Genomic DNA, 60,948 nt, shown 5'->3' on the forward strand with positions numbered 1-60,948 from the left:
CACACACGCACATGCATATATACACACACAAACACTTGTATATATACACACAGATGTGTATATATACACACACAATTGTATATATACACAAAAACACTTGTATTTGTATTCACACACATATGTATACACACACTTGTATGTATATACTGTATATATACACACGCAAACATGTATACACACACACATACACACACACAAACAAAAACAATTGTATACACACACACACACACACACTTGTATATACACACACACACAACCACAAATGTATATATACACAAACACTTGTATATTAGTATATATACACAAACACTTGTATATTAGTATATATACACACACTTACACACACGTGTATACACACACACACACACACACACACACAAACACACACACACACACACACACACACACACACACACACACACACACACACACACACACACACACACACACACACACACTTGTCTATACTCACACACACAGACACGTGTATATACACACTTGTATATGCACACACACTTGTATACACACACACACACTTGTTTATACACACATACACACACACAAACAAAAACAATTGTATACACACACACACACACACTTGTATATACACACACAACCACAAATGTATATATACACAAACACTTGTATATTAGTATATATACACACACTTGTATATTAATACACACACTCACACACACGTGTATACACACACACACACACACACACACACACACACACTTGTGTATACTCACACACACAGACACGTGTATATACACACTTGTATATGCACACACACTTGTATACACACACACACACTTGTTTATACACACACACACACACACGCTTGTTTATACACACACACACACTTGTATATACACACACACACACACACTTGTATACAGTATATATACTCACACACTTGCATACACTCACACACAAACTTGTATAACCACACACACACACACACACACACACAAACACTTGTAAACACACACACACAAAAAACACTTGTATATCTACACACATACTTGTATATCTACACACACTTATATATTAGTATATATACACACACTTGTATATTAATACACACACACTCACAGACACTCACCTGTGTATACTCACACACACACACACACACGTGTATATACACACACACACACTTGTATACACACACACACACACATTTGTATATACACACACACACAAACTTGTATACACAAACACACAAACTTGTATACACACACACACACTTGTTTATACACACAAACACACACACACACACACACACACACACACACACACACACACACACACACACACACACACACACACACACACACACACACACACACACACACACACACACACACACTTGTATACACACACACTTGTATATATGTATATATATATACACACACACACACACTTGTATATACACACACGTATATACACACACACACACACTTATGTATATATATATCTATATATACACACACACACACATTTGTATATACACGTGCACACATACGCGTACGTGTTTATATCATCTACTGGGGACACCACTTTCCTGACAACCTAGAGACAAGACAAAAACATTAAAAACTCAAAAGAAATCTATAATAAATACACCCTTCAAATCTAATTGATTCATTGAAATAAGGGTAGATGACATTGTGGGGACTGGGAAGGTGATCAATGTGGGGACACAAGAGGAAACTCCTTATTTGGCATCAACAGGAAGTCCCATCTGGGGACAAAGTTCCGACCGACTGCTGCCATCTGGGGACAATAGCGTAGACTATTGTTTAGGGCACAAGGGGAAGATGGATTCTGATCTAGATAATTCTGAATTGCTAGCCTTTCATCATATCATTACCCACTAGAGAATGTTGCCAGGCATTCTCTTTAGCATATGCATCAGATGCATATCGACCTGCAAGGTGTGCAAACATGTTTGATAAATACATGCTTAATAAATAGTGCATAAACTATTGTAAATTATTCATAGCATGAAGAAATAATAGGAATATATGAATAAAAAACAATAGTTATTTGTTTAGAGTCAAGGATAAGTTTGGTATAGTTCTACAGTCCTAGAAACACGTAGGCCGATAGCCTATTTTTGTTTCCCTTACAATAAAACACTACAGTGGAATCCATTTGATCAACTTTATTTATAAGTTTGATTAGTAATAGAGTTCTAGTAATTAATAAAGTCCAGTTTCAGCTTCTAACAGAAACTAAAAAGATGATAATGACAACCAGCCAGGTGAATTTATTTGCTGTATTCCTGAACAAAAGCAACAGCGCATGAACAATTGTCAAGGATTAATTACGTAAAGAACTATTTGTGAAAATATATTCATGACATGATATAAAAACAGTCATTTGTTGATTGAATCAGACACTGTATTGTGCCCTAATACCCGTGCCATTACACATGAATCAATCACGTCTTCTCTTCACGTTTCGGGTCCACAGTCAGCTTCGGGGATTTGTGTGAGCAAGCCCCACAAACAAGTTGCACTGCAAACAGTTTATGGGCCTTGTTTCCTGTGCACCTGCCAATTTGAGATTATGTCTTATTTTTCCCAAGTAGGAGCTGTGGTGCTTGGGGAAGAGTGAGAGCAGGACCTGCTGCCTGCTTGGAGGCTGTAGCTTCTTTCTTGGCATGCATGTGCTTTTCATGAAACTCACATGCCAGATCCAGTGGTATGCATGGTGCTGAGGATGCAAACATTTATTTATTTTACATACGTACACCGCATGTGTTGCTTTACCACTCGCCATAACCAATGTGGAGTATAGCTCTGCTGGTATTTTGTTTTGTGCAGAGGGGGGGAGGCAACTCCTGCCTTTGTTTGTTCACTATTCCCAGAAGGCTTTTCTTCTTTGCAATCAACATGTCAGCCAGGGAAGTTGTCTTCCATGGTCATATTTATACCTTTGTCCATGTAAGGCTCCAAGAGTTTCAACACCCGTCTCTCACCCGTTGGCCTGGTTTCATCTTTCACCAGATATGGAAAGCCATTGAGCAAGTACATGGTTTCGACATTGGCGGAAACAAAAAACTTAAACCTCTCTGGGTAGGGGGCAGTATTTTGACGTCCGGATGAAAAGTGTGCCCAAACTAAACTCCCAGAAGATAGTATATGCATATAATTGGTACATTTGGATAGAAGACACTAAGGTTTCTAAAACCGTTAACATAATGTCTGTGAGTATAACTGAACTGGTATGGCAGGTGAAACCCCGAGGACAAACCCCCCCCCCCCCCAACAAAATTCAGCTTACCACTATTTTTGATGGCTAGTATTTTAATAACAAGGCCAGGTCCTCCCAGATTGCAGTTTCTAGGGCTTCCACTAGATTACAACAGTCTTTAGAAAGAGTTTCAGGCTGGTTTTTGGAAGAATGACCCAGAAATTGTAGTTTTTCCAGGTGGCTCCCATTTTGGATGTAGTGTTTCCAAGCGCGTGGAGGAAAGCGCGTTCTTTCATATTTATCTCGGGTAATGAACATACTATTCTCCTTCTTAAATGTTATCGTTTATTTGCTTATTAGGATACCTAAGGTTTGATTATAATCGTTGTTTGACTTGTTTGGAAAAGTTTATTGGTAAGTTTATTCATTTGGTATGCATTTTGATGGAGGGAAACTGAGTGGATTATTGACTGAAGAGCGCCAGCTAAACAGATTTTTTATTAATATAAAGAAAAATGTTATCGAAAAAAAGGACAATTTGTGATGTAACAGACCTTTTGGAGTGCCAACAGAAGAAGATCAAAGGTAAGGCATGTTTTATATCACTAATCATAACTTTTGTGTCGCACCTGCCTGGTTGAAATATGATTTTCAAGCTTTTGTATGCGGGCGCTGTCCTCAGATAATCTCATACTTTGCTTTCACCGTTAAACCTTTTTGAAATCTGACACATCGGCTGGATTAACAAGAGGTTAAGCATTATTTTGATGTAAACACATATATTTTCAAGAATGTTAAATATTTGAATTGCGTATTTTTGAATTTCGCGCTCTGCAATATCACCAGATGTTGGCCAGGTGGGACCATCCTATGTACCCTAGAGAGGTTAAAACCTGTTCTGACTCTAGGGGCAGTATTTTAATTTTTGGGATATTTTGTCAGGACAAGATGCTAGAATATGCATATGATTCTATGCTTTGGATGGAAAACACTAACGTTTCCAAAACTGTAAAGATATTGTCTGTGAGTATAAGAGAACTGATGTTGCAGGCGAAAGCCTGAGAAAAATCCAATCCGGAAGTGCCCCATATTTTGAAAGCGCTACGTGCCAATGAGTCCCCATTGAGCTGTGAATCTGCTATGAACCAGCTTACGTTTTCTACGTATTCCCCAAGGAGTCTACAGCATTGTGACGTAGTTTTACGCATTTATGTGGAAGAATGCCTGTAGGGGGCTACATTGCGCAAGTGGTCACATGATGCTCCCAGAGAAAATATCACATAAAGTACAGAGGTAGCCATTATTCCAATCGCTTCTACTGAGAAACTAACCTGGGAGTCTCGTGAGTGAAAACACCCGAAGTTCAAAGGTAAAGGATTTAATTTGATTGCTTTTCTGATTTTCGTGACAAGGTTGCCTGCTGCTAGCAAGGCATAATGCTATGCTAGGCTATCGATAAACTTACACAAATGCTAGCTTTGGCTGTAAAGCATATTTTGAAAATCTGAGATGACAGGGAGATTAACAAAAGGCTAAACTGTGTTCCAATATATTTCACTTGTGATTTTCATGAATAGGAAGATTTTCTAGGAAGATTTATGTCCATTGCATTATGCTAATTAGTGTCAGATGATGACAATGGTCCCGTTCAAGGGATGGGGTGTCACTAGAGGTTAACTGAAATCCCATGCACCATTATTTGTTTATTTCTGGCTGCTGGCGCCCATTCATCCATTTATGACAGAATAACACATGTTAATGTTACCTTTATTAAGTTACTCGTCTTTGCTTAGTAGCCAGAGCAATGCTGCTGCGCGAGGGGTCATGTACTGAATGCAAGGACAGCACAAATATTCTTGGAAAAAGTACAATTTGAAAAATGAGCTGTACCTCTTGAATTGAGTTCATTGTCAAAGGTAAGTGTCATAAAAAGTGCAGAATATGCTTTTTCAGATATTATATAGAAAACAATGTTTGACCTGCAAGTGGAGGATTTGATAAAGCGATGCTCCTTTCCCTGCATCGGCAAATTACACAATGCGCCCATCTCTTCATATACAATTTGACAAATAGGCCTAATATTGTCACTCATCAGATAGCCTATAGACAAGATTACATCGGTAAACTCTTATTATGTGTGAAATTAGTTATGGTATAGTTTTAGGTGTAGTTTCGATGCGCCGGCTGACCAGGTTGTCTGGCATAGTGCAAAATTTAGCATGTTTTTATTTCCCTTACAATAAATGTGATAATTATTCATGTAACGATCTGAGTGTAGTGGGTGAGAAGTCAGGCGCAGGAAGCAGAGAGTTCAGGGTAGTGCTACTTTAATGCACAACACGGCGAACATAAGCCAACCCCACGAAAACACAGGGAGTATAACAAAACAAACGCCCCAAACACGGGGACTTAAACTGTCCAGAAAAAACCCACGAAATGGGAAAACACGTAACCCACAGACGTGCACACAAGTTACACAAATCAGAAGGTCACAATAATTAATCCCGCACAAAGAACCAGGCGGGCTGGCTGACTAATAAAGTCTCCCTAATTATACCCAACTCAAAACAGGTGTACTCAATAAACACATAAGGAGGGGGAGGAAAGAGTCAGTGGCAGCTTGTAGGCCGGTGACGACGAGAGCGCCACCCGAACGAGTCGTGACAATTAAAGAGTTATAGTAAAAAAAAAAACAGTCCCATAACAGCTGATTTTTACGAAGTAAAATGTAAAAGTTAGGGTTTCAACCCACAAGTCATGCGGTCAAATTATTTGCTGCTGATCAATAGGCATAATAAACTCATCCTTACACTTTCTAAATTAAAACAACCTCTTCACCCTCCTTATCACTCAGTTAGTGTCACGACTTGCTGAAGTTGGCTCCCCTGCCTGTTCTGGCGGTGCTCTGCGGTCGTTGTCACAGTCCTATTAGCCCCCACCGATCCCTTTTTCGTTTGTCTGTTTGTTTTGTCTTATTAGTTTCACCTGTGTTCTGTTGTATGGCTTAATGAGCTTCCCTATTTTAAGTACGTGTACCCGCCCTTGTTTAGTGCGGGATTGTCTTTATGTTAAGTGTTTGCGTTTTAGGTAGAGGTGGTTATATTTTCTGGACTTGGCACCCTGTGTTTTTGGGTAGTCACTTTGTTGTCCACCCCCTGTGCTGCTGGGCTTGTCATTTTTGTGTGCCATATTAAAGAGCACTTTTCCCCAGTGGAACTCTCTGCGCCTGATTCCTTCACCCACCTAGTCCCGCGACAGTTAGGCCTAATTAAAGTAAAATTGTGAAGGTGCACAATTATCGCCCATTCATTCAGTGAGGTGAGAGAGATGCATTAGTAGCTGGCTGGGTACCAACTTCATACAGCACATTGTCTTGGAGGGTTAAGTAGAGAATCGATGTGTGAGACAAAAACAGATACAAAGGCTCTAAATACTTTTGTGATTTCAAAATTCTGACAAATGTAAAATACAAACATTCAGGAAAAGTCAGGGAAGGAGCAGGACAGATTTTTGGGGTAGATTTTTTTATTTACAAAATCAAACAGGGAGGAGGAGGTAGGTACAGTGGGGCAAAAAAGTATTTAGTCAGCCAACAATTGTGCATGTTCTCCCACTTAAGAAGATGAGAGAGGCTTGTAATTTTCATCATAGGTACACTTCAACTATGACAGACAAAATGAGAAAAAATATCCAGAAAATCACATTATAGGATTTTTAATGAATTTATTTGCATATTATGGTGGAAAATAAGTATTTGGTCAATAACAACAGTATCTCAGTACTTTGTTATATACCCTTTGTTGGCAATGACAGAGGTCAAACGTTTTCACAAGGTTTTCACACACCTCCATGCAGATCTCCTCTAGAGCAGTGATATTTTGGGGCTGTTGCTGGGCAATACAGACTTTCAACTCCCTCCAAAGATGTTCTATGGGGTTGAGATCTGGAGACTGGCTTGGCCACTCCAGGACCTTGAAATGCTTCTTACAAAGCCACTCCTTTGTTGCCCGGGCGGTGTGTTTGGGATCATTGTCATGCTGAAAGACCCAGCCACATTTCATTGTCAATGCCCTTGCTGATGGAAGGAGGTTTTCACTCAAAATCTCACGATACATGGCCCCATTCATTCTTTCCTTTACACGGATCAGTCGTTCTTGTCCCTTTACAGTAAAACAGACCAATAGCATGATGTTTCCACCCCCATGCTTCACAGTAGGTATGGTTTTCTTTGGATGCAACTCAGCATTCTTTGTCCTCCAAACACGACTAGTTGAGTTTTTACCAAAAAATTATATTTTGGTTTCATCTGACCATATGACATTCTCCCAATCTTCTTCTGGATCATCCAAATACTCTCAAGCAAACTTCAGATGGGCCTGGACATGTACTGGCTTGAGCAGGGGGACACGTCTGGCACTGCAGGATTTGGGTCCCTGGCGGCGTAGTGCGTTACTGATGGTAGGCTTTGTTACTTTGGTCCCAGCTCTCTGCAAGTCATTCACTAGGTCCCACCGGTGGTTCTGGGATTTTTGCTCACAGTTCATGTGATCATTTTGACCCCACGGGGTGATATCTTGCGTGGAGCCCCAGCTCGAGGGAGCTTATCAGTGGTCTTGTATGTCTTCCATTTCCTAATATTTGCTCCCACAGTTGATTTTTTCAAACCAAGCTGCTTACCTATTGCAGATTCAGTCTTCCCAGCCTGGTGCATGTCTACAATTTTGTTTCTGGTGTCCTTTGACAGCTCTTTGGTCTTGGCCATAGTAGAGTTTGGAGTGTGACTGTTTGAGGTTGTGGACAGGTGTATTTTATACTGATAACAAGTTCAAACAGGTGCCATTAATACAGGTAACGAGTGGAGGACAGAGGAGCCTCTTAAAGAAGAAGTTACAGGTCTGTGAGAGCCAGAAATCTTGCTTGTTTGTTATTGACCAAATACTTATTTTCCACCATAATTTGCAAATAAATTCATTAAAAAATCCTACAATGTGATTTTCTGGATTTTCTTTCTTCTCATTTTTTCTATCATAGCTGAAGTGTACCTATGATGAAAATTACAGGCCTCTCTCAACTTTTTAAGTAGGAGAACTTGCACAATTGGTGGCTGACTAAATACGTTTTTACAGGAGCACTTAGGGTTAATATTTTTTCACCCTGTCAGCCCAGATTCGAACTAGCAACCTTTTGGTTACTGGCCCAACGCTTTAATCGCTAGGCTACTTCCTGCCCTTTTTGTTCTGTTGCCCTCACCTGCACCCCAGCCTCCAACTGCTTTGTGTCTGCTCTATCTCCATGGGGAATGGATATTATTACATTCCCTACCCATTGTTTTGTTTCATTGTGTACTTTATGATGCTTTTGCGTTAGGGAGTATTCCAAAAAGGAGCAGAGACAATAAGTGCCATTTACATTTGATTAAATTAAATTGTTAAATGGCCAAATCTTCTCAGTGAATTTCATTACATTTTTTTGTTTGTTTCAGATCCTTTAGAGTTTTAGAGAATTCAGAATAGCAGAGACCAAAGAGGTGGCAAGTGCAGATAGGAACAAACGCATACATATGATTTACCTGGGCAGGATCCTTAACTGATTTTCCTGCCATGGCCTCCCGTATCAGCTCTTGTATCCTATGATGTTTGCATATACAGGATCTACTTAAACTGTCAACTCATATGTCTTACCTGCAAAACTGTCGTCTGTTGCAGATCTGGCTTTAGTGGGGCATTTGTCCTTCAATGCATTAAAGTCCTCTAAACTGCTCTCCCTTTCTGCTCCTGGCACATATTCTTCTTCTGTTATTTCTATGCTGCCGATTGAGTCGTCAGAATCATATCCGAGCATTTGTTTGTTGAGCTGAAATCATAAAAACAATCAGAACATAAGCGGCACGGAAATATTTAAATAGTAGTTCCTTTAAAGTGAAGGTTCAATACAACAACAATGAACATAAAACATACTTAGTAACCAAGCAGAGACATACTAATTGCCAAAAACATTCACGCAAATATTAAATACAACAACATACAAAACAGTACACTTAAAGAATAGTGTGTGTGTAGATTGTGTGTGTGATAGAGTGGACATGTTTAACTATACTTGTCCCTGCAAGAATAGCAAACTAAAAAATTTGACAAACTGGGGACATTTTGCAGGTCCAGACAAGGAATAAGGCCATTTCTAGGGGGCTTAGGGTTAGAATCAGCATTAGGTTTCGAATACAATGGCTTATATAAACAATACAACAAAATAATAATGTGGGTGTAGATTGTGTGTGTTAGTGTGAGTGTGTCTGTGTGCGTATGTTATTGTGTCGTTTCACAATCCCTAATGTGCCATGAGATGTTGTTTTATAAATTATTAAAGACAATTTTGCCTAACCTTTCTTGTGCAGGGGTTCCGCTCGAAAAACATTCCCCTGAAAAGGAAGAGCGAAATTCAAAAGTATTTTTTTTAAATATGTAACTTTCACACATTAACAAGTCCAATACAAAAAAATTAAAGATTAACAAGATGTTTATCTACCCATCATGTCCGATTTCAAAAATGCTTTACAGATAAAGCACAACATATGATTATGCTAGGTCATAGCCAAGTCGAAAAAAACACACAGCCATTTCTCCAGCCAAAGATAGGACTCACAAAAAGCAGAAAGTAGATGAAATTAATCACTAACCTTTGATGATCTTCATCAGATGACACTCATAGGACATCATGTTACACAATACATGTATGTTTTGTTCGATAATGTGCATATTGTGGCAAAGAAGGGGGTCAAGTGATAAGTGGCAGATATGTGAGAGCAGAACTAATAAATGGGCTCTGCCCGATCACTAAAATGGCCACCCCTGTCAGAACTACAGATCACAAAATGGCCAACTACCAAAACTACAAGTCCCAGAAGCAAGGGGAACTCTCAGAAGGTGGAGCCGACTCACAGATAAAGCGTCAAGAAAAACCAGGAAGAGGAAGAGAGAGTGCTGGAAGGAGCTATGGACAATAGAGAAAGAGACTATAGAGATTGGCTGGATTTACCGTGTATGAGCTGGATTGTTTTGGACTTACCTGTTGGCGTTTGGACCTGGACCTACCGAGAACCTGATTCGTGTACCAAACCCTGCTATCCTTGACCTCGCCTACGGCCTGGGTGGACCAGGACAGAGAAACAAACAAACAGGTACTGTCCTGTTCGAAAGAACTCTCATACTTGGGTGATTTGGTGATAGTTTACCACTTAGTTTGTGACAAACGCTCCTAACCTTGAAGAGGTTTGCCACACGTGGTGGAGGATGCAGGCATGGACTAACATACCACTGGTTAGGTAGAAGAAAAAAATAAATAAATGTTCAGTTAGCACTCCAAAGGGGAGTCAGGTTTTTTTGTTTGTTTTGGCTTTGTTTGGTTAGGACAGTTTTTCAGGAAAATGAGTATGGAGGGAGCCATACAGGCCCTGTTACAAGCGGCGGCCGCCCAACAAGAGGCAACTAGAGCTCAACAAATAGCTCATCAGGATGCAATGTGAATATATCAGGACACGTTACAGGTCCAGCACCGCACCAACCAGCTGCTCAGAGAAGAGCAAGAGAGAAACACCCGGGAGTTAAGAGAAGGCCTAAAGGGGCTAGCGGACCAAATTGGGGCTCAATTACCAGCTGCAAATACCCAGAGGAGGGCCAATAATTTTCTTCAAAAAATGACAGCGCAGGATGATGTGGAAGCATATCTTACCACCTTCGAAAGGACGGCAGAGAGGGAGAAGTGGCCGAAAGAAGAATGGGCAGGGCTTCTGGCACCATACCTGGCAGGGGACGCTCAAAAAGCATATTTCGACCTGGAGTTATATATATATATATATGCCATTTAGCAGACGCTTTTATCCAAAGCGACTTGAAAGATGCACAGGATTACGATAAAACTAAAGGGAGAGATCCTGACTAGACTGGGAGTGACCAATACCGTGAGGGCACACCGCTTCCACCAGTGGTCCTACCGACCGGGACAACCCCCACGAACACAGATGTTCGACTTGATTCACCTGGCACAGAAATGGTTGCGACCAGAGACCCAGTCATCCGCCGAGATCGTCGAGACCATCGTTCTCAACCAGTTTCAGCGAGGTCTAGCCCAAGAAGTGAGACGATGGGTTGGCCAGAACGAGGTACTTTCCGCCGACCATCTCGTGGGCCTGGTTGAACGGTATTGTACAGCAGGAATAGCTGAGCAGGCACAGGAGGAAAGATTCCCGTTCCCCAGGCATGGGCGAACCATCGGACAGGGTAAGGCTGTCCCAACATATAGAGGGGGAAGAGAGCAGTGTGGGGCCATGAGGAAAGAATCCGAATCAGGCCGAGACACTAAGGGAAAAAACGGAAACCGGGACTGGGTGTCGAGGGGGTCTCCCCCCCGAACCCCTATTATCTGTTACAATTGTAATCAACCAGGACATATTGCAGCCTACTGCCCTATTAAAGAAGAGCCAATGCAATGTAACCTTGGTGAAAATGAAGATGATATACGGTATGCATGTCCTGTTGTAACCACTGTACTTGAAAGATCAAGAAACAATCATATGTGCAGGGTGAAGGTTGAAGGGAAAGAGGTTGAAGCACTGCTGGATTCCGGCAGTATGCTAACCCTGGTCGTTGCAGGCCTAGTGCCGACTCATAAACTGGATACAAGACAGGATATCATTGTTACATGCATTCATGGGGATACCCGTCTGTACCACACGGCCTTAGTGAGCATACAAACAGAGGACGGTCTGCTGGATTATGAGGTCGGCGTGGTCCCAAAGATGCCATATGATGTAATATTGGGTAGAGACTTTCCTAACTTTGCGAAGTTAGGCCACAAGAATGGCATATTTGAGAAGCCAACAACCCTGACCAAGCAATAAGAAGCATGGGGCCTTCAACTAAAGCCAAGAAAAGAGGTCTCCCAGGGGACAACATCACAGGTGCTAGTAGGGGAGGAGGAGGATGAAGTGGCAAACCTCACTGATAACGAACAGCCCGGTACTAGTGGGGCTGGGGTCGATCTGAATCCAGAGGACGACGATCTAGAACCAGCAGACCTGGCAGAGTCCTTGACTAATTTTGGGACGGCCCAAAACCAGGATCCAACCCTGCAACAAGTCAGAGCAGATGTGCAGGTCGTAGATGGTACTGACATAAATGGTGGGATGATGCCTAATAGTTTTCCCCACTTCATCATGAAAAGGGGTTTGGTGTACAGAGTCTCGAAAATAGGGGTTGATGTGGGAACCAACAACAGTTCCACCACTCGGTACCGGAGGACAGTACTGGATCTAGCTCATGGGCACATTCTGGGTGGACACCTTGGTATCGATAAAACCCGAGACCGGATTGTTTTACTGGCCAGGAATTCAAGCTGAAGTGGCTCGGCATTGTGGAGAGTGCCCGGAGTGCCAGTTAACAGCTCCCCGACCAGCTTTTAGAAGCCCGTTAGTGCCACTCCCCATAATCGAAACGCCATTTGAGAGGATAGCGATGGATTTAGTGGGCCCACTGCCCAAATCCGCCAGAGGGCACCAATACATTCTGGTCATTCTAGATTATGCCACTCGCTACCCAGAAGCCATTCCCTTTCGGACAATGACTTCCAAAAATATCGCAAAGGAATTAGTGCTCTTGTTTACCAGGGTAGGGGTTCCAAAGGAGATCCTTACCGACCAGGGGAGCCCCTTTATGTCCCGCCTTATGGCGGACCTTTGTAAACTGTGGCAGGTGAAACAGTTGAGGACATCGGTTTACCATCCTCAGACGGACGGGCTGGTTGAGAGATTCAACCGAACCCTGAAGTCTATGCTCAGGAAGGTAATCGATAAGGATGGGAAAAACTGGGATTGCATGTTGCCGTATCTGATGTTTGCCATTAGAGAGGTTCCTCAAGCCTCGCAGGGGTTTTCTCCCTTTGAGCTGGTATATGGGAGGCATCCCCGGGGAATCTTAGACATCGCCCGGGAAACCTGGGAGCACCAATCCACCCCGTATACTAGTGTCATAGAGCACGTCACGGCAATGCAAGACAGGATAGCCACAGTCATGCCCATAGTCAGAGAGCACATGAGACAAACACAAGAACACCAGAGGCACACTTATAACCGGCAGGCTACCCTGAGGGAATTTCAACCGGGAGATAAGGTGTTAGTGCTGATCCCCACAGTAGAGTGTAAACTACTAGCCACATGGAAAGGGCCATATGAAGTACTGGAGAGAATAGGAGAAGTCAATTATCGGATCCGACAGCCAGGTCGACGGCCCCAGGAACAGATTTATCACATAAACCTGTTAAAAGCATGGAGAGAGAGAGAAACACTAATGGTCACATACCCCACACACATTCAGGAGACAGCCGAAGTAAATATTTCACCCAGTCTGTCCCCAGCGCAAGTACAGGAAGTAAAGACCCTGATCCAGAAAAACAGAGATGTGTTTTCAGAGGTCGGCTTGGGAGCAGTGCTATCCCAAGAGATAGAAGGGGTGGAACACCCCATCCTGTTTTTAAGCAGGAAGCTGGAACCACGGGAAACCAACTACTCAGTCGTTGAGAAAGAGGCGCTGGCAGTAAAGTGGGCTCTAGAAAGCCTGAAGTACTACCTGCTGGGGCGCCACTTGACCCTCATCAGTGACCATGCCCCACTCACCTGGATGCATAGGGCTAAAGAGAAGAACGCTCGGGTGATGCGGTGGTTTTTGAGTCTCCAACCGTTTCATTTTGACTTGAAACACAGAGCAGGGAAGGAAATGGGAAACGTGGATGGGTTATCCCGCATGCATGCATATTTTGCTGCGGTAGCCCGACCTAGGGGGTCAGATCTAGGGGGAGAGATATGTGGCAAAGAAGGGGGTCGAGTGATAAGTGGCAGATATGTGAGAGCAGAACTAATAAACGGGCTCTGCCCAATCACTAAAATGGCCACCCCTGTCAGAACTACAGATCACAAAATGGCCGACCGCCAAAACTACAAGTCCCAGAAGCAAGGGGAACCCTCAGAAGGTGGAGCCGACTCACAGATAAAGGGTCAAAAAAACAGGAAGAGGAAGAGAGAGTGCTGGAAGGAGTTATGGACAATAGAGAAAGCGACTATAAAGATTGGCTGGATTTACCGTGTATGAGCTGGATTGTTTTGGACTTACCTGTTGGCGTTTCGACCTGGACCTACCGAGAACCCGATTCGTGTACCGAACCCTGCTATCCTTGACCTCGCCTACGGCCTGGGTGGACCAGGACGGAGAAACAAACAAACAGGTACTGTCCTGTTCGAAAGAACTCTCATACTTGGGTGATTTGGTGACAGTTTACCACTTAGTTTGTGACAAACGCTCCTAACCTTGAGGTTTGCCACAATATTTATAGAAAGAAATCTCTGTTTACATTAGCGCCTTATGTGCAGTAATGTTTTGATTTCAAAACATCCGGTGGTTTTGCAGAAATACTCATAATAAACATTGATAAAAGATACTAGTGTTATTCACAGAATAAAAGATGGACTTCTCCTTAATGCAACCGCTGTGTCAGATTTTTTAAAAACTTTACGGAAAATCATAATCTGAGAACGGCGCTCAGAACCCAAAACAGCCAGAGGAATATCCAAAATTTTGGAATCAACAAAGTTAGAAACAACACCTTTCTTTGATGATCTTCATCAGAAGGCACTCCCAGGAATCCCGGTTCGACAATAAATGACTGATTTGTTCCATAAAGGTCCATAATTTATGTCCAAATAGCCACTTTTTGTTAGCGTATTCAGCCCAGTAATCCATCTTCATGAGGTGCAGGCGCTTCATCCAGACAAAAACTTGAAAAGTTCCGTTACAGTCCTTTAGAAACATGTCAAACGATGTATGGAATCAATCTTTAGGATGTTTTTAACATAAAACATCAATAATGTTCCAACCGGAGTATTCCTTTGTCTTCAGAAAAGCACTGAAACGAGAGGTAACTCTGTCGGGAACGCCCGTCATGAGACCAAGGCTCTCTGCCAGACCACTGACTCAATGAGGTCTCATGAGCCCCTCCTTTAAATCAAAATCAAATCAAATGTATTTATATAGCCCTTCGTACATCAGCTGATATCTCAAAGTGCTGTACAGAAACCCAGCCTAAAACCCCAAACAGCAAGCAATGCAGGTGTAGAATCCTCAAACCAGTTTCTAAAGACTGTTGATATCTAGTGGAAGCCGGTGGAAGTGTAACTTTATCCATATCTCAATGTGTATTCGGTAAGGCCATGCTTTGAAAAACTACAAACCTCAGATGTCCCACTTCCTGGTTGGATTTTTCTCAGGTTTGCGCCTGCCATATGAGTTCTGTTATACTCAGCAATCAGGTCCTCATACCCACTTTGTTTTAATTGTTACATTTAGTGTTGGAGTTATGTTTTGTCTGTTGTTAATAAATAACTCCATTACACTCTGTTTGATTCTCCTGCACCTGACTTCCCTGCCACCTATACACACACACGACTTTGACAAGAACCTTCAGAATATAACTGCAGTGTGTAAAATATTACTCTGAGTTAAACATGTCCATATTTCATGTCCACCCATCTAAATAAGCCACTGACAAATACAACACTAGAACATGTCACAGGTGTTGCTAGGCAGATTAAATCATAAGTGACATGTGAAATGGTAAACATGTGCAGGAAGACACCAGGAGAAAGGGGGAGGGAGAGGCGATGGAGGGTGTGAGAGAATTAGTACAGGGAATTATAGAGTAGAGAGAGGACTGCAGCCAGGACCAGGTCATTATTCTGCATATGTAGGGCGATGTCCCATCCCTCCATCCCTTTGTTCTCCAATCAATAGTCGCCTCTCAGAGGAGACAGAGAGCAGCGAGGTAACAGCCTTTATTCAACATGAATCATTTAACACTTTGGGCTGGTGGAAACTGCAGCTTATTTCAACACTATCACTTAAAATACTCAGAAGCAACATGCAGGGATATAAAGCATCTGGCCGCAGCATTTAGGCTTTAGTACAACAGGTCCATCCATGTCTAGATACCTTCTAGCAAAAACAAAAGGATAGAAACGTGGGAGGGAGGAAGGGAGAGAAAGAAAGATGGGGAAGGGGAGAACTAATTATAGTTGCGTCATCAGCTAGGTGATTGAGAGAGGAGAACACGTTCTCTTTTATCGCAAAGCAGCAGACATGATTCTCTCTCTCAGCAGCTAGGGAGAACTGTTTTAGTGAACAGTATTGTTGTTCATGTTTTCTCCACATCTGGTGGGACTAGGACAAAATTATTTAGAGGACGTCTAAAGGAAATACAGTTCAAGTCATTTAAAAGGAAACAAACAGAAAATCACAAAGGTGAGGTTGGATTTTTCTGGACATTGTAACTGATGTGTACAGTGTTACACTAAATGACACATTTAATAGCTTTATATTTTCATTATAGAAGTGTGTTATATAAAAAAATTGTATGCATCAATGAACAAATTCAAAAAAAAAAATTGCGTCAACAGTGGCCGTCATTGTAAATAAGAACTTGTTCTTAACTGACGCCTAGCTAAATAAAAGTTTTAAAAAAATGTAAGCAGGAGCATTCTATTTGACTATCAGCAAAAAAAAAACTCTGTGTCACGATCGTCGTATGGAGTAGGTGAGGACCAAAACGCTGCGTGGTTAGTATACATTCTTCTTTATTGAAGAAAGAACATGAAGAAAACTGAACCAAAACAATAAATGAATAACGAGCGTGAAGCTATAATAAGAAAACTGTGCTGACACAAGCAACTAACAAAGACATAGATAATCACCCCCCCCCCCCCCTGAGAGACTGAAAAAACGACTTCTATCTCAAGGCCATCAGACTGTTAAAACAGCCTAACACAGAGAGGCTGCAGCCTACATACAGACTTGAAATCATTGGCCACTTTAATAAATGGATCACTAGTCACTTTAATAATGTACCTTTCATAATGTTTACATATCTTGCATTACTCATCTCATATGTATATACTGTATTTTTACCATCTTTTGCATCTTGTCTATGCCGCTCTGTCATTGCTCATCCATATATTTATACATTCTTATTCCATTCCTTTACTTAGATGTGTGTATTAGGTGGTTGCTGTGGAATTGTTAGATTACTTGATAGATATTGCTGCACTGTCAACTAGAAGCACGAGCATTTCACTACTCTCCAATAACATCTGCTAACCATGTGTATGTGACCAATCAAATTTGATTTGATGCAAAACAAATAAGACATTTAAATTGAGATGGGAATTGAATGTCACTAATGTCCAATTCACAACTACTTGGTCAGCCAGATCTGAACACAATCCGACGACAATGCGATCTTTGTATTCTGATAGCAGAAGTCGCCTGTACTGTAAGTGTAGCCACAGCCAAAGAGCGCTTCATCAGTGCACCACATCTGCTTCTCCGACGGTCAGTTACTCCGTAGGTACGGGTCTTCCATTGCCGAACATGTAGCACCCACCTGGGTGATGATACGGCTGCTGAAATGCATAAAAAAAGAACAGTCCCTGAGCCATCTGTATTGTATTGGTATTTGAAGAACAGGAGCCTGATAATGGACACTTCACCATTAACACCTACAACAATGTCACTGTAAATGATTCAAGGCCTACAAGCTGCACATCTCCTCAATATACATGAGTTTACGTCACTGAAAGAGCTAGCAGACACCTTGAAAGAGAATGGCACTCTGCTACACTTCAATCAGAAGACTGACCTGATAGGAAATCAGTTAATTCCAAAAGTCCCTCCACCCTCATTACTAACCAAGCCACCATGGCAGACATGGCAAATGACAACCTGTACAGGCTGTCTCAGGGCTTTGGCATTATATCCCTACTGGAGGTAAATGTGGTGAGGTGACAGTTCTGAGGCTGGATAAGGAGGAGCTGTGAGAGAAACTGGTAATAGTCAAGAGCATCATTAGTAGAGAGATAGTTGACATCAGGGAGAAGCTACAAAGGGAGTTGCCCACCACAACCCTCACATCCCCTCATCGGCAGTACCATAGCCAGCGGAGCCATGCTGGGACTCTAAGGAGCAAGGAAGACAACAAAAAGCCACCTGTGGTCTCCAGCTCACTCCATCTACAGAACATAACTTCAGACACCACAGCCCACAACAGCAGCACTCAGACAGAGGACCACAAGTCCTTCATTTTACAATTCTCCAATGGGACATTTCTCAGAGAGAAACTGCTAATCCATGGCATGTCAGTCAAAGCTATTATGTCGGGGCCTCCCGGGTGGCGCAGTGGTTAAGGGTCACTCCTCCCTGATGTCAACTCCCTGATGTCAGCTGTGCCACCAGAGACTCTGGGTTCACAGCCCAGGCTCTGTTATAACCGGCCGCGACCGTGGGGCGACGCACAATTAACCTAGCGTCGTCCGGGTTTGTGAGGGTTTGGCTGGTGGGGATATCCTTCTCTCATCGCGCACCAGTGACTCCTGTGGCGGGCCGGGCGCAGTGCATGCTAACCAAGGTTGCCAGGTGCACAGTGTTTCCTCCGACACATTGGTGCAGCTGGCTTCCGGGTTGGATGCGCACTGTGTTAAGAAGTGGTGCGGCTTGGTTGGGTTGTGTATCGGAGGACGCAAGCCTTTCAACCTTTGTCTGTCCCGAGCCCGTACGGGAGTTGTAGCGATGAGACAAGATAGTAGCTACTAACAATTGGATAGCACAAAATTGGGGAGAAAAAGGGGATACAATTTGAAAATGTCTAACAACAGCAAGTGCCTTAACCTGTTGCGTCGAGCAATCCCGTATCCGGGAGCGTAATTATAGCCTCAAGCTCATTACCATAACGCTATGTTAACTATTCATGAAAATCGCAAATGAAATGAAATAAATATATTGGCTCACAAGCTTAGCCTTTTGTTAACAACACTGTCATCTCAGATTTTCAAAAAATGCTTTTCAACCATAGCTACACAAGCATTTGTGTAATAGTATTGATAGCTAGCATAGCATTAAGCCTAGCATTCAGCAGGCAACATTTTCACACAAAAAAAGAAAGCATTCAAATAAAATAATTTACCTTTGAAGAACTTTGGATGTTTTCAACGAGGAGACTCTCAGTTAGATAGCAAATGTTCAGTTTTTCCAAAAAGATTATTTGTGTAGGAGAAATCGCTCCGTTTTGTTCATCACGTTTGGCTAAGAAAAAAAATCAGAAAATTCAGTCATTACAACACCAAACTTTTTTCAAAATAAACTCCATAATATCGACAGAAACATGGCAAACGTTGTTTAGAATCAATCCTCAAGGTGTTTTCACATATCTATTCGATGATAAGTCATTCGTGGCAGTTTGGTTTCTCCTCTGAACCACATGGTAAAATGCACGCAGCTGGAGATTGCGCAATAATTGCAACGGAGGACACCAAGCGGGGCACCTGGTAAATGTAGTCTCTTATGGTCAATCTTCCAATGATATGCCTACAAATATGTCACAATGCTGCAGACACCTTGGGGAAACGACAGAAAGTGTAGGCTCATTCCTTGCGCAATCACAGCCATATAAGGAGACATTGGAACAAAGTGCATTCAAAATCTGGGGCATTTCCTGTTTGAAATTTCATCTTGGTTTCGCCTGTAGCATCAGTTCTGTGTCACTCACAGATAATATCTTTGCAGATTTGGAAACGTCAGTGTTTGTCTTTCCAAAGCTGTCAATTATATGCATAGTCGAGCATCTTTTCGTGACAAAATATCTTGTTTAAAACGGGAACGTGTTTTTATCCAAAAATTTAAAAGAGCGCCCCCTATATCAAAGAAGTTAAATTCTGTCAAGCAACACATTAAATGGGGCCAACCACATAATTCACACAGGTATTATAAACTAATCATTGATGAGAGAACATGTAGCTCCTGCAATGCAGCAGGTAGCAGAGCTGCAGAGCTAACACCAAAATCATTTAAGTCCACCCTGTTGCCATGTGCCCTTCCACATTATTCAGAGCAACAACACTAAGCTGTCTAGTGGCTATCCTCTCTTAGACAATGTTTACCTAGCGAACCACCGTGACATTAACCCCCAGCTGATGCACAACATAGTTCACTTGAACTAACAATGTGTCAAGGTGTTTGCTAGGAAACTGAAAGAAACTGCTCTGGGACAAAGCAAAAACCAAAATAAGAGGAAATCTGCCATACATCATCCAATGTCACAATCACAACCCCCAGCCAGAGTGAGGTTGTAATCGCTGCCAAAGGTGCTTCAACAAAGTACTGAGTAAAGGGTCTGAATACCTATGTAAACATTAGTGTTTTTTTGTTATTGATTTGCAAAAAAAGATAGAGACATGTTTTTGCTTTGTCATTATGAGGAATTGTGTGTAGAAAAAACAAACAATCGAATACTTTTTGAATAAGGCTGTAACATAACAAAATGTGGAAAAAGTCAAGGGGTCTGAATTCTCTCTCTCTGCCTCATCTGAAGGCTTCTTCTATAGGGTCTATATTCTATAGGCCACTGTTAGCAATGTATGTTACTCTTCAATAACACAAACCCCAAAGCAAATAAGGGGGAGCCCTAACCTGTTGTTGACCTATTAGAATTCTTTGCAATAAAACTAGCTAATGGCCAAATAATGTATCCTATTTCAAAAGACATATTCCTCCCATGTCTCTGAACCATTTATCAATAATTCCCAATTACAGAAAAAAAACTACTTCCATTGATCGTTAGTTCTATTCTTGTACTCTGTCTCTGCATTGTGTATTTATCTTCCAAATGTTATTACACCAACAAGTGCGAACTATCTATATCTGGAGAATATGTGTATGATGTTCTCTGATGCTACAGATAAAGAATATACTACATGACCAAAGGTATGTATGTGGACACCTGCTCATTGAACATCTCATTCCAAAATAATGGGCATTAATATAGAGTTGGTCCCCCTCTTTGCTGCTATAACAGCCTCCACTCTTCTGGGAAGGCTTTCCACCAGATGTTGGCCTTTCCCAAACTGCTGCCACAAAGTTTCAAGCAGAGAATCGTCTTGGATATTAGTTTATACTGCAGTGTTAAGATTTCCTTTCACTGGAACTAAGGGGACAAGCTTGAACCATGAAAAACAGCCCAAGACCATTATTCCTCTTCCACCAAACTTTACAGTTGGCAACATGTATTGGGGCATGTAACGTTCCCCTGGCATCCGCCAAACCCAGGTTCGTCCGTCGGACTGCCAGATGGTGAAGCGTGAATAATCACTCCGAAGAACGCTTTTCCCATGCCCCAGAATCCAAATGGTGGCAAGCTTTACACCACTCCAGCTGAAGCTTGTTATTGTGCATGGTGATCTTGGGCTTGCTCAGCCATGGAAACCCATTTCATGAAGCTCCCGATGACCAGTTATTTTGCTGACATTGCATCCAGAGGCAGTTTGGAACTCAGTAGTGAGTGTTGCAACCGAGGACAGACAATTTTTACTCACGACGCACTTCAGTACTCGTCGGTCCCATTCTGTTAGCATGTGTGGCCTACCATTTCGCGGCTGAGACATTTCCACTTCACAATAACAGCACTTACAATTGACCTGCGAAGCTCTAGCAGGGCAGAAATTTTGACAAACTGACTTGTTGGAAGGGTGGCATCCATGAAGGTGCCACGTTGAAAGTCACTGATATCTTCAGTAAGGCCATTCTACTGGCAATGTTTTTTTCTATGAAGATTGCATGGATATGTGCTCGATTTTATACAGCTTTAGCTGAAATAGCTGAATCCGCTAATTTGAATGGGTGTCCACATACTTTTGTATTTATAGTGTATATTGGTGGCCTGAACATTGACTGATTATAATCTAGTTGTCCTCTCAAGAGGAAGGTTTTTAGTGTGACTAATTCCTGCAACATGACCCAGGTTATCACTCAACCAACTCGAGTGTATTCCAATAGTGTTGGATCTGTGACATCCACTTGTATTGATCATATCTTCACTAATGCTGCAGAGCTTTGCTCTAAAGCGAGATCAGTTCCCATTGGCTGTATTGACCATAACATTACGGCAATAACAAGGACATCCAAAGTATCAAACGCAGGTCCTACAGAGATCATATGTTTTTTCATTCATCTTTTGTTGAAGACGTACATTTGTTTACGTTGGTCTGTGTGGAAGGAAGAGACTCCAAATGCAGCACTTGGAGTATTTTTTATAATAATTATTGCCAATTGTTGACAAACATGCAACCCCCCCCCCCCCCCCACGTTCAGCTGAAAGGGTGGCACAGGGAATGCAAAAATATATTTATGTTTATGTTTATATTTATGTTTATGTTAGACCACCACCAAACCAAAGAAAAAAACGTAGCCATTTTTTCCTGCAAATGATAAAAATCACAAAAGCAGGATTTAAAAAAAAATCTATCACTAACCTCTTGAAAATCTTCATCAGATGACAGTCAAATGACATGTTACACAGTACATTTGTTTTGTTCGATAATATGCTTTTTATATCCATAAATCTCGGTTTACATTGACGCCATGTTCAGAAAATCCTCCAAAATATCCGGAGGAATTATAGAAAGCTACGCCAGATAACAGAAATACTCATCATAAACTTTGACTAAAGATACATGTTCTACATATAATTAAAGATACACTGGTTCTTAATGCAACCGCTGTGTCACATTTTGTTTTTACATTACGGAAAAAGCCTAACATTGCAATAATCTGAGACGGCGTTCAGACGTAACAATATTTCTCCGCCATGTTGGAGTCAACAGAAATACAAAATTACAACATAAATATTTCCTTACCTTTGATGCTCTTTCATCAGAATGTAGTGCAAGGAGTCCTAGTTTAACAATAAATCGTTTTGTTTCATAATGTTCAATTCTTGTGTCCAAGTAGCAGCATTTGCTATCACTTTCAGCTCACATGGCCAAAAAATGACTTCTGGTCCAGGATAACTTTGCATGAAAACTTCTAAAACTTCCAAAAGACATATTACAGGTCGAAGAAACTGGTCAAACTAAGTGCAGAATCAATCTTCAGGATGTTATAATCATACATATCCAATAGCATTCCAACCGGATAATTCGTTTTCATCTGGGGCTGATTGGAACAGCCGTAGCAATCAAAGACAAACGCGCCACAACAAAATGGCATTCTTTTGCGACACCGACACCTTTCCTTCCCATTAGGTCAAAGTTCACAGCAAATGCTCCATTACACTTTCTACTGAATCGGGACATCTAGTGGAAGACGTAGGAAGTGTTTCCAGATCCATAACTTGTTGGGAAGGGAGGGGGCGATGACGTCAAAGTTGCCCCAACTTTCAGGATTTCAAAACTTGTTTGGAAGATTGCCTGCCCTGTGAGTTTTGTTATACTCACAGACATAATTCAAACGGTTTTAGAAACTTCAGAGTGTTTTCTATCCAATAGTAATAATATAATATATATGCATATATTAGCAATTTAAGACAGATTTTGATGCAGTTCACTATGGGCACGCAATTCATCCAAAGTGGAAATACTGCCCCCTATCTCTAACTGGTTTAAGAAACTAAACTGTTAGAGCCCCCTAGATCGATGATGAATTGAAAAATTTTATGGTTCAAAGAAATGATTGGCTGGCATGCTGTTAATAGTTAATAGAGTGTATTCCAATAATTGAGAAATTGTGACTAAACGTAACAAAATAATATAAATTGCATTACCAAAACAAGATAAATTACAAACTTTACAAAAAGACTTGAGCACTTTAAATTATACCTGAAAATAGCTGTGTAGTGACGCTCCTCAAACAACCTGACAGAGTTTGAGAGGATCTGCAGAGAATGGGAGAAACTCCCCAAATACAGGTGTGTCAAGCTTGCAGCGTCATGCCCGTGAAGACTCTAGGCTGTAATCACTGCCAAAGGTGCTTCAACAAAGTACTGAGTAAAGGGTCTGAATAATTATATGTAAATGTAATATTTAATTTTTTTCTCCAAGAAAACATTTCTAAAAACCTGTTTTTGCTTTTTAATTATGGGTTATTGTGTCTAGATTGTTGAGGAAAAACCCAATTGAATCAATTTTAGAATAAGGCTGTACCTTAACAAAATGTGGAAAAAGTCAAGGCAAATGTGGAAAAAGTCAGGGCATTCAGAATACTTTCTGAATGCCCTGTATATTGACATGATCCCATATAAAAGGTGATTGTAGAGAAGGTTGGTGCCTTCATATTGGACTTCAATCAAACCCACCATAGCAATGTTTATGCAGTGTCTATGTTTACAAACTGCACCCTGCACTTCTGAGTATGATTGAATAGATAGAATTGAGCTCTTAGAAAAGTTGTGAATAAACTCGTGCTGTAGTTTACCACCAGGGAACAGAGTGTGATTGGGTTCCATGACAAGCCTGCCACGTATCAACATTTTATTTCATTTGTTCACTCCTTTGAAGCAAGAAACATTAGTGGAGAAGCCAGACTACTTTGGAAAAAAGCAAGCAGTGATGATGAAAATGATGATGGCTCAGTGACTGCAGGTGCATCACTTGTCTATAATCGCCTCTGCTCTGCATCCATGGGTATAAACAGGCAATCAACGCCACACACAGATAAATGCAGGTATAGACACAAGCTAACCGGTAGTGCACACAAACACACACACGGCATATATTATACGCGCACACATAAGCACACGGATACACAAAGACATGCAAAGACATACGCAGCTCTCCGCAAAGACACCTCACACCGTGACACAGATCTAGAGAGAGACATCCTACACTATTGATGCTCTCAGAGAGGTAATTCTGTTTCTGTGTGTTTGAAAGAGAAGAAGGGTGGGGGATTTAAAAGAAAAGTGTAAATCTAATAATTCTTACAGAACAGGGCCTCGGGCGAAGCCCTATAGAATCAAATCCAATTGTGGCTAGATGCACATTAAGTCCCGTCACTCAGTAGCAGCACTACACTGGCTGCCCTTGGAACAGAGACAAATGTTGATGAGACTACTGGTGATGGTAGTAAAGTGGGAGTTTCTCTCTTAGAAGCAAGAGATGAGGAGTGTAAACTCACGCGCGCATGTATGGGCAAACACGTGAACACACACCAAAACAACTGTGCGCACCCGCATACACACACAAAGGATGAAGCAATGCATAAACATGAGCACACACACAACACACTTTGACGCCCCGGCACCAGGCACCGTACCTCAGCCAATCAAACACTGGAAACAAGATTACTCTGCACTGGGAGCACTATTGCATGCCAAATCCAACACATACGTGGACACACACTACAAACACAGAGAGACATGATTCACACTCACATACAAACACGACACATACCTCGCCCAAAAGCAACGTGTCCCTGTTTGATTAGGCTTTTACCTTTCAGACACAAAAGCTCGTACAGTAACGTACATTAGTAAAAGCATTAACGAGTCTAGTTACTTAAGGTGCTGGACTTGAGCTAATTATCTTAATAACTACACAAGTAATTATCCTTCCCTTCAAAGTCTCTGTCCGCCTCCCAAACGGCGCTCTATCCCTTACATAGTTCACTATATAGTGCACTACTAACCTATGGGCACCGGTCAAAAGTAGCTCACTATAAAGGGAATAGAGTTCCATTTGGAAAACACACAGAGACAGACCATAGTAACCATAGTAATTGGGGCAGCAAGGTAGCCTAGTGGTTAGAGCGTGGAACTAGTAACCGGAAGGTTGCAAGTTCAACCCCCCCAAGCTGACATGGTACAAATCTGTCATTCTGCCCCTGAACAGGCAGTTAACCCACTGTTCCTAGGCCGTCATTGAAATTAAGAATTTGTTCTTAACTGACATGCTCTTCAACTGATCACTACCTCTGATACCTAGGTATCCTGGAAGGATATTGATCTCATCCTGTCAGTAGAGGATGCCTGGATATTTTTTTTAAATGCCTTCCTAACCATCTTAAATAAACATGCCCCATTCAAGAAATTTAGAACCAGGAACAGATATAGCCCTTGGTTCTCCCCAGAACTGACTGCCCTTAGCCAACACAAAAACATCCTATGGTGTTCTGCATTAGCACCGAACAGCCCCCGTGATATGCAGCTGTTCAGGGAAGCTAGAAACCATTATACACAGGCAGTTAGAAAAGCTAAGGCTAGCTTTTTCAAGCAGAAATTTGCTTCCTGCAACACTAACTCAAAAAAGTTCTGGGACACTGTAAAGTCCATGGAGAATAAGAACACCTCCTCCCAGCTGCCCACTGCACTGAAGATAGGAAACACTGTCACCCCTGATAAATCCACCATAATTGAGAATTTCAATAAGCATTTTTCTACAGCTGGCCATGTTTTCCACCTGGCTACTCCTACCCCGGTCAACAGCACAGCACCCCCCACAGCAACTCACCCAAGCCTTCCCCATTTCTCCTTCTCCCAAATCCGTTCAGCTGATGTTCTTAAAGAGCTGCAAAATCTGGACCCCTACAAATCAGCCGGGCTAGACAATCTGAACCCTTTCTTTCTAAAATGATCTGCCAAAATTGTTGCCACCCCTATTACTAGCCTGTTCAACCTCTCTTTCGTGTCATCTGAGATTCCCAAAGATTGGAAAGCAGCTGCGGTCATCCCCCTCTTCAAAGGGGGGGGGGGGGCACTCTTGACCCAAACTGCTACAGACCTATATCTATCCTACCATGCCTTTCTAAGATCTTCGAAAGCCAAGTCCACAAAGATTATCGACCATTTCGAATCTCACCATACCTTCTCTGCTATGCAATCTGGTTTCAGAGCTGGTCATGGGTGCACCTCAGCCACGCTCAAGGTCCTAAATGATATCTTAACCGCCATCGATATGAAACATTACTGTGCAACCGTATTCATTGATCTGGCCAAGGCTTTCGACTCTGTCAATCACCACATCCTCATCGGCAGACTCGACAGTCTTGGTTTCTCAAATGATTGCCTCGCCTGGTTCACCAACTACTTCTCTGATAGAGTTCAGTGTGTCAAATCGGAGGGTCTGCTGTCCGGACCTCTGGCAGTCTCTATGGGGGTGCCACAGGGTTCAATTCTTGGACCGACTCTCTTCTCTGTATACATCAATGAGGTCGCTCTTGCTGCTGGTGAGTCTCTGATCCACCTCTACGCAAACGACACCATTCTGTATACTTCTGGCCCTTCTTTGGACACTGTGTTAACAACCCTCCAGGCAAGCTTCAATGCCATACAACTCTCCTTCCGTGGCCTCCAATTGCTCTTACATACAAGTAAAACTAAATGCATGCTCTTCAACCGATCGCTACCTGCACCTGCCCGCCTGTCCAACATCACTACTCTGGACGGCTCTGACTTAGAATTCGTGGACAACTATAAATACTTAGGTGTCTGGTTAGACTGTAAACTCTCCTTCCAGACCCATATCAAACATCTCCAATCCAAAGTTAAATCTAGAATTGGCTTCCTATTTCACAACAAAGCATCCTTCACTCATGCTGCCAAACATACCCTTGTAAAACTGACCATCCTACCAATCCTCGACTTTGGCGATGTCATTTACAAAATAGCCTCCAATACCCTACTCAACAAATTGGATGCAGTCTATCACAGTGGAATCTGTTTTGTCACCAAAGCCCCATATACTACCTACCATTGCAACCTGTACGCTCTCCTTGGCTGGCCCTCGCTTCATACTCGTCGCCAAACCCACTGGCTCCATGTCATCTACAAGACCCTGCTAGGTAAAGTCCCCCCTTATCTCAGCTCGCTGGTCAACATAGCATCTCCCACCTGTAGCACACGCTCCAGCAGGTATATCTCTCTAGTCACCCCCAAAACCAATTCTTTCTTTGGCCGCCTCTCCTTCCAGTTCTCTGCTGCCAATGACTGGAACGAACTACAAAAATCTCTGAAACTGGAAACACTTATCTCCCTCACTAGCTTTAAGCACCAACTGTCAGAGCAGCTAACAGATTACTGCACCTGTACATAGCCCACCTATAATTTAGCCCAAACAACTACCTCGTTCCCTACTGTATTTAATTTATTTATTTATTTGCACCCCATTATTTTTATTTCTACTTTGCACATTCTTCCATTGCAAATCTACCATTCCAGTGTTTTACTTGCTATATTGTATTTACTTTGCCACCATGGCATATTTTTGCCTTTACCTCCCTTATCTCACCTCATTTGCTCACATTGTATATAGACTTGTTTATACTGTATTATTGACTGTATGTTTGTTTTACTCCATGTGTAACTCTGTGTCGTTGTATGTGTTGAACTGCTTTGCTTTATCTTGGCCAGGTCGCAATTGTAAATGAGAACTTGTTCTCAACTTGCCTACCTGGTTAAATAAAGGTGAAATAAATAAATACAAATAAAGTTTAAAAAATAAATAAATCAGGTCATCAAGTGTTCATTAGCTAGCTACTAGCAGCAGCCAATTCCAACCTGCATGGCCGCATAGTAATGTATGATGAATGAAATTATAAAACTTGCATTCATATTCTTTTGAAGTTGTTTGTTTGGCTTACCTTGGAAACACTCAATTCCTATTTCCCCTCTGTGGTATGTTTAAGCGCTGTGCATAAATATTAATCTACCTAGGGCCCCTATCCGGCCGAGCTAGTGTTTCACCATAGCAACTGGAGAACGGGCCTATTGGGGGGGGAGGAGGAATATATTGGGGGGATAATGTTGAATATTTGCCAGAGTTAGCATGTTTCTCAGTTGAAAGTTGGACTGTTTGTGTGTAAATGTTTATGAAAGAGATGTGGTTTTTACATATACATTCATTTAAAATGTGCCTCCTCATACCTTTTTCTTCTTGTCACAAATGTTCCTGAGGAGAAATTCCTCTCATCAATGAGTGTCTTGGAACTGCATAATTTTGACATAAACCAAAAAGTGTGTGTTTCATATGCGTGTGCACTCACGCTCTGGAGCGCATCAATGTAAAATGCATAAAACCACTGACATTTCCTATTCCTTCCTAACCCAGGTTGGTGACACATCTGTATGCTGGTGAGATTATGCATTCATCCCCTCCCTCTCTAGTTGTCACTATGGTCTCACCTGCTGGCTACCTCCATGCCATCCTATCGACGTATCAGGCAGGGTGATGTCACGCACGTGGAGCCCCAGGCCTTGCCAAGCTCGGCTGCCAGCGGCATGGTGTGTGAGTGAGTGCGTGCGTGTGAGTGCTTCTCTCTCGGTGTGTGTATATGTATATGTGTGTGTGTGTGTATGCGGCGCCACATGCCACTAAGCTAATTAGAGGGCTCTTAACTCTGTCAAAGTCATTTGATGACACTGATGTGGGAGATTGATATTCACGCTTGACTCTCCCGTCCTCTCTCTCCACCTGAGTGCTTGCTGTTGTGTTGTTTACTTCCCTACACAATTAGTATCTGATTGTTGATGGTTGGGGACTGGGTGAAGGGGTCTCACTGTGCAACCTGATGATTAGGAGATTGGAGGAATATGCATCTGGCCTGTCACCGGCAACTTATTTTTCAAATTGCAAGAAAATACAGGTTAATACTGTGCTCTTTCATTCTGTGGTGAAAAACGATTTTCTCTGAACATGTGGTCCTCAGTTGGTGGAGAAAGGCGCTTGTAACGCCAGGGTAGTGGGTTCGATTCCGGGACCACCCATAAGTAAAGTGTATGCACGCATGACTATATGTTGTGTTGGGATAAAAGCATCTGCTAAATGGCATATAATTGTATTATGTCAAATCCATGCAAGCCATTGCAGTGTCTTCGTGAAAATGTACAGATCATAACACTATATAATGGTTTCCATATAATACGCAATGATCACACCTGGCTTCATCTGTGTAGTATAATGTGAGAGTAGAGTAAGCCTCTGTCCGCATTCTAAATGGCACCCTATGTCGTCCTGTTGTATCCTGTACACGTGACAAATACATTGACTTGATGTAGGGAATAGGGTGCCATTTGGGATGAAACCCCAGTTATAGTTGTTGTAATTATAAGAAATCCTGCTATGCCTACCAACGAACCATCAAAAAGGCAAAGCGTCAATACAGGACGAAGATGGAATCCTACTACACCGGCTTTGACGCTCGTCTGATGTGGCAGGGCTTGCAAACTATTACAGACTACAAAAGGAAAGCACAGCCGAGAGCTGCCCAGTGACACAAGCCTACCAGACGAGCTAAATTACTTCTATGCTCGCTTCGAGGCAAGTAACACTGAAACATGCAGGAGAGCAGCTGTTCTGGACGACTGTGTGATCACTCCCTCAACAGCCGACGTGAGTAAGACCTTTAAACAGGTCAACATTCACAAGGCCAGACGGATTACCAGTACATGTACTAAGAGCTTGCGCTGACCAACTAGCAAGTGTCTACACCGGCATTTTCAACCTCTCCCTGTCTGAGTCTGTAATACCAACATGTTTCAAGAAGACCACCATAGTCCCTGTGCCCAAGAACACTAAGGTAACCTGCCTAAATGACTACCGACCCGTAGCACTCACGTCTGTTGCCATGAACTGCTTTGAACGTCTGGTCATGGCTCACATCAACACCATTAAACAGAAACCCTAGACCCACTCCAATTTTCATAACGCCCAACAGATCTACAGATGATGCATGCTCAGTCTCCTCCTGTACTCCCTGTTCACTCATGACTGCACAGCCAGGCACATCTCCAACACCATCATTAGGTTTGCTGATGATAACAGTGGTAGGCCTGATCACGACAATGACAAGAAAGCCTATAGGAGGAGGTCAAAGACGTGACCGTGTGGTGCAAGGACAACAACCTCTCCCTCAATGTGATCAAGAGAAAGGAGATGATTGTGGACTACAGGAAAAGGAGGGCCAGGCACGCCCCCATTCTCATCAACGGGGCTGTAGTGGAGCAGGTTGAACGCTTCAAGTTCTTTCGTGTAAACATCACCAACAAACTAACATGGTCCAAGCACAGCAAGACAGTCGCGAAGAGGGCACAAAAAAAGCCTATTCACCCTCAGGAGTCCTCAGATCCTCAAAAGGTTCTCCAGCTGCACAAGAGAGCATCCTGCCGGTTTGCGTCACTGCCTGATATGGCAACTGCTCGGCCTCCGACCGCAAAGCACTACAGATTGTCAAAGACTACAGCCACCTTAGTCATAGACTGTTCTCTCTGCTACCACACAGCAGGAGGTAACAGAGCGCCAAGCCTAGGTCCAAGAGGCTTCTGAACAGCTTCTACCTCCAAGCAACATCTAATCAAATGGCTACCAGACTATTTGAATCCCCCCCTCTCTCTTTTAAGTGGCTGCTACCCTGTTATTGTCTAGGCATAGTCACTTTAATAACTCATATTACCTAAATTACCTCAACTAACCGGTACCCCCTGTATATAGCCTCGCTATTGTTATTTTACTGCTGCACTTTAACTATGCTACTTTTAATTCCTACTTTATGTATTTTTCTTAAAACTGCATTGTTAGTTCAGGGCTTGTAAGTAAGCATTTCACTGTAAGGTCTACCTACGCCTGTTGTATACTGCGCATGTGAAACAAAACATTTGATTTCAGGGATATGTCTATGCCGGTTGTCATTTTCTGTAGAGCCACAGCGCCCCTGTGTGAACAGTCTTAGCATGACACCCCATTTGTACACAAATGATTTACCCTTGGAAATCCCCAATATCCAATGCCTCCACAAACACAATGCTTTTAGATTTGCGGGAAGTAGTGAACGAGTGCACACTTCAGGTGATATTATTGGGACAAAGTCTGTTTGAATGAGCATCCTGACTCCATTCTTCCTTGAAGTTATCACCGATCTCCAAATATTTGGATTTGTGAAAGATAGTAAAGCCATTGCCTCCACCTCCTACATGCACTCACCTGACAAATTCTTCTTAGAATTCAAAACAATATTGATTTGGGTGCATTAACAAAGCACTGGGGGACCTGCAATATTCTGCATAAGGGCCGCTCATTGCTTTTACTCCCCCTACTGTATTAGATAGTATAATATTACTATATAATATTAGCGTAGCCTCTTCTGTAGCCTGTCAACTATGTGTCTGTCTATCCCTGTTCTCTCCTCTCTGCACAGACCATACAAACGCTCCACACCGCGTGGCCGCTGCCACCCTAATCTGGTGGTCCCAGCGCGCACGACCCACGTGGAGTTCCAGGTCTCCGGTAGCCTCTGGAACTGCCGATCTGCAGCCAACAAGGCAGAGTTCATCTCAGCCTATGCCTCCCTCCAGTCTCTCGACTTCTTGGCACTGACAGAAACATGGATCACCACAGATAACACTGCTACTCCTACTGCTCTCTCTTCGTCCGCCCACGTGTTCTCGCACACCCCGAGAGCTTCTGGTCAGCGGGGTGGTGGCATCGAGATCCTTATCTCTCCCAAGTGGTCATTCTCTCTTTCTCCCCTTACCCATCTGTCTATCGCCTCCTTTGAATTTCATGCTGTCACAGTTACCAGCCCTTTCAAGCTTAACATCCTTATCATTTATCGCCCTCCAGGTCCCCTCGGAGAGTTCATCAATGAGCTTGATGCCTTGATAAGCTCCTTTCCTGAGGACGGCTCACCTCTCACAGTTCTGGGCGACTTTAACCTCCCCACGTCTACCTTTGACTCATTCCTCTCTGCCTCCTTCTTTCCACTCCTCTCCTCTTTTGACCTCACCCTCTCACTTTCCCCCCCCTACTCACAAGGCAGGCAATACGCTCGACCTCATCTTTACTAGATGCTGTTCTTCCACTAACCTCATTGCAACTCCCCTCCAAGTCTCCGACCACTACCTTGTATCCTTTTCCCTCTCGCTCTCATCCAACACTTCCCACACTGCCCCTACTCGGATGGTATCGCGCCGTCCCAACCTTCGCTCTCTCTCCCCCGCTACTCTCTCCTCTTCCATCCTATCATCTCTTCCCTCTGCTCAAACCTTCTCCAACCTATCTCCTGATTCTGCCTCCTCAACCCTCCTCTCCTCCCTTTCTGCATCCTTTGACTCTCTATGTCCCCTATCTTCCAGGCCGGCTCGGTCCTCCCCTCCCGCTCAGTGGCTTGACGACTCATTGCGAGCTCACAGAACAGGGCTCCGGGCAGCCGAGCGGAAATGGAGGAAAACTCGCCTCCCTGTGGACCTGGCATTCTTTCACTCCCTCCTCTCTACATTTTCCTCCTCTGTCTCTGCTGCTAAAGCCACTTTCTACCACTCTAAATTCCAAGCATCTGCATCTAACACTAGGAAGCTCTTTGCCACCTTCTCCTCCCTCCTGAATCCTCCTCCCCCTCCCCCACCCTCCTCCCTCTCTGCAGATGACTTCGTCAACCATTTTGAAAAGAAGGTCGACGACATCCGATCCTCGTTTGCTATGTCAAACGACACCGCTGGTTCTGCTCACACTGCCCTACCCTGTGCTCTGACCTCTTTCTCCCCTCTCTCTCCAGATGAAATCTCGCGTCTTGTGACGGCCGGCCGCCCAACAACCTGCCCGCTCGACCCTATCCCCTCCTCTCTTCTCCAGACCATTTCCGGAGACCTTCTCCCTTACCTCACCTCGCTCATCAACTTATCCCTGACCGCTGGCTACGTCCCTTCCGTCTTCAAGAGAGCGAGAGTTGCACCCCTTCTGAAAAAACCTACACTCGATCCCTCCGATGTCAACAACTACAGACCAGTATCCCTTCTTTCTTTTCTCTCCAAAACTCTTGAACGTGCCGTCCTTGGTCAGCTCTCCCGCTATCTCTCTCAGAATGACCTTCTTGATCCAAATCAGTCAGGTTTCAAGACTAGTCATTCAACTGAGACTGCTCTTCTCTGTATCACGGAGGCGCTCCGCACCGCTAAAGCTAACTCTCTCTCCTCTGCTCTCATCCTTCTAGACCTATCGGCTGCCTTCGATACTGTGAACCATCAGATCCTCCTCTCCACCCTCTCCGAGTTGGGCATCTCCGGCGCGGCCCACGCTTGGATTGCGTCCTACCTGACAGATCGCTCCTACCAGGTGGCGTGGCAAGAATCTGTCTCCTCACCACGCGCTCTCACCACTGGTGTCCCCCAGGGCTCTGTTCTAGGCCCTCTCCTATTCTCGCTATACACCAAGTCACTTGGCTCTGTCATAACCTCACATGGTCTCTCCTATCATTGCTATGCAGACGACACACAATTAATCTTCTCCTTTCCCCCTTCTGATGACCAGGTGGCGATCGCATCTCTGCATGTCTGGCAGACATATCAGTGTGGATGACGGATCACCACCTCAAGCTGAACTTCGGCAAGACGGAGCTGCTCTTCCTCCCGGGGAAGGACTGCCCGTTCCATGATCTCGCCATCACAGTTGACAACTCCATTGTGTCCTCCACCCAGAGCGCTAAGAACCTTGGCGTGATCCTGGACAACACCCTGTCGTTCTCAACTAACATCAAGGCGGTGGCCCGTTCCTGTAGGTTCATGCTCTACAACATCCGCAGAGTACGACCCTGCCTCACACAGGAAGCGGCGCAGGTCCTAATCCAGGCACTTGTCATCTCCCGTCTGGATTACTGCAACTCGTTGTTGGCTGGGCTCCCTGCCTGTGCCATTAAACCCCTACAACTCATCCAGAACGCCGCAGCCCGTCTAGTGTTCAACCTTCCCAAGTTCTCTCACGTCACCCCGCTCCTCCGCTCTCTCCACTGGCTTCCAGTTGAAGCTCGCATCCGCTACAAGACCATGGTGCTTGCCTACGGAGCTGTGAGGGGAACGGCACCTCAGTACCTCCAGGCTCTGATCAGGCCCTACACCCAAATAAGGGCACTGCGTTCATCCACCTCTGGCCTGCTCGCCTCCCTACCACTGAGGAAGTACAGTTCCCGCTCAGCCCAGTCAAAACTGTTCGCTGCTCTGGCTCCCCAATGGTGGAACAAACTCCCTCACGACGCCAGGACAGCGGAGTCAATCACCACCTTCCGGAGACACCTGAAACCCCACCTCTTTAAGGAATACCTAGGATAGGATAAAGTAATCTTTCTCACCCCCCCCTCCCCCCCTTAAAATATTTAGATGCACTATTGTAAAGTGGTTGTTCCACTGGATGTCATAAGGTGAATGCACCAATTTGTAAGTCGCTCTGGATAAGAGCGTCTGCTAAATGACTTAAATGTAAATGTAATAATAGTCAGGTTAGCAAGCATCGTCTTGTCATCTGTGGCTGTGGGTCTTCCAGAGCTGCCGGTCCTCCATTGCAGACGCAATCTCATCCTTCGTCAGTCCGATGTCGCTCCTGAGCTGTTCCATATGAGATCTCTGACCGTCAAAACTGCTGAAAGAGGCATGGCATGAGAAGTGTGTACAGTGCTGTTGAAATATAGATTGTATCATATTAAGAGATGACTTTGCTCGTAGTGATTTTACATCCTGGTCTTTTTATTATCTGTGTCTTGATAAAAAGGAAGGACAGTCCCAAGCAATAGGCCTGATGATAAAAAAATAAATCAACTAAAAATGTAATTATCCAAAACTACCCAATGCTACCCAGAAAAAGAACTTACTATAAAAGAATGTTATGAAGTTTACAAGCTAAACCATCAAATTAACCAGAAGTAACGCAACCCAAGGATTCACCACAAAATGAGCCAATAACCACTAGAAACTCTTACATGATTCTCCAAATATAAAGTAATACTTTACAATAAATAACAGGCACATCTTCCTAAGTCTACAATAAAGGTCCTAGAAGTAAGTAACAGTCACAATCCTGTTGTAAAAAATAAACTTTTAACCACTTTTTTTCAATAAACTTTCAAAACCACAGGCACAAACAAATCCAAGTATAAAATAATCTGGGCAGCAAGATTTTTGGTTTCTTGAGAACAACGCACTTTCGGTTTCCACAACAACAAAATATTTCCCAACATGTGAGCATCTGAATTATACAGATATATATATATCTATATATATTTATACACGTACACAGACACACACATACAGTGGGGCAAAAAAGTATTTAGTCTGCCACCATTTGTGCAAGTTCTCCCACTTAAAAAAAGATGAGAGGCCTGTAAATTTCATCAGGTACACTTCAACTATGACAGACAAAATGAGAATATTTTTCTCCAGAAAATCACATTGTAGGATTTTTTATGAATTTATTTGCAAATTATGGTGGAAAATAAGTATTTGGTCACCTACAAACAAGAAAGATTTCTGGCTCTCACAGACCTGTAACTTCTTCTTTAAGAGGCTCCTCTGTCCTCCACTCATCACCTGTATTAATGGCACCTGTTTGAACTTGTTATCAGTATAAAAGACACCTGTCCACAACATCAAACAGTCAAACTCCAAACTCCACTATGGCCAAGACCAAAGAGCTGTCAAAGGACACCAGAAACAAAATTGTAAACCCGCAACAGGCTGGGAAGACTGAATCTGCAATAGGTAAGCAGCTTGTTTGAAGAAATTAACTGTGGGAGCAATTTTTAGGAAATGGAAGACATACAAGACCACTGATAATCTCCCTCGATCTGGGGCTCCACGCAAGATCTCACCCCGTGGGGTCAAAATGATCACAAGAAATGTGAGCAAAAATCCCAGAACCACACGGGGGGACCTAGTGAATGACCTGCAGAGAGCTGGGACCAAAGTAACAAAGCCTACCATCAGCAAGGGCATTGAAGAAGAAACGTGGTTGGGTCTTTCAGCATGACAATGATCCCAAACAAACCGCCCGGGCAAAGAAGGAGTGGCTTCGTAAGAAGCATTTGAAGGTCCTGGAGTGGCCTAGCCAGTCTCCAGATCGCAACCCCATAGAAAATCTTTGGAGGGAGTTGAAAGTCCGTGTTGCCCAGCAACAGCCCCAAAACATCACTGCTCTAGAGGAGATCTGCATGGAGGAATGGGCCAAAATACCAGCAACAGTGTGTGAAAACCTTGTAAAGACTTACAGAAACATTTGACCTCTCATTGCCAACAAAGGGTATATAACAAAGTATTGAGAAACTTTTGTTATTGACCAAATACTTATTTTCCACCATAATTTGCAAATTCATTTAAAAAATCCTACAATGTGATTTTCTGAATTTGTTTTCTCATTTTGTATGTCATAGTTGAAGTGTACCTATGATGAAAATTACAGGCCTCTCTTTTTAAGTGGGAGAACTTGCACAATATATATATATATATATATATATATTACACACAGTGGGGCAAAAAATTACACACACACACACCCACCCTTCGGAAAGCATTCAGAACCCTTGACTTTCTTCACGTTACGCTACAGCCTTATTCTAAAATGGATGTTTAAAAAATACAGGTTTTTAGAAATGCTGAAAATGTATTACAAATAAAAAACAAATAACTTATTTACATAAGTATTCAGACCTTCGCTATGAGACTTGAAATTGAGCTCAGGTGCATCCTGTTTCCATTGACCATCCTTGAGATGTTTCTACAAATTGATTGCTTGTCCACCTGTGGTAAATTAAATTGATTGGACATGATTTGGAAAGGCACACACACCTGTCTATATAAGGTCTCACAGTTGACAGTGCATGTCAGAGCAAAAACCAAGCCACGAGGTGGAAGGGACTGTCCGTAGAGCTCCGAGACAGGATTGTGTTGAGGCCCAGATCTGGGTACCAAAAAAATGTCTGCAGCATTGAAGGTCCCCAAGAACACATTGGCCTCCATCATTCTTAAATGGAATAAGTTTGGAACCACCAAGAATTCCTAGAGCTGGCCACCCAGCCAAACTGAGCAAAAAAGGGCGAGAAGGGCCTTGGTCAGGGAGGTGACCAAGAAGCCGGTGGTCACTCTGACAGAGCTCTATAGAGTTCCTCTGTGGAGATTGGAGAACCGTCCAGAAGGACAACAATCTCTGCAGCACTCTACCAATCAGGCCTTTACGGTAGAGTGACCAGACGGAAGCCACTCCTCAGTAAAAGGCACATGACAGCCCGCTAGGAGTTTGCCAAAAGGCACCTAAAGACTCTCAGAGCATGTGAAACAAGATTCTCTGGTCTGATAAAACCAAGATTTAACTCTTTGACCTGAATGCCAAGTGTCACATCTGGAGAAAACCTGGCACCATCCCTACAGTGAAGCATGGTGGTAGCAGCATTATACTGTGGGGATGTTTTTCAGTGGTAGGGCCTGGAAGACTAGTCAGGATCGAGGCAAAAATGAACAGAGCAGAACAGAGAGATCCTTGATGAAAATCTGCTCCAGAGCGCTCCGGACCTCAGACTGGAGTGAAGGTTCACATTCCAACAGGACAACGACCCTAAGCACACAGCCAAGACAACACAGTAGTGGCTTTGGCAGAAGTCTCTGAATGTCATTGAGTGGCCCAGCCAGTGCCCGGACTTGTACCCGATCGAACAACTCCGGAGAGACCTGAAAATAGCTGTGTAGCAACACTCCCCCATCCAACCTGACAGAGCTGGAGAAGATCTGCAGAGAACAGGAGAAACTCTCCAAATACAGGCGTGACAGATTTGTAGTGTCATACCCAAGAAGACTCGAGGCCAAAATCGCTGCCAAAGTTGCTTTCACAAAGTACTGAGTAAAGGGTCTGAATACTTAGGTAAAATGTGATATCAGTTTTTATTTTTTATAAATTAGCAAACATTTATCAAAACCTGTTTTTGCCTTGTCATTATGGAGTATTGTGTGTAGATGAGGTGGGGGAAAAAACAATTTAATACAGTTTAGAATAAGGCTGTAACCTCACAAAAAGTCAAGGGGTCTGAATACTTTCCGAAGGCACTCAATCATATAAATATGTACGAACAAAATATACTAAAACTATCGTTAAAAAAAATATTACAAAATAACTAATGCGAAAGGGAAGCTTATATTTAGAAACTTCAATAACTTAAAGAAAATACAAAAAATGTAAAAGGAAAAAAAAGGGGGAAAAAACATTTCACTGCTAAGGATTTTTACACTCGTCTTATTTTCACAGAACTTGGAAATACCACACCGTAGTGCTTACATAATTCAACAAAAAGTATAAATACTAGTAAGAAAAGCCATTGTACAGTACCAATTTCTTTCAATCTACACAATAAGTTAGTGTGTCAGACAAATATTGCAGTTATTTACAGTTAACTTTAAAACATAGTAGGTAGTTTTGGGTGGAAATAAATGGCATAAGGTTAGATGAGTGAGGTGAGGAAGAAGCAGCCCATCTTGGCAGTGGCATGGTCATAGGGAATAGAGGAGGATCATGGCAGCAGTCTTGCAGCACAGTCATGGGGTCATGTTCCTTATGGAACACAACAGGAAACATATCAAAACTGTTTTGAAAGAAAACGGAAATGAGCGTTTCTTTTTGGGCAAGTCCATTAAACCCACCCTGTTTCAATTAGTTTTCAATTAGAACACGACCTTGGAGAAAGGTTGATAGGAGGGGAACTCGGGCACATTCATTAAAGCAGCAGCCGTCAGACCAGCGGGCGGGGGCTGACGAGGAAGGAGGCACCATATCAAGCCAAGGGGGTAGCCAGGCACCTGGTAAACACAGTCAGCATAGAACTCTGGAAAGACTGACGAAGAGGAGAAGGAGAGTATGCCAGACTCCGGTACAGGACAAGGCCATGAGCAGTAATTCAGGGGGTTGGGTGTCTGTGTGTAATGGAGTGTGTGTGTGTGTGTGTGTGTGTGTGTGTGTGTTAGTCCACGTCACTCATGTCACTGACAGGTTCATCCTGAACGATGCTAAGATGGTTCATGGCACGTTTGAAGGCCGTCTGAACAGCCTTACGGATGCTGGACGTTCTGCCCTCCATCATCTTGATCTTGTCGATAGTCTTGTCAATCCCCAGTGGGACCATCTTAGACTTAGGAAGCCATTGCCTGAGAAGAGTGAAATTAAATTCACAGTTACATTTCTTCTGATACAAATCTGCAAAAATGTAAAAATGTAAAACTTCTAATACAAATTTGAGTTCTCCGTGTTGTCTGGTGGTTGTGTATTCGCAGCATGTATTGAAAAAACACTTAATATTGCAAATGTGGATTATAAAATGGTGTATCCATAAATGTTACGATAACAAAAAAGCCCCTTTCATACATAGCATTTAATATTGGAGAATTCTCACCAGCTGCGTTTGTTGTCAAAGAAAAGAACGAGGAAGAGTTTTTCTTCGTTCTTGTACTGCATCCGTTCTCCGACCCGGAGGACGTCAAGGGGGGGCATAGGGATAGACACCCCGTTGTGCTGGCACCCCACCCGGGGCATGTGGGGGTCGACGATCTAACGTGGTAGAAGAGGTGTACCAGGGTTACTAGGGAGTGGTGTCTGGAGTATTATGACACAGTATACTTGCAGACAAACAGACATGCATTGCACACACATGCGCAAACACACATGCTCAAATACATAGCTGGTGCTTGTGATGAATAGGTGCACCCACGAAGGTAAAATCAGACCTGTTTGACAATGGCGCCATCTAGAGGACTTGAAAGATATGGACCTAGGTTTTAATCTACCATGAAAGGCAAAACATTGTAGGGTGTGAGTGTGTGAACATCCCTCTCACAATTTGAACAGGGCCTGAAATTAACACTCACCAAATGCGGGTAGATTTTGGCATTGGCGGGTCTGAATTTCTAATTCACCAGCCACATTGGTCAAAAAGATATGCATTGGCACATGCGCGAGTAGTGATTTATAGCATTGGACATTTACATTGCTTTGTTCACAAATGAGGTTGTTTTTTCAATGTTTGAGTGTGCTTCCACTGCAAGCGAAGAGGAGACAGTCAGCCTCAACTAGCCAGATTCTCACAGGCACACCAGAATCGACTCCTCGACTCCTTGCCCATCGACTCCCGTTGCAGACTCCCATTTAGCGGAATCGACTCCACGACTCCTAAGATTCAGTATTTAAGGGAGGAAACTAGTTTGCCGTAGACTACTTCCGAGAACAAACTCTTGCATCTATCACAGCAAAGAAAGAGCGAGCTAACGAGGGAGGGTGAGAGAGGGGATGGGCATAGTCAGGTATAGGTAGACATGTCAGCCACCAGGCATAGTCAGAACCATGCATCGGTAATCAAAAGATGTACAGGCTATCAGTGGCGACCCGTCATTCAAGGCACATTTTGCAAACAATATAAAAAAGTGTATATATTATACACACACAAACGTAGACTATTTTTTGCTTTCTTGAGTAATGCAGCTCCAAAATGCATTGGCCATAAACATTACACAGCAAGTTGGAAATCTCAAATTCAACAATGAGTGGTTTGGAAGGAATCAGTGACTAACTGCAAGCATTGCAAAGCAATAATTAGCCTGCTATTAAGTGGAACGGATGTGTGGTCCAAGTCTGGGTTTAAGGGTCTCTTTCCAAGCTTAAAAAGGATAAGCATTCAACATTCGCCATGTTGTCAATCCAGCATGACTTCTACCATAAATCCAGAGAATGCCAGACTTTGACCAAATTTGCCAACAAGAAAGACCGCCGCACCACCTTCCTGTTCAAGTGGGCACAGCACAAGGTGAGTCCAAAAATGTATTGTATGCTGCTGCATAAATAATGTAATATGCCAGGGAGATATGTATACTGTAGCTAAGAAAGTAATACTAAGTGTATGTTGTGTAGTAAGCTGTTAGTAGCTCATGTTCCTCACCCTGATAATTTGGCCCCTTTACCCCCCTCATAATTTAGGCTACTGTTCTTACTTGGTGGTGCACGTGTAGCCTATAGCCTGTTTTAGCAAAATGGACTCCGCTATTGAGACAGTTTAATGTAGGCCCTAACAGTATGTGGGCACCGTTTGTCACCATTATAGTCCAATTAATATATAGTTTAGTGTTGTAGCTTTGCTGGCATGCATCTAAAACATTTTGGGGAGTTTGCCCCACCAACATTTACAAGGTAAAAATCACCACTGATCGCAATGCTGTGTCTTGCAATTTCTCACGCAAATTCACTAGTAGGGGCTATAAAGGAGTAGACTGAGCTAAACAGACAAAAGACACACACTTGCATTTTTCATAGCAAAGAGAAAGACCAGGTGAGCCAGCGAGGGAGAGAGAGGATCGAGGCAGGCAGACAACCGTGCGCATAGGCTAAATTTTGGTCATCTGTATCTCGCAATGTCTTGTCTAGCAATGCCTCATAAATTCACCAAAAAGTACATTAAAGCATATATTAGGCTATCAATGGCTAAGCTATTCTTCATAGTACCAGTGAATTGAAGTTAAACATCGCCAAATGCGTCCGTTTAATTAGGTCTAAATGTGCAATAAAAGTTATTGTGCCTATAGCGTATTTAATTCAATCCTGGCTGGCTCTTGATGTCCAAAGTCAGGGCTCTTCAACACTGTTCTTGGAGAGTTTCGCAACAACACCAGTTGTAATTAACCCGATTCAGCTTATCAACCAGCTAATTATTGAATCAGATGCGATAGATTAGGGTTGGAGTGAACACCTATAGGATAGTACCTCGCCAGGAATAGGGTTGGAGAACCCGGTCCTTGGCAATTGATCGCAAAGCAGGGCATCCCCACTAAACTGGTTGGAAATGGCAAGTTCCCTTTCTCATCCATAAAATGAATCTCAAGTGCAAATACGGTTCAGCAGCTTAAATCGTCAGGATGGGGGGGCATTGTTATTAGGAAGGACACTTACCATGGATCGCTAAAATAATGACTATGATCACACTTAATACATTTCAATATTATGAGGACACCTACAGTGACGTCAGAAAGTATTCATACCCATTGACTTATTCCAGTGTGTTACAGCCGGAATTAAAAAATTGATTAAATATTTTTCCTCACCCATCAACACCCCATAATGATAAAGTGAAAACACATTTTTAGAAATGTTTGCAAATGTATTGCAAATGAAATACATCAATCTCATTAACATAAATATTCACACCTCTTAGTCAATACTTTGTACAAGCACCTTTGACAGTGATTACAGCGGAGTCTTTGTGAGTAAGTTAGAAATAATTTATTACCCTTGGATTGCACAACATTTGGCCATTATTATTTATATACAAAAATGATTTAAGCTCTGTCAAATTTGGTTGTTGATCATTGCTAGTCAACCATTTTTCAGGTCTCTCCATAGATTTTCAAGTAGATTTAAGTCAAAACTGTAACTTGGTCAATTCGGGGAACATTCATTGTTTTCTTGATAAGCAGTTCCTGTGTAGATTTGGCCTTGTGTTTTAGGTTTTAGGACAATAACCTAAAACACAAGGTCATCTCCCAGTGTTTGGTGGAAAGCAGACGGAATCAGGTTTTCCTCTAGGATTTTACCTGTGCTTAGCTACATTCCATTTATTTTATCTTGAAAAACTCCCCAGTCCTTAATGATTACAAGCATAGCATGATGCAGTCACCACTATGCTTGAAAATATGAAGTGGCACTTATTTCTTTGCCACATTTTTTGCAGTATTACTTTAGTGCCTTGTTGCAAACAGGACGCATTTTTAGGAATATTTTTATTCTGTACAGGCTTCCTTCTTTTCCACTGTGAATTAAATCAATATTGTGGAGTAACTACAACGTTGAACCATCCTCCGTTTTGTCCTATCACAGCCACTGTTTTAAAAAGTCACCATTGGCCTCATGTTGAAATCGCTGAGCGGTTTCCTTTCTCTTCGGCAACTGAGTTAGGAAGGATGCCTATATCTTTGTGCTTGGTGAAATGATTCAGTACACTTTGGATAGTGTATCAATACACCCAGTCACTACAAAGGGATATTCAATGTCAGCTTTTTTTTATTTGTACCCACCTACCAGTAAATAAATACCCTTCTTTGCAAGGCATTGGAAAAACCTCCCTGGTCTTTGTGGTTGAATCTGTGTTTAGAATTCACTGCATGACCTTACAGATAATTATATGTTTGGGGTACAGAGATTAACATGACTTTTTAAATGAATACCTAAAAACACTCCATACAACTTATTATGTGACTTGTTCAGCATTGTTTTTTACTCCGGAACCTATTTAGGCTCGTCATAACAAAAAAGGGTTGAATACTTATTGACTCAAGACATGTCAGCTTTTCATCCGTAAAAAAAATAAATAATAATATTTTTTTTTAAACAACATTATTCCACTTGGACATTATGGGGTATTGTGTGTAGGCCAGTGACCAACAAATCTCAATTGAACCCATTTTAAATTCAGGCTGAAACACAACAAAATGTGGAAAAGGTCAACGGGTGTGAATAGTTTCTGAAGGCACTGTATACATTTGGCAGCCAAAAATGAGTTCAGTGTAGCCTATTATAGTCTAGACATGACGATGAAATATCTTCATGCCTAGAATAAAAACCTCCAGGCTTCCGTCAGGAGTCAATTAAATCTGAAAAAATAAAGAACTACAGGGGGCAGTTTGGAATAATCCTGTGTAAATCGCCTTCTGGAATAACACACATGCTTGGATAATAATTACATAACCAACACTCTGGTAATACCAGTCTGAATAGCGCTATAAACATGGCAAAGAATGGCCTTATCAGCATAGGATGAGCAGCATCCTCACATGGGCTGCGCACAGCAGAACGATCACTGAAATATTCTAGTTCATACACATCACCTTTTATATTCAAACAAAATAGGACTTTTACAGGCTAAGTTAATGAAAAAAATGGGCAGCATCATGTTCATGTCAGTCCTCTAGACGTGTAGCCTTCCTAGTAGGACGCTGCAATAATGAGGTGGTGTGTACGTCTGTTTCAGTTCCTTTTGGGAGTCTAACAGTTCGTGCCTATATTATGAGGACATTGTGACATTTTTTTGTTCATTTTGGACTTCGGCAAGGTTGTTTTTTTTACGGCTGTTCGAGCACACAAAAATGTTTCATGAGGCAAGCCGAATTCGGTAGCTGAAGTCTAGTTTTTCAAGCAAGCGGCCTTTTAAGGAAGTATGTGAGCACACTCGTTCGGTTCACCTAGCACGCTGATGACTTACGCCACATGTGACGACTTGAGTGGCTCCATTACCATGGTAAGCTTAAAGGGGCAGCTGAACACTTGTCTCATCTGTGATATTTTGGTTAAAAGACTTCAGGTCACAAAATTGAGCAATATACCACATTACTTCTTATTAGTAATAGATTCCTTGATTTAGAAACATTACTAAGCATGCGTATCCATTTAGATGTGTTTTTTGTTGTAATTAAAGCACCCAAAAATATTTTGACAAAAGTGGCTGGTGGACAAAAAAAGTTAGTTGTAGGCCCTGGTAGCAAGCACAGAAGTAAGAATGAGATAGTCAGGTGTCATACATATGCTCACTGTCACTCACCAAGGCAGGATAGGAAGGGTATCCGCTACATTTTGCCCAAACTAGCTTTAGAGGTTCCAGAACAACTGTTGCAGCACTAGCAGGCATCCAAATATTGCTATTGCCAACTTCTATGGATGCAGGAATAACAACAATCAAGTTAGGAAGGGTTCACTGTAAATAGAGCAAAACACTTCCAGAGCCATGCTAATAGTGACAGCATCAACACACAGGTTTAATACATCACAACTCACTGAACAATGTGATATTACAAAGAGAATACAATTTGTGGACTGTAAATCATGAATATAATTGCTTTAAGTTATGTTTATATAGCCTGCATCGTAGCATACTGCTGAGGAAAACTCTGGGTTCTGGTTATATCCTAATGCTAGAGCCAAAGAGTTTTGGGGCACGTTTTGAGGTACTGTGCTTTTACCGGTATTTCCAGCATTGTCCACTAGTGTTGCTGGAGGTAAGAAATCCCAGGAAATGTTCTGTAATTGACATAAGCTGTCTCCAATCAATCAATCGTCTGTTTGTGTGTGTTTGGCAGGAGGGATTGCTTAAGCCAGGGGAGGAGTAGCTCTGCGAATCGTAAAATCGCACAAAATGTATTATTTTGCAGAGAATACTATTTCTAGAGCAGTGATTCTACACCTCTTTTTTGCTCAAGCTGATCCTCTCCAACAGACTTGGAAGTTGTAGCTAAAAAATTGTCAATTATGGGTCAGTAAAAGGGGAGAGTCAATTAAACCAACCAAGTATATTGCTGAAAATTTGGAGTGTTGCCCAGACCGGGACTCGAACCTGGATCCAGCGACTGTCAATGGCTTCCCATGGCTTAGGCGATTCCCCCCACCAAACAAGACATTGATTGATTGATTGGAGACAGTTTGTGTCAATTAAATAACATTTCCTAGGATGATCTACCTGCAGCAACCCATGCGGATCATGCTGGCAATACCGGTAAAGGAACAGTACCTCAAAAGCTGCCCCTATAGCAATACATCTACTCCACTGACTCCCAGCCAGACCTCATCTGATACAATACCTCTGCAGTCTCCACTTTACTGTACGATGAACATCAAGACAGAAAACTTACCGGCGGCAATCCTAGCAGCTCTGGCAAAGTTCCCGGTTTCTATACAGGCAATGAGGTCGTTCTTATCATCCACAGTGTTTCTTCGGACCAGGGCCGGTTTGCCTTTACCACATGCTGGAAGACTGAGGGTGCTGCTGAAATCAGGAAAAGACATCCACACTGTATGTGAGTCAGACTGCCATATACATGAAACACTATAGAGAAATTACCAGACTACATAGTTGAACTACCAAGTACCACCACCCACGTTCAGCAGTGAAAAGTGCACCACCTAGCCTGTTGTTATGCAGTCTTTAACTACACAAGTCAATTAGAACAAATTCTTATTTACAATGACAGCTTACGTTTGATTGAGCCTGCCTGTGTTTCCACAGTTGGGACTATTCTAGTGGTTCCATTGAGCCAAGCGGGCTCAATCAAGCCCAGTTTAAATTATATTTTAACGCAGGTCTGTTGAGGCATATGCATGTACCTACCTGGTGCTGCCCAGCAGACTACCACTAGATGAGATGCTGGACTCAGAGGCACACCGTCTCCTGGTTTCTAGAGGCCTGCTGTCACTTAGCTCCTTCTCTTCATCAATTACCTCCTCCATCGCAAAACCATTAGACAGGCCTGAGGCGAGTAAGACAGAGCAGTACAGTAATCAGTATACTACACATAAGCCAACTATAGCATAGACCTACAACATTAGGACCTTTTAATCATAAAGAGTCTCAGAGTAGGGATGCTGATCTTAGATCAGTTTAGCATTTTAGATGATAATTAATAAGATAACATGGACAAGGGGAACCTAATCTCTTATTTCACAATTCTGAAGATCATTTTCTACTTCATGCTCGATTTAAGAGTCCCATTAAGATAAGTACTTTTCTGACAAGTGAGAAGAACCCTATTTACCTGTGTTAATGTGTTTGACAGGGGACTCGTCCTCCCTGTCTCCACCCCCCTCACTGTACACCCCACGTGGACTGTGGCTCCTCTTCCTAGTCCTTGGGTGGAGGAGGGTCTCCAGCCTGGGGATCATTACCGACAGGAAGGTCTTGGTGCCCAGCTGAGGGCACCCTGTCTGGGCTTCGTCGCCTCCTCTCCCCCCCGGGTTCTTCCCAGGGCTAGAGGTCTTGGACTTCCTGAAGAGCATGGCAGTGCGGCGGTTGACAGTCGTCCCCGAGGGTTGGGCCAGGGTGGAGGTGGCCACCACACTCACGTCCCCCTTTGAAAGAAGCAGGGGGTTCTGGGAGTCGGAGTGGCCATTGAGAAGGGTAGTGGTGGAAGAAGCGTTGTTGGGTTTCTCCCGGTCAAATTCGACCTGTCCGTGGGTCTTGCTGTCCGGGGTGTGGATGGGTTTGAGGGTAGGTGGTTCTAAGTTACTCTCGAAGTGCAGGAGAGGAGTTAGGGAGTCAGAGGGTTCCAATTTGGGAGGTAATGATTTGTCCCCTGTTGAAGAATACAGTTATAAAATACATAGAAAGCATAACATTATATAGATCAATGTAATATGAAAAGAGGGAACTGTACATTAATAAAAACACCAGAACCATTCCTAAAGCACATCATCCTCAGGGTGAAGACTTATTACAAGAATTCAATACAAATCATCTTGCCTTCTACAACGTCTTATGGCTGCAGGGGCACTATTGAGTAGCTTGGATGAAAGGTGCCCAGAGTAAACGGCCTGCTCCTCAGTCTCAGTTGCTAATATATGCATATTTTTTTAGATAGAAAACACTTTACTTTCTAAAACTTTTTGAATGATGTCTGTGAGTATAACAGAACTCATATGGCAGGCAAAAACCTGAGAAGAAATCCAAACAGGAAGTGAGAAATCTGAGGTTGGTGGATTTTCAAACCAGGCCCAATTGAATTCACATTGGGATATGAATGAAGTTGCACTTCCTATGGCTTCCACTAGATATCAACAGTCTTTAGAAACTTGAATGAGGATTATACTGTGTTGTGGGACTGAATGAGAGCTGAATGAGTCAGCTTACTGGCAGAGAGCGATTTCCTGGTCACGCGCATTCCACATGATAGCGACTCCTCCTCGAGACACAAAGGAATTCTCCTGTTGGAACTTTATTGAAGATTTATGATAAAAACATCCCAATGATTGATTCTGTACTTAGTTTTATAAACTGGTCAAAGAAATATTTTGAACTAAGTTTTTGTCCGAAGAAATGCACGAGCGTTTGGATATATATACATCAAACGCGAACAAAAGTAGCCAATTGGACATAAATAACGGACATTATCGAACAAATCAAGCATTTATTGTGGACCTGGGATTCCTGGGAGTGCATTCTGATGAAGATCAAAGGTAAGGGAATATTTATCATGTAATTTCTGGTTTCTGTTGACTCCAACATGGCGGCTAATTGTATATTTCTGAGCGCCGTCTCAGATTATTGCATGGTATGCTTTTTCCGTAAAGTTTTGAAATCTGACACAGCGGTTGCATTAAGGAGAGATATCTATAATTCCATGTGTATAACTTGTATTATCATCTACATTTATGGTGAGTATTTGTTGAATCGATGTGGCTATGCAAAAATCACTGGATGTTTTTTGAACTAGTGAACGTAACGAGCCAAATCTAAGCTCAGATTTTTTTATATGAATATGAACTTTATCAAACAAAACATACATGTATTGTGTAACATGAAGTCCTATGAGTGTCATCTGATGAAGATCATCAAAGGTTAGTGATTAATTTTATCTCCATTTGTGCTTTTTGTTACTCCTCTTTGGCTGGAAAAATGGCCGTGTTTTTCTGTGAGTTGGTGGTGACCTAACAATAGTTTGTGGTGCTTTCGCTGTAAAGCATATTTGAAAAATCAGACACTGGTGGGATTAACAACAAGATTACCTTTAAAACGGTATAAGATACATGCATGTTTGAGGAATTTTAATTGAGATTTCTGTTGTTTTGAATTTGGCGCCCTGCACTTTCACTGGCTGTTGTCATATCATCCCGTTAACGGGATTGCAGCCATAAGAAGATTAATGCATAGCTAAATAACCAATGAGACAGCAAAATATATTTAAAATCACATCACGCAAAGTATTCTGCTTTCTAGAAGGAAATCTAATAGTTACTGAGTTAGTGTAGGTTTACTGTGAATCAATTCAGGCTCCTAGCATATCAACTCCACTGTACCATGACCATGTTAAAGAGAAAGCCATGCTAACATGCAGATACAGTGGCAAGAAAAAGTATGTGAACCCTTTAGAAATAACTGGATTTCTGCATAAATTTGTCATAAAATTGGATCTGATCTTCATCCAAGTCACAACAGACAAACCATGTGCTTAAACTAATAACACACAAATTATTGTAGTTTTACTATATTGAATACATAATTTAAACATTCACAGTGTAGGTTGTAAAAAGTATGTGAACCGAGGCTAATGACTTCTCCATTAGCTAATTGGCATCAGCAGTCCGCTAACCTGGAGTCCAATCAATGAGACGAGATTGGAGATGTTGGTTAGAGCTGCCTTGCCCTATAAAAATACATTTACAAAAATCACAAAATTTGAGTTTGCTATTCACAAGAAGCATTACCTGATGTGAACCATGCCTTGAACAAAAGAGATCTCAGAAGATCTAAGATTAAGAATTGTTGACTTGCATAAAGCTGGAAAGGGTTACAAAAGTATCTCTAAAAGCCTCGATGTTCATCAGTCCACGGTAAGACAAACTGTCTATAAATGGAGAAAGTTTATCACTGTTGCTACTCTCCCTAGGAGTGGCCGTCCTGCAAAGATGACTGCAAGAGCACAGCGCAGAATGCTCAATGAGGTTAAGAAGAATCCTATAGTGTCAGCTAAAGACTTACAAAAATCTCTGGAACATGCTAACATCTCTGATGAGTCTACGATACGTAAAACACTAAACAAGAATGGTGTTCATGGGAGGACACCACGGAATAAGCCACTGCTGTCCAAAATAAAACATTGCTGCACATCTGAAGTTTGCAAAAGTGCACCTGGATGTTCCACAGCGCTACTGGCAAAGTATTCTGGGTTGTTTGGAAAGCACACACAACACTATGTGTGGAGAAAAAAAGGCACAGCACACCAGGATCAAAACTTCATCCTAACTTAAGTATGTTGGAGGGAGCATCATAGTTTGTGGCTGCTTTCCTGCCTCAGCAAGCTGTCCAGGTCCATCTTCGCCAGAAAAATAAATTCCCAAGTTTATTAAGACATTTTGCAGGGGAATGTTAGACTATCTGCCAATTTAAGTGCAACAGAAGTTGGGTGATGCAACAGGACAACAACTCAAAACAGAAGTAAATCAACAACAGAATGGCTTCAACAGAAGAAAATACAAGTCCTGAAATCAACCCGATTGAGATGCTGTGGCATGACCTCGGCATGACACCAGACATCCCAAGAATATTGCTGAGGTGAAACAGTTTTGTAAAGAGGAATGGTCCAAAAATCCTCCTGACCATTGTGCAGGTCTGATCCGCAACTACAGAAAACATTTGGCTGACGTTATTGCTGACAAAGGACGGACAAACAGTTATTAAATCCAAAGGTTCACATTTTTTCCATCCTGCACTGTGAATGTTTACGCAGCGTGTCCAATAAAAGACAAATGTATAATTGTTTGTGTGTTATTAGTTTAAGCAGACTGTCTATTGTTGTGACCCAGATGACGACCAGTATCCCACTTCAGCAGACATACTCATCAACCAGGCAAAGGGATGTCCTCGAACCCAGCATGACTACATGGTAGCAGGTTAACATGACTAAGCACACTATATGGTATGGTGGGTTAGAGGTTACAGTTCATTCCTGATCTAGCTTGAGTTTATATCTAGTTTCCGCCAATAAAATAAAGGACTGAGAAGCACATGACATCCTGAGACCAGGTCACTGGGGATATCAGAGTGCTTGGCCAATGTCAGGTCCTCCCTCTCCCATCCTGACACTGAAAACCTCATACATGCATTAATCTACTCCAGTCTTGACTACTGCAACTCACTACTCTCCAGCATCAACTCACATCACCCGTGAACTCCTCTGTCTCTCAACAAATAATTACAAGATCCTCCTTCTGACCTACAAAGCCCTTCACCACCCTGCCCCCCCTTACCTCTCAGACTTTCTCCACTACCAAACTACACACGCAATCTGTTCCACCACAGCTGGCCACCTTGCCATTACAGTTCAAAACAGCTTCCAAGATAACGCCTTCTCTCCTAAAGGCACACCCCCCTCCTTTATGGGCAAATATTATATAATAAACCATTATGTCAAAGTAAACTTGGAGTCACGCGATGTTATGCTACGTCGTACTACCACCACGACATGGAAAAGCATAGGTATATGTTGGATGTTGATGAGCTTGATGCAAAATTCCAACAAATAGAGGGTTTTATTTGAATGCTGGTGACATGATAGATGCACGCCAAAACCAGATCGCGCAAGTTTTCTATATAAATTGCAACCGTTTGTGACAAAACCGTCAGTCGATTTTAAAATGCGATGGAAACACATTGAACTGTAGATTTCTATTTGGTAGATGAAAAGTGCAGATTTTCTTTATACAGATTTTACAATATTTGCATGACAATCTTGTCACAAATTTGATGGAACCCTAGCTACTGACATCCTGAAGAGAGCGCTAATCCTGCCGGAAGCCATAGTTATCAAAACAGAGGCTCCAAGTAATCCAGAACACTGCTGCCAGGGTCCTGACCAGGACCAAGAAGTCAGACCAAATCACACCGATCCTGGCCCAAGTTCACTGGCTACCGGGCAACTACAGGATCAACTTCAAAATCCTCATTATTATATTTAAAGCCTTGAATGGATTAAGCCCCATTCAAGGCATGGGAGCAGAAGGCTCTGACCATCTGAGAACCGCTTCATCAATTACAACTTTTAAAAATGGGCCTTAAAATATGTTGTACATTTTAAATGTGTATATAATGTAAAATTTAAAAATCCTCCGTAGCGCTTTGACATAACCATGTAATGAAAAGCGCTATACAAATTAAATGTACTATTATTATAATAACAGATTGGGTTCCCCAATGCAGATAAAGTAACAACTTGAAAAAACCCACCCTCATTATCAGGACTCTGTCCATTGGTCTTCACACCCTCTGCCTCCCCAGCTTTACTCCTTTCTGGCTGGGAGGAAGAACAATGCGAATGGGAGTGGTGGGACGCCCTCCTCAGGCCGAAGCTCATCTCGCTGCGCACGTCGTTGATGGTCTTCTTGAGCAGCTTGAGGCGTTTGGAGCGTGACGGGCTGGACTTCATGGAGAATGTCAGGTCCAGTTTCTCCAGCAGCTCTTTCAGTTGCTCCTCCAGAGGCATGTGCTGCCGGTTGGCTGGGACCAATAACTGGTCCACTGGGAAAGGACACCAAGATAACACTGTCATTGGGAGACATTTGCTTGATGTTAACTTAAACACAGAGTAGCCTAGGTAAGTAGAATTATATTGAGGATCCAGATTAAGCAAACTGCTAGACAAAAATTCTCAAGAGCGTCTCAATTGAAAGTGCTTCTTAGACCAGGAATATGCTTTACTAATGTGGATCTTTGCAAACACTGCAGTCTGTTCCAGTATTCTATATTGACTGATTATATATATATATATATAAAACTCTTTGACTCGCTAGGCCTTTACCGTCCTCCCAGGAAAACGGTGGAGACGCTTCGATCTTGGGCGGTTCGGGCAGGTGCATCCCGCTGTCCTTCTCGAAGCCGATTCGTTCCACATCCCTCCGCGTCTTCCTGATCAAAGCCCCACCTTGGTCTCGGAGACGGGCGGCCGCCCGGTGGAAGAAGGTATCCTTACAGTTGTACTTCATGCAGTTGAAGATGATGAGATTGAAGTCAGACTCAAAGTCATCCAGGTTGCTGTAGGCCTGGTCGTCAATGCGTTTCCTCATAGTGGAGAAATCCATGGGGTTCTTGATGTGGTCAAGGTAGTCAGGCACCTACAGGTTTAATGATAGACAGAGATACAAAAACATCTGATAGTCGGCACCTTCAGGGCATTGAGAGGTAAATGTATAATCCAGTCTGATACTTTTTTGGAAATACTTTATTTTTTAAATGATTTTTTAATTTTATTTTTTAAATCAGCCCAAATGAGGGGCTCTGACCCATGCTAGGAGGAGTAAAGAATTGAGATATAAATGTCATTCAAGGTAAAAATACATATATTTTTTAATGAATTAAAAACGTGAAAGGGCATAAGCAGCATCGCAACTCTAGTCTGGCTGACACCAGACTCCTGACTTCAAAGACTATTTGATGTTAGGGTTAATGAAGTTGCTAATGATGGGGGCTGTGCTTTTACTGCTTAGTTCTGCGTCTTTATGCCTCAAACACCCACATGTGCAGCCCCAGAGCAGCGCCCCCTGACATTATAACCACTGGATTTATAAATCCAAACAACAAGAGGTTTAAACTCACTGGGGGGGTGAGAGAACCAATAAAAGCTTGATCAATTTCTGGCCGAATCTTACATTAACAAACGGACTCCTGTCCAGACCAGTGGCTCTCCCTCGCTGTGTACCAGAATACCTCAACTCTCCAACATCTCAGGTTGTATGTAGATGTTATAGTAAGTGCTGCTCTCCTATGGTAAGTAAGCCTTACCTCTTTGATGTCGACAGGCTGGGCAAAGATCAAGGACTGGTCTCTCTCTTGTAGCTGTTCCAGCACAGACCTGAGCAGGATACTGAAGGGAGTCAGCTGGACCTCTAACAGGCTCTGCTGCAGCTTCATCTGAGGACACACAGGGGACCGTTAGCCACATTATATACTGTATATGGCTGCTGAACCATGGAGGGGGAGAGAGAGGGGGGAGGAGCTGCAGCTCCAATTTATACTATACTACTAATTGTCTTATAGTTGGCTTGTGAGCTATATTTATGTATTGTTGGCTTGCAGGGACAGCTACAGTTATCTAACCTACCTCTTCTCTCTTGAGTTTCTCCCTCTTGCGTATGAGCTCCAGCAATAGCCTGGCTCTCTCCAGGTCATGTCTTAGACAATGCCACTCCTTGAGCTGCTCCTTCAGAGCCCGGCTCTCCTCCTCACTCTCCTTCTGTGGTTGGAATCACACAAATCAGGACTTATAAAACATTGCAGACATGTACAGTTAAAAAATAATATCACCAACATTAGTGTTAGAAAACAGTGGAATTGTAATCAAGCAAGGAGAACAGTGGAGCTCTCATTTATACAATCATATGCCTCTGGGCAGTTTTGGCCTGTTCTCTTTGACACTGCTATGGTAATAGCGTGAGGGGTATCTTATGATAGGAGTGTGAGAGGGAATTGAGTGTACCAGCCAGGGGATGAGAATTGTGTCAGAAACAGGGGGACAAGAGTCTGACTGACCGGCTGTGCAGCATGGGTCTTCTGATGGGACTGTTGGCTGGACTGTAGTCGTCTGATGAGGGGTACTCCGTTCCTCGCCTGTCTCTTTAGAGTCCAGTAGTTTAGAGCCAGCTCCACAAACACCTTCTTTTTCTGCATAGACACCCGGTTGAGGATGGTGTTTAACCTGGGAACAGATGGAGAAGATATTAACGATTAAAACAAAAAAAATGCTTATTGAAGTAATGTACATGTCTGAAATTGAATGACATGTTTTTTCACTTTAAGTCCTGACCTCTTTTACTATAAATTTAAAAATCTACCTGCCCCTCAGATTTTTTCTTATCAGACAAATATAGATTGCTTTTTGTGTAATTATGAAAAAAAAACAATGAGCATGCTTTGTAATGTTTCTAAAATAATACATTTCTTACTAGTCAGAGGTGATGTGGTATATTGCTCAGTGTTATTTCATTATTTGTGACCTGAGTCTTTTAACCAAAATATCACAGATGAGACAAAAATGTTAATCTATCCCTTTAAGGGTGGTAGGTTATCATGGCAACAAGAACGCCATTTGAGTCCAGTGTGCCTGTGAGAGAATCTGACTAGTAGCTGATGTGTCTCTGCTAGCAGTTGAAACAAACTCAAACATTGAAAAACAACTCAACTTGTGAACAAGGTGGGGAGGAAGATTATATAAGATACTGTTTGAAGAGGTAGGGCTTCAGATGTTTTCAGGAAGATGGGCAGGGACTCTGCCCAGATAAGTTGCAGGGGTTTGATGGCACAAGCAGGGAGCCCTGCCAACCGCGAGTTTGCCCCGTCTGATTCTCTGTTTTTGCAAATTTTTACACTGAATTATCAGATCTTCAACCAAAACCTAATATTAATATCAACAGAACGCATTTGGTTGCATTCATTGCAGCTAAAGGTGGCACAACCCGTTGAGTGGAAGAGGGCAATACATTTTTCAAACAGGGACATTGGGTATTGCATCATTTTGTTAATTAAATAAATGAAATAACGATCAACATTTTGTCATTTCATATTAGGTTTTCGTTAAATCTAATAGCATTCACTGTAAAAATAAAAATGACAGAAAATAAGAATGGGGGCAAATACTTTTCACGACACTGTATGTTGTGTATTGTCACATTTACTGATACGTCTGATCATCTGCAAATTATGAAAATGAAGCTTAGATGAATGGTGAGTGAATCTACCTTTGGGGAGGAAAGCTAGGCACGGCCACGAGTGGGACCTCTTCCTCTGGCTCCACCTTCTTGCTCTTCCTCTTCCTGCCCTTCGTCAGTGCATTGGCGCCCCTCATCTTCTCCCCTTTCAGAGGGGAACACAATCCATTTTGGGGTTTGGCGTCCTCGTAGATGGTGAGAGGTCGTCTGACCGAGCTGTTGGGGGTGTGAGCCCCACAGTAAGCAGTCTTCTTCACCGAAAACGTTGGTTTGCCGGTCTCTGTAAACTCCTTGATTGGTTCCATCTTCATAAAGAGTCCTGCTTTCTGAGCACAGCTGACGTGGAAGGCTGTGTAGCAGTTAGCCTTGTGACACTGGATACAGGCCCCCACCCCCTTCTCCTTACAGAGGTAGCAGGTGAGCTTCCAGCGAGCGGACGGTATGTTGCTGACTCCATCGATGGGCTCGATGAAGACAGTGTTGGAAAACCCTACCTCCGGCACCCACAGGGCGCACACCACATGACCCCAGCGGTCATCGTCAGTCTTCTTCACTGCGCCGCCTTTGTTAGGGCACAGTATGCAGCCTGCAGGCTGGGTGGGCGACTGGAGGCAGTGCCGGCACAGCCACTGTCCCTCTGGGATGTAAGGAACACCGTAACACTCTTGGTGCACGGCCAAGTTGCACATGTCACAGAAGAGGATGACGTTGCTGTCCTGGCCGTCTCCATCCATGCAGATGCAGCAGACAGCGTCCTCGTCTATGGTCAGCTTGTCCTGGCCCTGGCTCACCTTCTCCATCTGTGTCTCTTTCTCAAAGCGGTCCACCAGGAACTCAAAAACGTTGTGGGACACCTGGTGGTTGGAGGGAGAACAGTAAACATTTGCACATGTATTGTAGTATTAACAACTACTGTTGTGTTGTATTCTTGTCTTAGCCTGTGATCCATTTGTTTTTGTTTCTTTGGGGGGAAGGGGGAGCTAGCCTGAGTGTCAGTGTTTCTACTCTCGTCTAGTTGGCAAAAGAGTAAAAAACAGACTGAAATCAAATCCAAGTGTATTAGTGGCGTACACAGTTTAGCAGATGTTAGTGGCTGCAGTGAAACACTTATGTTACTAGCTCCTAACAATGCAGAACAATGTCAAAGTCCACAAATAATCAAAAATGAATGAATAAATAAAATTAAAAAACAAGAAATCCCAGAATTAGTCCAATTAACACTAATACCACTAACAGTAATCCAAATGCAATCGATGCTTATATACACCAGATTAAATTTACACAAGCATTCTTAGTATATGTACAGCGGTAGCTATACACTGCGTGTACAAAACATCAGGAACATATTTTCTAATATTGAGTTGCACCCCCTTTTGCCCTCAGAACAGCCTCAATTAATTGAGGAATGGACTCCACAAGGTGTAGAAAGCATTCCACAGGGATGCTGGCCTATGTTGACTCCAATGCTTCCCACCGTTGTATTAAGTTGGCTGGATGTCCTTTGGGTAGTGGACTATTGGTGATACACACAGGAAACTGTTGATCGTGAAACATCCAGCAGCATTGCAGTTCTTGTCATACAAACCAGTGCGCCTGGAACCTACTACCATAACCAGTTCAAAAGCACTTGAATATTTTGTCTTGCCCATTCACCCTCAATGGCACACATACACAATCCATACACAATCAAGGCTTATAAAATCCTTATTTAACCTGTCTCCTCCCCTTAATCTATACGGATTGAAGTGGATTTAACAAGTGACACCAATAAGGTATCATAGCTTTCACCTGGTCAGTCTCATGGAAAGAGCAGGTGTTCCTAATGTTTTGTGCACTGAGTATCAGTGAGCTATGTCAAGAATCCAGTATAAAAATAAATATGCATAAAGAGTAACTAAAATGCAATGTACAGCAGTAGAATATAATAATAATATGCTGTCGAGAATACAGTATTTAAATACACAGTACAAAACCCCATGGAAAAAATGATTGACTGGCACCCAGGCTACAGGGGAGAAGCCTCACCCTGAAGTTTTGTAATTATGAAAAGGCGTCATTTAAAAAGAGAACGCCTACCTGACTGACGCCCTCACTCCTCCTCTTGTCGTTAACTACTTCCAGCCAGGCGTAGTCCTCCTCATCCATATCATACTCCACCTCCTCATCCAACTCCTCTGACGTCTTCTCCACATACGTATAGTACACTGGGGGCCTCCTGGGGACCGCTGGTAGGTTATACTCCACCGTCCGGACCTTGGCCTCTGGAAGTGTCTGTACTGGTGCTGCTGCAGCTCCACGTGTTGTGTGGTTCTGTGCGACCGCAGCTGCACTTCTCTTCTCCTGGTTGTTTTTTAACCGGACGGAGCGCATTGGCGTCTGCTGAGGCTTCTCCATGTTCTCCTTGTTGCTGGTGCACTCCATAATCTCCTGAGCCGTAGGGTCATCATCCGAGATCACGTCCAGCTTGTCGTAGATGCTGATCCGGTGCATCCGGCCATCAATCTCCATGTCCACCATGCGCTGGGCCTGGGCATAGGTCAGAGTCTGTTTGTTGGGGGACGGCTGGATGGGGGAGGGCGGCCGCTGGGGCTCGGGGACCCTGTGGTGCCGAGCCTTCTTCCTCATCCTCGACACCTGAACAGCTGCAAGGAGAAGAGAAGCAGGTACATAGAGGAGTCTATACCACAACACAATAAATTAAACAAGCATGGGGATGACAACAGAAGCAGACATAGATTACCATCACACTACATTAAGTTTAAAAAATAAAATAAAACGTTTATTTTTGACTGGTTTTACCTAAGGGTGTGGTAACGGAGACAAACACCAGGACAATGTAAACAAGCATCAATTGGTGAAGGCATTTGAATAGATAGCTGGGAGCTGGCCTATCTGTTGATCGACAATGTGCGATATCAGTTTGAGGATTTCAATTTCCATAGCATTGTTGAATTTGAATTTGTTTACATTAGAAACTATAATGTATACTCCTGAGTGGAAATGGGGACTGGGTGAGTAAAGCATCTGCTAAGACATATGAATAAGAAAGTGTGTCACTAAAAAGTGTGAGGGACAAGGGGATAGTAGTGATATGGGGGGGGGGGGGTGCAGGCATCTGATGACAGGATAAGAGTTCAATTTCAAGTTTGAACAAGAAAAATCTCTGCATGGGTTTGTATGGAGAATGTGGTCCGTTTTGGAGTGGATGGGATAGATGTATAAAAACTGTCTGGTTATTCTTAAGAATCATTCAAGATTTGAGACTGCAAGATTCCACAGTAAATCACACTGAGCCTAAACATTACAACACAACAGACACAGGAAATGTTTTGGGTTGCGAGAGACAATCTAGAACGTCTAATAAAAAACGTTTGCCATGCCAGAGAGGACAACTTGTTCACACAGCCTGCGTAAAGTAAGGGGGGGGGTGTTAACTTTAGCCTTTTAAAATTGTGCTAACTTTGTTGCGCCTAGGAGTGGCAGGCAACCGAGCCCCCCCCCCCCCCCCCCACCCACCAAACTATATAAACTGCACCATGATAAATTGCACCATTTAATTTACCGCGTTCCGAGGATGTCATGGTTCTTTCTAGCAAACTAGCAGCTGGCTGAAGAGAGAGAACAGCGACACCAACGAATAGCGAAAAAAAAGATGAAGCCAGTGTGGGCTAGTAGCTAACAATAACATTACTGTAGCTACTAATGCTAGTTACAGTTAGCTAACAACCTAACGTTAGCAAATGGCGTCAAACAAAACAGGGCAACGGAGCCCTTTAAACATGTATTGCGCTTCCTACAACACATGCAGCATTAATCAGTTACTGGCCGACTATGCTCTATATAATCCATGATAAAATGCATCGGAAAAATAACAACAATAAACACATACCTTAGAACTAGAAACAGCTTTGCTGGTTGTAGATAGTAGCTTGTCAACAGCCTTTGAAAGCAATGGCGATGTGGCCTGCTCAGTGGCTGTAATTCCGTACACAATGTTCTCATCCAGCGGGAGATGTTTAGGCGTTTTCAGTAATAAAGGAGAAGAATGCAGTTGGGAGCCCTCTGGGTCTTGTTAAATACTAAACTGGGTTATATCATGAGCATAAAAGCATTTTCTCAAGGATCTGAATTGGCTTCTTCCCTATAGCCTGGAACCATTTCGAGGCTGCAACTGCAAGCTCGAGCTCTCCCCCCACAACAATGCAGTGCACGAGCGTTGTCCCACCCGCTACGCACGACGCAACGACGTACACTATAGGTCATGTTGTAGCGTAGATACACAGATTATACACACAGATAGAACAATGAGCCCGATATTTCATCGGATGTAAACTGTGACGCATCCGGTTGGAGTTTAACACTACCAAATATGGTGATGAGAGGAAGCCCAGTGGCCGGCAGTGGGAGAAGATGGAGCGACATTCTGCAAATTTGCTCATCGATGAAACATTTGATCTCCATACAGTTGTCTGTTTCCAAGAATCTGTAACAAACAGAGTAGACTGCGCTTTGTAGACTTCAGCTTTTGCAAAATGTACAAAGAATTGCATTGTTTATACACGCGCACTTCAGAGTAAGCGTTCCCTAATGGCAATATGCAAATAAATGCTAGAACGAGCCAATAGGATTTTCACTAGCTTGTACTTGGCTCTGCCCAACTCCTTGCTTGTTCTGCCCACTATGACTAATTTGCTCCCTTTGGTCACGACAGGCTCTGGTCTATCTTTGGTTAGTTATAAAAATCTTTGTTATCCATGTCAGAAAAGATGGTCGTCACCAGTTACAGCATTCTTAAAGTCAGAAGGCTCGAATAGTCGACCAATCAAATGGAGTGTGATCGGTCATCTGATTGGTCGATTAGGCGGGCCTACTCTGTGGCTCTGGTAACTAGT

General features: G+C 42.8%; 1 protein-coding gene across 2 annotated transcripts; it reads right to left on the minus strand.

Moving 5' to 3' along the window:
* Positions 1–38,724: 38,724 nt before the first annotated feature.
* Positions 38,725–60,403, minus strand: brd1a (bromodomain containing 1a). Of its 2 annotated transcripts, none has more exons than XM_046297671.1 (14): positions 59,946–60,403; positions 58,133–58,698; positions 56,087–56,910; positions 54,882–55,047; positions 54,454–54,585; positions 54,135–54,263; positions 53,155–53,467; positions 52,584–52,874; positions 47,401–47,937; positions 46,977–47,115; positions 46,501–46,631; positions 45,417–45,526; positions 40,236–40,390; positions 38,725–39,990 (listed from the first exon to the last, which is right to left on the minus strand). In XM_046297671.1, exons 2-14 carry the CDS (start codon positions 58,679–58,681, stop codon positions 39,807–39,809), a joined length of 3,660 nt encoding a protein of 1,219 aa, XP_046153627.1. In that variant the 5' UTR covers positions 58,682–58,698; positions 59,946–60,403; the 3' UTR covers positions 38,725–39,806. The 2 variants fall into 2 exon arrangements, with proteins under 2 accessions (XP_046153627.1, XP_046153626.1); XM_046297670.1 differs by having other exon boundaries at positions 46,501–46,634; positions 59,946–60,401.
* Positions 60,404–60,948: the final 545 nt, after the last annotated feature.

This window comes from Oncorhynchus gorbuscha, linkage group LG14 (genome assembly GCF_021184085.1).
Source record: "Oncorhynchus gorbuscha isolate QuinsamMale2020 ecotype Even-year linkage group LG14, OgorEven_v1.0, whole genome shotgun sequence".
Taxonomy (NCBI): Eukaryota; Metazoa; Chordata; class Actinopteri; order Salmoniformes; family Salmonidae; genus Oncorhynchus; species Oncorhynchus gorbuscha.

Excerpts from the sequence above, each read along its gene's own strand:
- brd1a (XM_046297670.1), bottom strand. The coding sequence starts at position 58,681 with ATGAGGAAGAAGGCTCGGCACCACAGGGTCCCCGAGCCCCAGCGGCCG. Across the intron at positions 54,586-54,881 it reads AGACCCATGCTGCACAGCCG|AAGGAGAGTGAGGAGGAGAG; the intron begins GTCAGTCAGACT and ends TTCCAACCACAG. Across the intron at positions 47,116-47,400 it reads TGTCAAACACATTAACACAG|GCCTGTCTAATGGTTTTGCG; the intron begins GTAAATAGGGTT and ends TACTCGCCTCAG.